Genomic DNA, 71,761 nt, shown 5'->3' with positions numbered 1-71,761 from the left:
TATTGTAAATGGAAACGTAAATCTGTCTGTCTTCTTCATGCCTAAACTTTATAGTACATTTGGATGCATTTTGTTCAAAGACTGTTTGAGAACCGAGAATGGACATAGAGTAGTTTTTATCCCGGGAATCCCACGTGATCGGGTACTATGGGGGCAATAAGCTATATAAATAAATTCCAAGGAGTCCCGGGTAGACACTAGCTGAAGTTTAAGAAAACACGAATAATTTAGTCATCAGCAATTTACGTATTACAAGGGTAGCTGCTAACGAAAATATGAGCGAGAGAAATGCTAAGACAATATAAATGGATCAGACTAATCATATGCTAAAAAATTATTAAGATCTCTAATAAAAAAGATAAATACATCATACGCGAAATAAACTAAATGGGACAAGGTCAAAAGAAATTAATAACAATGTAGCTTTATAATAGAGCACCTTGAAATAAATGCGTAAGGTAAAATTGTAAAGAAAAGTAACTGAAAAACATCTTGTAGTATAGGTATAGGCTTATTGAAGGTTGACATTTATATTCTCAAGCAATTCATATTTTTTTTTGTTTTCCATATCGTCGTTTAAGTTCTATCACCACTAGCGCGATTCTGTACAGTCGGTACTTCCGAGTATTGAAAGTTTGACATTTAGAATGTCCTGCCAAAATAGTTCCTTCGACGCCCATCAGAGGCGCTGATCAGATTTTCATACAAAATTTCTCAATGACAAGCCGGTTGTCGATAGTAGTACAGTAGAGATTCGAGCTAGACGTTAGTCATTTTACGGCAGTTTTAAGATTTTAATGTCAGGCTAGAAAAAAAAAAATGACTTACGTACGTGGTGATAGAACTTAAACGACGATATATCTAAAACATATTATTATGTATGACAATATCTATGGATGTGAATGAAGCAAAGGCAATGTAGGAATGGTAGCATGTGGCTTTATTGGCTCACTACACTGATGGGAAAAAGGCGTGATTTTATGTACATAGTGCTAATCCTACTACTAATCATATGGTTAGTGGTCAACCTAGTGTCAAAGTTGTTCAAGCCGCCCGAAAGGCCTTTTACGTGGCTTAACGACTGCTTTCATAATTGACAACACCCGGGACCGACTTTTTACGTGCCCTTCGAAGCACGGAGACGCCCAGTTCAAATACACACTATGTACATAATATATGTAAATATGTAGAGTTGTTTCAATTGGAAAGATTATAGGTTATTGTAGTTATTTTTAGTCCTTCACTTTGAGAAACGCTGTATGTGTTTTCATTATTTACTCATAACTTTCAAATGTACATTGTCTAACATAGGTTGTGTAGTTTATCTTATAGTACCTCTACAAATATTGACATAGAGAAATGCCATCGAGTGGTGTGCGATGATGTTATTAGACAAATATTTGCGCATAACTTCAGATATATTTTAATAATATCTGATTAAATCTTAACTCCTCTTTATAAGTACATTACAAATGCATTAAATTTTTTAACTCATTTTACGTATCACGACAATCATAACGAATCTTTATTATATAATTGTTTAATACAATGTCAAAACTTTATTCGAAAAATAATAGCTTTGTATTTTAACGGATTCTTCTCACGACCTGTCAATATTGCAAACAAAATTCGTCGAATATCATATTTTATGACATTGAAAAAGTCTGTTCTTATAGAGTGATTGTGATATCGTCGCGTTTGCTTATGAACAGTATTACGCGATACAATAGAGATTGAACTAGTCAGTTATCTATATAAACACACGGTACTCGAAGCCAACCTCAACCTCCTAAATTGAGATGGAAGAGTCTTGCTTATTGGGCCAATCAATAAGAGCTCTTTATTATCGGATAAGGCCCAAGATTGCAGGACCTTTAATAACATAGTTAATAAACTTAACGAGTGCTTCAAGCTTTCATATTTTCAATTTAAAAACATATGATTCGCAGATTTTTATATTAATTCGCTGTTTATTGCAAAATAACTAGTTATGATAATGTGTTTTCTAAGGAAAATAAAAGTGTTTCCGCAGTGAAATCTGAATAGGATATTATTATTGCTTCGCTAGACATCTCAAGTACTTACACTTATTTATTGAGTCTGGCACTTTTTAAAAATATTAAGTAATTCATATAATATCTCATATCATATTCTTCGAAATTCTTTAAATCCGGTGCAACCTAAATATTTGTATGGAGAATGCATTTTTTTTAAATACCTTGAATAAATATAAGGCTAAATATTGCAATCAAAATAATTGTTATTATCATGTCCCGTTACCGTTCCTTGATGTAATAACAACTTAAGAACATCTTTTGGACGTACAAATTACAGGGTTCGCACCTAAAATCGCACTCCGTTGACTTTAATAACGTATTCCTTATTTTATTACTGATCTTAATAACAAATATTAACTGCATCTGATAACTTTTTGAGTTTATAAATTTTAAATCTTATTTATGACTTGAGCAGTTTTAAAATTTGTTATATTAATTTAAAGTTTTCAGGTGTTAAAATGTTTTGAGTTCGTTTTATATTTTGACCATATTTTTGTATGCTAATAAAATAATTACATAGTAATAATGTTTCAAATTCAAAGTGTATGAAATATTTTTTAATACCTCTATAATTAGAGGAGCTATTTCTACTTGTTATATTTGCTAAAAAACATTCAAATAAATCATGCAGTACTAACCGGACTTGCCACTCCGCGGGCTTCCTAGCACCACCACCCTTATACGATTCACAGTCATCTTCATTTGGGCAGCTTTTATTTTTCACTGTTTTTCAACTTAAAATGTTCTACATGGACATTATGGCGTTAGCGTCCAGCAATCACATCAGTTTATGTCACTATTATCACGGTACACGTCGATATCGTAACGATCGGTGTGAGTTATCGTAAATATGATCGAGAAATATTATTCACAGAGAGTCTCACGGGCCGTCAGCTCGACCGAGCGCCGCGAAGTTTCCCGCGCGACTGCCGGCGTCTCTAGCCGGTGCTTCGATCAAAAGCGCGTGCGCAGCCTCCGTTTCAACCTCCGAGCTAGCCGGTATCAAGTATGCATACGACAGAATTTGTACTGCGCCCATATATTATACTTGATCGCATATTCATATGTTGGAGCAACGCCAATATTGACAGTCAATATTTCAGGTAGAGACAAAAGTGAAACAGGATCTTCTGAATTCGTGCTACTGTTTGCCAAGAAATAAATCATTTATGCTCTTATTGTAGGTAAGTAGGCGTTTAAATGTATGAAGAAAATCGATGGAAAGTCGAGGAGTCTGCTCCAGAATAGGCCCGTCTGCGACATGTCAAGGTGAGAGCGACTCAGACGTTCGCCGCAATAAATTCGTTCGTGCTGAGACATAATTGGATCCGCCCCGCCTACGCACCAGCTACCCTGCTTCCTTTATGTCATATAGTAACTTTGAATCAACTCTAGGGATTCTAAAGAATGTCAAGGGAAAATACAAATAAATGATCATATACAGCAGCATGAAAATTCCTGACCAGTATGCGAGGAATATTAATAGATGCCGCTTGAAAAATTACGAATTCTAAATTGAACAATAAAATGGGTCATCTAAACTTGTTATTGTATAATTAGGCCATTTGCCAATAGGTGCGAATAACTGAATGAATAAATCTATTAAAAACTAAACAAAGACAACAAAAAAGTTTACAACAGTATTAATTGTTTTGGCTGGTGAATATACAATACGAGTATAGATCAGTCAAATTGTCTTTTTTTTGTTCCATTACCAAACACGATTCTCTTGGTTATATTTAATGGATGATCAGGGAAATTACTTGTTGTTGCAATTTCACTGGCAACGCCCTTGGCATTTTGGTGTTGATAATAAAACGTTAATTGGTAAACTGGAGTCGTTCATTATCCAGATATATACTCTTTATGGGCTTTTAAATCAAAATGTGTAGGTATATACATACGTACCTAGATGAATTTGAAGGGCGATCTACTTATTCAGTGGTAACAATGATAGTTGGTAGGTATTTTGGTAACCATGGAGTACATTATTTAATAATATGTAAGTACTTAAGTTCTCAAAAATCAAATTTATTACAATTTAAGTATTTAAAACGATAGATTATTCAAAACATAAATTACTTATTTTTGTATTTCTGTACTATCCGTACTTGGCCACTTAAAATATAGTAAATCTGTCAGTTCCACTTATCTAAGAGTACATACGTAAAAGTAAAACCCAATGAATCGGTTGTCAGTCTTCATTAGCGATCTCACAATATATTTATACGAACACATACTTTCGAAAATAGAAGAAAATGCATTTGCATAGAAGTTAGTTCGGTGCGCGGATTTCTCTGCTCATTAAGGAAGGTTGAGACGTTGAAAAAAAAGCGCCGCATGTCTACTTAACGCAAATTGATCGTTACTTGGAAACAACTTCCTCAAACATGCCACCTTACCGTATTTATGCAATCGGCGCCATATACCTAATAGCTAAGTCTTTAGAATAAACCGATGCAGAGATAAGATAACACCATGAATGCTCACTTTAGCACCCAAGCTGCGCGTAAATTATACATACTTTGTAGACCCCATAAAATAGCGAGGAAGCTTAGACCGAAGATTAATGGTTCACGCATACTTGCAGGTTCGGATCATCGATCGACCAACATCATAAATCGATTAGTGCGCTATATTGAGATTACTATATTTGCATGAAAATTATTGCCTTTGTTATACTTAAATACGTTTCGCAATAACAACAAATTGTTCAGTTGAACCGCAACAAAGCTGGCGCGGTGCGTATCTGCGGCGCGCGGCGGACGCAGCCGCGTATCGTAATTTTGATTAATTTGTTACAACAGTATAAAGTATCAAACAACACTGCAACCTCCATCTTGATATTATTTCCAATATTCAATTAAGCGCGTTCTAATTAAATTACTTATCTGCCGCTTGGGTAACGATGTAAATAAGCATTTATTTATTTAGTCGTGAGCTGGACATTTCGCAAGTCGACTCGCGTGTCAAAACTAGTTTGTTAATGGGCCCAACAATGGCAACACTGTTCTGTTCACACTTGCCTATTAAACGATTCATATCTCTACATCTTTTAACCTCTTTAGAGCTGTACAGAGTTACTAAACCCCTAATGGTTTTATTCTAGGCCCCGTTGAAAAATCTAACGCGGCTATATTCTCAAGGCAGGATTGCCAAACAAAATTGAAAGAAAGAAAAAGTGCTTTAATTGAATTTAATGTGTTGTTATATAACGCAGACAATAAGCATCGCAAGTATGCGATTAACAAGTTCATAGTTCGCGTAGGTATCATCAATCACTCAGAGACTATAGTAACTAGAGTACTCAAATCTTTTATCGAGTGAATGGTTCGTTAAAGTGAGAACTTTGCGCCACACTTTATTGTACCGCCTTGCAAGACGTCTGTGGATGATAAAATGGACAATAAAATGAGCTTTTTCCTCGTCAATGTCTGTGTAAAATCGAAAGAAGCACAAGTGCAACGATCGATGCGACCTGCTTTTAAAAGCTCTAAAATCAAATATTTAAATATTCTCAATAAAATAACAATGAAGAGTATTGATGGCAAATCATTTACGGTAATAGTAGTTATATTTTATTTGAGAACAAATAATATTACAATCACAGTAACTGTAAACACTTCATTGTACACATTTAAAACCGTTACAAAACTCCTTCGGTATGTATCACAAAGTTGATAATGCAAAGTTCAGACGGTCGGACGGAGGGCCGAACACACAACCATTAAATAAAACTCAATATGTACCAACACCAACAGATCGGGTCACCTGATTACTACCCAACACTTTGTATTCCGGTCCTTGAACCACTAATTAAAACCACTTTGATTTCGGAGGAACGTCTATATTTTTTAACCCATCCTGACTTAAACACCCTCAATTTCTATGCAGTTAACTTCAAAGTCAACTTATGTGAGTCATAAAAAAGAAAAGATGAGTATTTTTAAATTGGCCTTCGGCTTCCCATATACATTTTTAAACTAATTACGTATAAGTGCTGGATCATCGTGATATATCGACAGGATAACAACACTAAAATTACTGTCAACAGACACGACCCTGAGCTCATAATTCACAGCAGAAGAAGGACCGAAAACTTGAAATATGTGTTGGCTTTCGCCTTAAAAGATTCTCATAAAGTTTAATATAATCAAGCTCGTGGCTTGCGTGTGCGATCCAATTAATTTTATTAATAGTTTTCTACTTGGCGCCGTGTAATCGTTGTCATATTATACCGGAGCGGGAATAATAAAGACGTCGATAAATACGAACATATCACTCCTCGAGTTTTGAAACAGTCATTTTGTCGAATTAACGATGGCGATCGACCGAATTCGCCAAAATTCTCTTAATTTCGTTATCGAGTCACACAGTTATATAAAGTACCAATGGACGTAATGTAATGATATGGATGATTTTATTGTCATGTTCGTTTGTTTCTCGATAAAGACATTTAACAGTTGGAAACGTCAACACCGTGTTTGTTCGTAGCGCTTACCGCCACGTTAACGTCTGCGGGCCTCGGCTGCCCCGGCCATAGCCGGCATGCGGTATGCGTCCACTACGCGCGGATTTCACCGTCCACGCGTGATCGTTATGTAATTTTATCAATATAATAATAAATATTAAATAATGCAACATCGGTTACTCCACACTTAGTTGTACACAAAGAAATATGTATGCCATTAATAAATAATCTGCTGTCGCACATCTAAGATAAAATTCCAACGCAGTTCGCTGAATTATGAACATAACATCAAGGTGTAGAATACACAGAGTAATCGTTCTGGTATTTTACGCCGGGTTTAAATAATGCGTTCTTGAGACAACAATGGAATTTTTCATGAATGACATCAATATGAACAAAGAACAATTTGCAATATCGGTAAGTTCCTAATTTACGACTGTTATTTATTACAACTTTAGTGGGTTTGGTATTGTAACTGTACCAAAACATATGCAAATATGTAAAAAACAGGGAATCAAAGCGTATAAAATGAATACAGTCAAAACCCGCATGATCAATCGTAACATTACAAATTGACGGTAAATCGACAAACGGTTAACACAAACATCGTACAATTTCAGACAGCAGGATATTTTCCAAAAACAAATATACTCCATTGCTAAGCGCATTTTTTATTCTTTCTGTTTAACAAAAACCACCACAAACAACACTTTATTCGGATCGCACAGTTATAACCTATTTTATTTGTTAACACTCGTTTTATCTTTTGAAGTTTTAACGGAACGCTAAATGATTTCATTGCACATATAAGATCGACATAACATGTATACAAACCATCTCTACGAGCAATAAAATCTAGTAATTTGACAAGATTGACGCCGAGCCGTCTGGCTGATTAACTCTTACGAACAAAAACTGGTATATTGGTCTATCATCAAAATGATTACAGTATTCAATTCGGGCACGTTTATAACGTATAATTTAGTCGCTGCAACTACTCTTGATTGAAAAAGAATAGATCGACACCTCGTCAGCCAATTGGGTTTTTAAGTGGGATAGTTTCCAATAATTGAATTGTGATGAACATTTCTAAAAATATATTATGGTACCTACCTATATGAACCAGATATGTACAGAATACAGGTATCTGGGTCAAAGGACGGTTGTTACATGATTTGTCCAGTGCCAGTGAGACGGTAAGTGCATTAAATAAGAAGAAACCTCGTCATCATATTTGGAACACAAATAATAAAAATAAACGAAGCCCGGACTTCAGTACGAGTTTTCTCCACATTACAGACGACGGCAATTCATAAAGATAACGTATTGAAATGCGATTAACAGTTAAAGTAATGCCTTTTGACGATATAAAAACTTACGAGTCTTTTCAATAATAAAACATTATTTACAGTTTAATAAATCCCGACATCTTCAAACTCAGATAAATGGACTGTAGAGGTTAATGTAAAATTGTGTTTTATTACCTTTAAGTTGAGCAAAAGGCTATGGTACCTACAATGTAGCTGTTAGGTAAATAAATACGCTTAACCCAAAACCGTCAGCGCGGGCACGGAACGGCCTGCAAACTGATGGCCCGTGGATATATTGTCCCGCTCTTTAACAATTTCACTAGCCAATGATCCATTTAAAGCTCCCCGTGGACCAGACAACAGCGGCTAACTGTTTATCTTAAGATGGACAGATCGCGACCGCATCGTTCCCTACAAGTATATTACAAGACTTAACTTTTTGTAATGACTCTAACTGTAGTTTGGACTTTTCCTAGAATTGTCTGTGACATGCATATTGAAATGTTGATAGGTTTAGGTAAAGTGGATTATTAACAAAATAAGTTTACCATCCCACGACTTCTGTTATTCATTTTTAATAATGACATAATTAGTACCTACCTACCATCTAAAAAAATATATTGTAAAGAAGAAATAAACAAAGCATCAGACATAATTTTCTCAATAGTAAACTTATAAATATTTCAGTGATGTCTACTTTCCTTAGAATATGTCGGTAACAATTTGTTGTGGATAAACAATGAGTCGTGAGGCGACACACCTCCCGCCTCTGATAGCGGGATCCGCAGGGAATATCCGATTTATAACCTAACTGTGATCTTTACAGTATTCGTCAAATGGAACTCAATAGAGCTAGAACTCACCTATCGACTATTTAAAGGTCAAGCCGACTGTACAAGGCGTAAAGAATTCTTAGACGCTGTATAGGATACGGTGAGCATTATACCTGTTCATTATAAGTAATGTAAAAGAGTACCTAAATACTGTGGCGAAGTCGTATAAATTGTCACAGTCTATGCCTAAACAATCAGAACTATCGCTCACAACGGAACATGGGCCTACAATAACAAACAAAACGAAACACCTGCGAAGCCCGAGGACGATCAGCGCACACGTTCACCTGCCATGATTTATAGAGCAGCGCACGGTGGTCTCGCCCATAGGTCATAAATGTGAAAAGTCAGTTGCCACGTCACCACTATTTATGTACACGTCATCATACACCGATAAACAAACAATCGAAAACTATAAATAGACCGACTATTTTACTTAATTTTCATTACTTTGTGAACTTCCGAAGTGAGCGCATCATTAACGCAACTCACACCCTTATCAGTGGCTCACGCGCACGTGTTTGTGTAATTGTGATTTCTCGGGATTTTTTTGTTGTTGAGTGGTGTTTGTGATATGGATTTCCAAGAACAAGGTATGTTTTTATTATTTTAATGTATTTTTTACCTGTATTTACTTATTATGTGATTATTTTTAAATGCTACGCCACACAAGATTTTAGAGAAAAATTTACACTAAAGTAGATTTCATGTAGACTTTTAGTATATTTCGATATATTTCGAAAGATTGAGACTTACTTTAAAATAATTATCGAAATAGTTAATTTGAAAATATTTAGCTTTTATTTGCACAAATTTGCATCTCTCCGTACTACACCGCTTCTACGACTTTGCAGGCCCGCTCGTAGCCTCTCGTAGCACGATCTACGAAACATAAATCAATACTATTTTCTTTTTTTTTCAGGTTCTTTGATTAAATATACCTTTTCGAGGTTGCATTTATTTGAAATTTGGTCATCTGTGTGTGGAAAAGTGGACTAAAATGTATACACGTAATAGAAACAATACTACCTCCACTGTTGGATAAAGAAAATATTGACATTAAGTGTTTACAACAAAAGATATCAAACATATGTAGAAGTTTTGATATAAATTGGATAAATGTGCATAGGAGTAAATTAAAATAGGAAATTGTTTATACAGAACCAATTTAGACTTAGATTAGGTTTAATAGTAGACAAACCGCGAAGTGGCGGAAGCGGGACATCGAACGATGGAAATACTGCTAGAAAGTTCTTTAATAACTCTGCAATCTCAGTTGAAATAACAGGTGGAAATAAATATTTAATTGATCGTTGCTCTATAATTTTGCATGCTATGTCATCAGGATTTCATATTAATTCAGAAAAATTTAGTGAATATACTTTGGAAACCGCGTGACTTCTAGTTCAAGAATATCCATGGTACAATCTCCCAGCTTCCGTCCACAAAGTTCTTATTCATGGTGGTGAAGTTGCACAGTATTGTCTAATATATATTGGGGACAAAAAAATATATGGCCTTTAGACGAGATCATACTCGAAAATGTCAAGAAAACTTACAAATACCGACTTATTAAATAGACTTTTACTTAGTTCAGATCCATTTATTACTGGTCTTCGGAAACTTCCCCGTAAGAAAATGGGCATTATGTATATTGTATAAGCAGGTTATAGATTTATTAAATATAAGTTTACTTTTGTTATAGTAAGTTGTTTTTTGTTATTATGGTGGTAAATATATTCATATATTGTGATTATGATTTTTATTTCAAATAAGGCTCATATATAGATACATATAATATGTATATATTTATGTATGTATAAAATCTCCACTATATAGTAGAGATTTTATTTAATTATTATTATATACACTTACATTATAACCCCATACTGAAAAGCTATGATTTTTTAGTCACAAGCATTTCTAACCAGGGAACATTTGATTTAAAATATCATTTTATTAATTTATTTCTGTTACAACTTTTATCGAATTGTTTATTATAATAATTATGTGTAACTATATAGACTTTAAATCCATTTTTAATGGAAATAAACCTTAATTTAAGAAGTTACGGATTTATGACCGCCTTTGTTCAGCGGGGCGACCACCGTGCAGCGCCGCCATTGTCCTGTCTCCCTCGCCTGCGCCCGCACAGCCTAGCGGAAACTTATGAACATCTAACCTCAAATGTCTTTTCAAATAATGAATTACTACATCTGCATAAACAATTATTTATCAATAGTTAAATCAACCCTGTTGTAATTTATAATAATGTCTTGATGCAGGAAAAGAGGCAGACTGGCTGTAGATCAATCACAATTCAGCGCTCTATTACAATATACCACTAGACGTTTGAAAAACGAGAACGCAAAGTTTTCTTCTATATGTACCAACCTACACCTTATTATAAAGAGATAGATACCTATCTAACTAGCCAATAGATAGAACTAACAACGATGACGAATAGTCTACGTCACAATTATTTTCGCATCAATTTGATTATTTTCTAATAACTAGTGAACGTGATGATCGTTTTTTATAGCGTAAGTAATAAAAAGCCTTCGCCTGTTTATGATCACGTAACGGTATCCGAGTCAAAGATAATCCTTAAAGCTCACATAATAACTGATCGCTCAATTTATTTCTTTGACGTCGAGACTAGTTAGATTACATTTTTAAAAGAGGATGCCTAAAAAGGGCATCCTTAATTTGTTTGTAATTATGTCAAGAATTAGTGTCGTAATTTTCTTATTGAGCCAAAAATAGAATCCAGTTTGTCAACACCTTTTTTCGATCACTGCTGACAACACAAGCAATTTAATTTAGACACCTGTCAAGACCAGTCTACTGTTGGAAAGACCACTTTGCAAGTGCTGAACATAAGTCAGAAATTTGCGACAATTCTTCCATAGTTAACATCTTTAACGCTCTCCTTTTAACACAACTTGCAACAAATCGCACAAAAGTATTGACATGCACACAAAGAGAAATGCAAATTATTTTTAATTGCCTTCCGGTAGAAAGTGGGTGAACCTGAACACGGAACGGGCCGGGCGAATCAGTTTGATTCTTGTCGAAATAATGACAAAGCGTCGACGGCCGGTGTCGAATTCTCACTGAAGCTGATAACAAGCTACTTCCTGAAACTCCCGACAGTTACTTTAATAGCACCCTACTTTGATGTGACGTAAAGAAAATAACACATTTCATTTCTGAAGAACCTAATTCCCGTAATGCAGACGTGTACGTTACTTCATCTGCCCAAAAATACTAAACAGAGCCATTCGTCTCTGTAATAATCCACAATCAATAACTAATAATGTGTTCCGCGTATGTGGGCGGAACCTGACATGTTCCCATTTGTTTTACTTAAACGTTAATGCTCTTATGCATCGGTGGCGGTGCAAGCGCATCCACCCGCCGTGATCGAGTGACGGCGTATATTGTTTAACGGTGATCCTTTCCCGGATTTTTATCACGGCTTAGTGTGTGGGCGTTGTTTTATAAATATAACTGACCCTGGGGTCACTTAAGCTGACGTGATAATATTTTATTATTGATTAAATATCAATCCCTGCCAATCCCCGGCAAGCCTGAATGATCGTTTTTTGATAAATTATGATTACATTACTGATACTATTACGTCATAAAGGATTATACTAATGTACCACTACGTGCTTTAAGAAGTCTATCTGTTACCCGACTATCGGATCTACATAGCTTTCTTACATCTAATGCATTGTTTATAGGCACGTTCTCCCTAGAGTACTATTCATAGCAGCCCAACTGTACCTGGTCCATAAATATGTACTCAACTAAGCCATAGAACTAACTGGGTGTTTCGGAAATTTCTAGAACGTAATAAGCACTGCCGAATACATAATCATTTAGAAGCCAGAAATGGCGTGGCTAATAATAATTCAAACAGCACTTTGATTAAACACTGCAATTATAATGACCGAACATTGTATAAAGATACGAACGTAATTAGCGAATGTACAGCAGAAACAATTTCCACCATTAATAACGACTTATATAAAACGTTTATAGTGCAGACTCTAATTACTTCAAACTATTGCACTCATCGCCATCAGTATTTAACGTCATTTAAATGTCAAATGCATCAGGTTTCTAAATAAATAACCTTACAGTAGGCAGTAGGTAGCTGTTATAAGTGGGTTAGCACCTAAATTTCGTCACTCAATGAATGCAAAATACGTGGTAATTAATAAACGTCAACCGCAGTTGTGAGGTCGCGCGCAAAGGTAAGTGTGTGTAACGGAGGAACATATTGGGAACCTTCTTCTTCTTGGGATGAATATATCTCTTTTTCTCGCAATTAACTTCAGGTTTTTCGTTAAAAACGGATACATTCTTAATCTAGCTCGTGTACAAAACATCCAGAAAATTTACTAGCTCTTGTAAGAATAAAGAGATAATAGTTACCTATTAACTAGATAGACCTTTCTAATTAACTGACCTTACACTGGTCTTATTTATGTTTATCATAATTTTGATATGGTCTGACTAGTTTGATCCAATGTAGTCTTGGGTAAAAGAAACAATATATTTGAGAAAATATTAGTATTACAAAAAATAAAAAATATACTTTACAGTGTATTTATACAGAAGTCCCACATATCAGGTTTAACAGTCCATGTTTTAAAAAACTTAGTTTTTACTTCTAACCATTTATCAAAGTATCTTTTAGATTTCATTTTCATTACATTATATGGTACACTTTCAATATCATGTTCTTCACATAATTTTTGTTTCAATTCTACATTACTATTTACAATATTGAGGAATTTTCTATATATATTATATTTACTTATACATAAACTACTGCTGGGTAAATGTATTTTCTTCTTGGTAACTCCTAGTTTTTTCCCTTGCACTGCTACTTCTGAAGTACTGAAAAAAAATTATAGAGTATACTATGGAATCTACAAGCTAAGTAAATCAGTATTTTAAGTAATAAGTTTAATTTAATAAATAAATTTAACCCATTACTGTCCCACTGCTGGGCAAGGGTCTCCTCCCATAATGAGGGAGGGGTTAGGTTTTGAGTCCACCATGCTGGCAAAGTGCAGGTACTTAAGGTAAATAAAAGCAAGTGCCTACATGTTTTAAATGAGAATATATAACAAATGTTACAAAATTTATATTAAGCCTTAGTTATATTTTTTCTCTATAACAAAGGATATATTTGCATAACTACTAGTACAAGGCTATGTCAATCGTATAAAAGTTTATTTCTTTAAATAGCAAAGTAGCTTACTGAGTATCAGACTTCATCCACACAATACTTCCAGCTGCTGGTCTAACCTTATCTTCATTGCGAACATTTGAAAACACTAAAGATGTCTGATAAAACTCAGGCATTATTTCCAACTTTATCTCACAATCTGAATTTCTATTCAATAATGCCCTTTGTAGTGATTCTTCTGAATATGGAACACCAGCACCAAAAATAAAATATTTAATGTATATTGGATTACAAATCAGATTTAAAAGGCTCCCTTGAACACCTAAATGTATCCATTTTGCCATTTTATCACTGCATGACACTGAAAGTGTTCTGTCACCTCTACCAGGCTTTGTTCTAACTTGACCAAGGAGGTGGTAATTCATACCAGTCTCTTTAGGGTCCTGTTCACAATGAGGCAAGCATTTAGCACCTGTTCGGTGAATGTCAGCTTCTAACTTTTGTTTTTTAGGGTTCATTTCTTCTTCTTCTGCCTCTAGTGGTCTTTTCTGAGGCTTTAGTATATCACCATACAATTCCTCTTCACCACATTTAGGATTAATAGAGGCATCGCCACACGGTAATTGTGAGGAGTAAAAAATAAATTCTATTCCATCTTTTAATTTTAAATTCTCATTCTCTCTTACAAATATAGTACTCTCACCTTGGAAAGTTTTAGCAATGTTTTCATATAAGTAAATTAATAAGCCGCGTCTTGCAAACACTTCGGCATGACTATCGTTCAGCACATCACCTTTTGGTGACATTTTTGTGGCGCCAATACATTTCGAACCAGTACCTAGTGATACAACTTCTATACTGCCATCAGATCTATCGTATTTTATAAAACAAGACAACACTGTCCATTCCTTCTCTATAGGTTTACCCGTTTTAGGCAAATTGCTATATAAACTAAAGCAGTTTTCAACTACTTTGTCTACGAAACTGCCGCTAAGGTTAGGCATGTCAATGCAATAGAATTTTAAGATTTTCAACGTTTTCTTCTACGGGTACATTATCTATCGTAATAAAGATTTAGACGTGACAGGACTTCTGAGATAAAATAACCTTTTTCATTAAATAACACTGCTATCTTTTAATTTCCAAATGTAAACATTGTAATCAAGACATAACATCTGTCGCTATGACACTAATGACAGATCAAAAAGTATAATAACGTTCCATTCTTTTCAATGCGCAATTGCATAGCTCCAACACCGTGTAATAAGTATATGTAAACCCAATAACCACTATTGAGATGGCAATGCCATAATAATAATTATTTAAAATATTGTATGTATAGTAAAAACAATGGAAACCAATAATTCAAATGTAAATAGATAACATAAGTGGCATTCCAGCACTGAAATATAAAGTTCGCTACCATTTTATGCTTTCAAATATTTGTTAGGTATATTAAGAAAGTATTTACCTTGTAATTTTACTAAAGTAAGTAGAATAGGGGTGCGATGTTTTTGTTGGTGTTTAGAGATATTTTTAGTAGTGCTACAAAAGGCAAACTTCTTTGTATTAGGAAATTACATTTATTTTAATGGCATATTAACCCATATTATTTTTCAATGATTATTATTACTTTCTAGAAATATACTATATAGAGCTGTATTAAATATCGTAATATTAACAATAGGTAATCTCAAAAAATGCCAATTATTCTTCATCCATAATAGGTGGAAATTCCACAAGTCAACCTTAACCTTGGCTTGTCAGCTCCAGCCTCTAACTATAAATTGCAATGAATAGATTCATTACAAAAGTTGGGATTGACAACCTCAAGGGTGTGAATTAAAATCATTAGCGGCTACGATTAAGGAATTTACCGGTTTAGACGGCGTCCGTGGCACAGTGGTTATGATGGTCGCCACGCCACTGTCAGCGCACCGGTACGTCGTAGATTCTATTCCCACACGGTACAAATTTTAGTGATATCCATAAATTGTTGTTTCGGGTTTGATTGTACTTTGTGTCCGATGATGCGATGTTTGTAAAATTCACCGAGGCCGAAGATAAATAACTAATGCGGTAAAATTGTCTTTTAAAATACAATATTTAGCTATTTTACTAAGGGTGCATGGATCCAACAAATTATGTACTATCGGCATGAAAGAAGAACATATGAATTGAAGTTTTGAGCATTATATTTACTTATTAGAAAATAATATGTAGGTACATCGGTGGAACAACATTTTGTAGAAATTTAAAAGAAAGGTCATCAAGATTTAAAAGGTTCCTCACCACACCTATTTAGAAAATAACAGTTTTGAAAGAATAATACTGTCGATGCCTTATCGATATTATTATGTTAATATAAATTCCACACGAACATCAAACAGGATACAAACATTTACGTATAATCAATTAACAAATTATATTTTAATGCTGTCAGTGGAGACATAAAATTAATGTCATATTAGTTAAGACGATGTTAATAATTTCAATTAGTATTCATATTATAAATCTCATTTGAAACCTGTGGTAGCTGTTAAATTCCTAAAAGTGATAAGACAAGTAATAAACAAGTCTGAACTGCAATAACATCTGCAATATTAAGAGAAAGTTTACGCTCTTTCTAAGAATTAAACACTAATTAAATTAGACAGTCGATTATAGAAAATGGTGATTTTAAATGAAACGTGCATAATTCGTTTTAATTTTTATTAAGGATGACATACTGCATAGTCGTACTTATTGCCCGTTAGCAAAAATAAATGACGAGTTTTTGCCGTTTTTTTCTCACGAGCACAAGATTTTCCGAAACGGTAGTTGGTTAAAAATATTCTGATTTTAAATACCTACGAATTGTTTATGAAATAAATATTACCTATAAATATTCATTTTAATTTATATGCGGATAACCATCTCTCGCACAAGATAAAGTCTTTTCTACAATGTAATTTTTCGAAACAGAAATTCTGTGTACTAAATTATGATCTTCAATATTAAATCTATACATTAGGTTCCTATTTACGTTTTCTTTAGGTAAAACGTAATATAGTTTCGAGATGTTGCTCATCCCTGGAATGCATAGATAGGATCTGTGGATGCACATCTGTACAGCAAGTTATCAGAATGAGATCGGAACGCTGTCTCCAGGTCGTGCTTTCAAAATAAAAAATCTAATGTATTAATAAATGCACTACTTTGAAATGCTATGTAAGTTTATGTAAGTGCCTGTTGGAATAGGCGATCAATATTCATTGCTTAGCAGTTTCTTTTTTCATGAAACGAAAATGGAATAGGGTAAGTACTTACCTATTACTTCTTCCAACCAATGTTGCGACTTTGCGAATAAATCGGCCCAACGTAAATGTTCTCTTGAGCTAACAACAAACCTAACTAGTTGCACAGTGAATTAACAGTAAGTATAATTAAACCACCAAGCTATAACATAAACGTAGTACATAAATATCTCATCGTGCGTCCAAATTACCTAACTAACAATTATACAATCAGTAATTGTCGAAGATGCTTGTAAAACTGCATTGATTGCTCCTAGCGTATAAATCTTTGAAGGTAATAAAGTACTTAATTATAGCTTTAATATCTTTAAGCGTGGTATGTTCTTATACAATTTGGGAAGCACAATAAAGGGTTCATCAATCACACTGGCATTGATGCGGTTGACTAACGGGAACAGGAGATTATGACAACGGCACATCATACCAGCTCTTGGTCATACATTTTTCAATTTAATAAAGTATGCATGGAACCCTGTAGACCTGTAAGTATGCCGTGATGTAAATGTAGGCGTATTCGGATGTACTTAATAATATACGAGTATGTAGTGTCTTATGCACCTATCAAACTTTTTACACATTAGGCGCAATAAAAATGCGCATGTTTTATTTTTATTTACAAGCTACAATATAAGAATGTTTCACTGTTTAATACGTCAATAATTTTTATTTGATAAATAACGCTCGGTCACGAATACTCTCCGTCTATTATTTCGATGGCCTATGTGATCGTGGGAAATCCTTCAGAGCACAAAAACTGCACAATAGAATAGGTTACAGTATCGCTCGCATCTGCATTTATCATAAGTTGCCGGATACGGATGTTAACGTTCCCAGTGTTCATTATATTGACCATTAGTGGGCGGTGATGAAAGAGGGTAGTTTGTCATTCCACGCCTCATTATAGAGCGAGATGACGCGCCTGATTTCTGAACCAATTTGAATATCAAAGCCCTCCCTTCGGTGTCATAGATTATACACCTCGCGCTATAATGGTGTTTTCAAATCTATTCTTCTGCGATCGATAAAATCTATTTAATTTCGTCGAAAAAAATGGCTTTGCATAATATGCCCAGGAGTTTAGGTAAATAAAAAAGGAGGTTATTATTTTATTGCTTTTTTCAAAAAGACAACTCGCGCACTAAGAATTGCTCTTGTGCCGCGGGGACTTTTACAATAATACAAACAACGGACACAAAATGCAACCAGACCCGAAACAAATATTTGTGGATCGCTCAAATAATTGTCCCGTGTGGGAATCTAACCCACGACCTCCCGACGCATTGGTGGCGTGGCGACCTAAACCACTGAGCCACGGAGACAGTCAACTTCATTTTTTCATGTAAAAGTTGTACTATTATGAATACCTAATCATGATTGACATTATTAATTAAACAGAAAATGTAATGTGATACCGAGTTTAATGCAGCCAGTACAAACTGTTATTACGTGCAGAACGAGTTAATTCTCGAAAAATATACAGGAATATACATTAACAATAATATGCAAAGGAAATGCATTATAAACGAAGGTAAATGATAACATTACATGCAATTGACCCCGGCAAAGTACTCAACTTGGTGACAATTGATGAATCGGCGGTCTTTAAAACAACGCATTACTTTCAATCACTATGTCATAAAATCGAATGATAAAGACATTTACTTACGTTTTGCAATACATTCATACAGATGGTATTCTTCTTCTTATCGTATGGTTAGTGGTCAACCTAGTGTCAAAGTTGTTCAAGCCGCCCAAAGGCCTTTGACGTGGCTTAACGACTGTTGTCTTAATTGACAACAACCGGGACCGACTTTTTACGTGCCCTCCGAAGCACGGAGACGCCCAGCTCAAATACCACTATGCGGTCACCCATCTATGGAATGACCGCGCCAAGGTTTGCTTAACCCACAGATCGTTTACCGACCGGTGAGCGCAACCGGCTATGGGCGCCTACAGGGCTACAGATGGTATTATAAGCCATCGAGTGACGAACATTACTAAAACTGTGTGTTTAACGCTTTAAATATTCATCAACAAATTGTACGGTCCGAGGCGAAGTGGAGTTTTAAATGACTATGAATTAAACTTTCCCAGCGGTTGAGTCCACATTACCGAATGTTCAAATACAGGTACTCTGGCCAAATTGCTTAAGTTAAGCTTCCTGTTTTTGCTTCGTAGAACCCGGAATACAGAATGATGTTGTAAAATTAATGTTATTTTTCGCCTTCGAGTAATAACAGATATTCCTTATTGCTCAATTATTGACCAGCTGAATGTCAATTTTAGGGTTTATACAAAAAAACAAGCATATAAACAATATGCTTGTTTTTTTGTTCATTTAGGTACTTATATAGTTTTATATCAGTATAAAAAAGATCAGGTGTTAAATCAAAACAGCCGTAGGCGGTGACCAGTGAAAGGGAAGGAAACAAAAGCAAGGCACTGAAATGATCATTTCCTAGAGATTTCTATACGCTGTTTGTTTTATTAACGCCTGATCTGTTATTTCCTTATTTGTAATTTTCGTAATACCTGTAATAAATATCTTTATTGTCATCTATATAACCAATCGAAAGGCATTGTATCATTATCATGTCCTTACCTACAAAACGAAACAATGCAAAAATAACAGAGGTAAAGTCATACTTAATAACAAAATTAAATAGGTATGTAGAAATCTCTAAACTTTTATCTATATTCGACTAAGCAAAACCTACTTATTTACCTAAATTTTTACTCCTAAGTTAACCTTTAACTCTGAGGAGATATCTAGACTCATTAGCTCAATAGATTAGAAGATAAATATTGGTACCGAAATCGTGTGAAGTTTTGAATTACCTTGACTCACAAAAAACAACAATTAAATAAAGTGTAAAAATCGATCACAAATACTGAACGTCCGGTGAATTGTTTGAAATATAAAATTCGTGCCATAACTTAAGGTCGAAAGTGATCCATGAAAGATAAACAGCGAGACTCCAACACCAAAACATTGATTGCAAACTGCAGTACAAGGTCGTACAGGCCATTGCGTAATATTTGGGAAGTTTTATCTAACATCTTCAATGTTATTCTTCGTACAAACGTTACATGAATTATTTAGTTCCCCAAAATTATGCAATAGCACAAATTGAAATCGTTTTGATTCGACACTGACCCCTGCTGAGAGCTCGCGGTTCGCCCTACAATAAAAACGTAAAATATTTTATTATGGACTGAATATTGGTTGATAACTTTCGTAACCAAGTACCTACACGAACATACATATATGCATCTATAGCTATCTACTCACGATATATACGGTGTAAGTGAGTCGTAAAAGTATTTCAAAACGTTAAATGCAAATGACATGTACTTCAATGACATCGATAATAAATTAAACTCTTTCTTTTATTTATTGTTAAGGGAGCGGCGAAGGGACTGGCCGAAATCAAAACATATCAAGGAAAAAACAGCCTGTGGATTAAGCAATGAACGGGTCGAAAATTGCCAATCATTTGCGTGTGGGACGTACACATGCAACACGCAATAGCAGGCTCCTGCGGAATCCTTATCATGTTAAACTTTCTGTTCAAAGACGTTCAAAGGAAAATATTCTTATTCAAGATCCAGATACGGACGGGCAGTAATTGGCAAAACGCCGCGATACGTCGATACTGTCGATATGTATTATATCATATTTGATCATTCACCGCAGTTGCCTTCAATCACGAGCTTCTGAATCCATTGAAAACGGACACGTTGTATAAAACCGATAAAGTATAATCGATTGAAATCAACGGCGTCGTTCGATTAATCGTTCCCGTATTGACAATGACATTGATACCAATGATGACAAAGAACATCGTGATCCGGGTAATGCGGAGAAGCTCAAGTGGAGTCAAGTGGCGTAATGAAAGTACGGTTAGACAGACAAAGCATCGCTTCTTTGTATTTAACGATTGGACAATGGTGATACTAGCCTGTTGCATCATATTTCGCGTGTTGGTCCTAGAAAGAAACAGGGGTAAATTATCGTGGCTAGTTCATAGTAGACTATGTTTTAGACGAATGTTCCCTTCTTAATAAGAGAAGGATCCTAGGACCCATTTTGCTGTATAAGCAAGGAATATAATTGATGGTTCATCCTGACGGACACGTAAATTTCATCAGATGAAAATTTCCATTTTCCTAAAGAGTGTTGAATCCTAAAAAGGTAGTTGAACTTATTGGACCAATTACTCACTTGTCATAAACAAGCAGTTAATCGAAAGACAAATTATATAAAAGGACTTGTATAGTAACAGTAGGTAAGTACGTTTCGGTTTCAATACGGCAGATAACAAATCAGAATCGTGCCGGGTCCACATTAGCACGCGGCACGTTCCGGACTGCGCGGCATCTGATAGGTAATACACCAGCCCGAGTCCGTAATGCGCTCCCCGCTACACTATTTCAAATGTTATTACAGTTGCCATGTTGTTCCTGCCGCGTAGACAGCTCGTATCGTACGGAATAATCGCGAACCTCGCCCTACACCATCCGATATGGACCGGCCGATTCCTTGAAACAAGTATTGCGTGAGACGGAAGCGCCGATGCCAGTCCTGGCACATTGCTAAAACCACGTTTGTGTCATTCTGATCGCAAAACCAAGGAAATGAAACTCAATACTCAAAACATTAAGCAAATATAACGTATAGCTCAATTTCATAGTCCATAATGTCTTAATGCAAAACCAAAAGTCGTAAGCCGATTTGTATATAAATTAAGCGCCACTTAATATGACAATTTACGAGCGTGGCTAACACGGTTCCACGTCTCGTATGCGCAAAGCCGGTGGCGTGGAACCAGCCAACCGGTGATCAATTAATTCTACTCCTAGTAAGGACATCTTTATGTGTCCGCCGAGGAGTTTTAACGGTTCTTAGTAATAAGCGTAGGACTCCGCGACTCGTATGTCTCGTATTAACGGGTTTGAAATTGTGCACACGACAGATTAGGTATAAGGAACAGAATTAATTAATTTGCAATTTAATAACACATCCTTAAGATTATTGAAAATTTGCTGCAGTAGGTAAGTTATGTGAAAAATAAATATTTTTTTAGTCCGCTTAGAATTAGACACAACATTCTGTAAGTAGTTAGGTACTAATGTAGATTAGAATACTTACAGTACCTGAGTTCTCGTAATAAATATTTAGTATTCTTTATAAATAATACTTTTAGAATAAACGAAATGTCAGAATCAGAACCAAACTAAGAAGACTGTTTTACAGCTATTACAGCTAAGTGTATCACAAGCCACAAAATTAATGCAATTTTAGGCAAATGGTGTCTTCAATCGAAGAACTACCCGAAATCTAAATCATTGAATCAACACTCTGCACCCAACAATCATAATGAATTAGATGGTATCACACATAATGTGTTAGACACATTACAATCAACGGCAATTTCTTCAACTAGTGTAATGTGAGCAATGAATGCGCCAAAGCAGTTGTTCGTAATAAATTAACTGTGGCCGTAATAAGCCTGGGTGGTCCAATAACTCTGATGTAGTTCATTTAAATTGCTATGAAGAAGAGCATTATCATTAATGACTCGACTGGCCATGTTGTACCTACGATAAAGCTTACCAAACTATTCTACTAGCTCTACTTAATTGGTAGTTACTTTATTACTTAGTAGGGTACCTATAGGGTAGATACACTAGGTAGTTAGGCAATTCCTAACACAGAAAACCTAACAGAAAGAACATCTATGGTTCTAAAAATCGAATCAATTCAAATTGACTTCATTGTACCTACGCAATATTAAAAAAGCGCAGTATATTCTATTACAAAAAATAATGCCTTAGAGAAATCATCTATTCACCTTGCACTTTTGCATCTCATCCGAAGGCCGAAACCGCAAAAGTATTCGCGCGCAAATAATGTAAAACTCATTTTGAGGCTTTGTTGCATTATTCTAGTCCTACTAGGGTGCATGGCAATGAGATAGGAAGGGTTCGTAATGGCTGCTATTACACGGCGTAAATTCCTGTAATAGCGATGCAATTTACCGACCGCTGCCCGATGACGCTCGACCAAGTAATTCGCCATCAACATGGAAGATTGAATGTTTTTTAGTTATTATTTATTTTGTTGATGTTTTTTGTTTCCTTGAAATTAAACTTTGATACTGCTGCTTATAGTAAAGGTAGGTAGGTATATAGACATAATTTATAACATATACGTATATACCTACTCAAGCATGATTTGTCTAAGATTGCTCTTCTACGATGCTGTTATGTGAACATTCACATATCATACTTCTACATATAAGGCTATTTAGCCATCCACGACATTAAATTATTATAATATTATGTAGTGATTATTGAACCAAGTAGTTATGAATTGAAAAAAAACATATTTTAAAGATTTTTGTATTACAGTTTAGAATCTGGAATTATCTAAAAATACGATTGTTCAAACTATTTCTAACTACAGATAAAATATTTAAAACCATCATTGACATGCTTGCTTAGCTATGTCATATTTTGACAGTGACAGGACACTATAAAATTTTAGTGAGGTGCTTAACGCCAATGCTATAAATAAATCGCCAATTTAAAAATTACTCGCGATCGATTTGTTTACTTTCAGATTTTAAATCGATTCGATAAATTCTTGTAATTAGTTTAAGATGAGTTTTTTTATCCAGAATTAATATTAAGTGGATTATTTACAAAAAAAAAATCCATCCACCGTAACTTTATTGAAGCTGGCCCATAAATTTATTAAAAATAAAATTGCAGCTGGTCGATTCAAGCTTCTGCATTAAAAATAATCGATAGCTATCTTGATAGCTAGTTAGTGTCTTTATTTACAACACTATCACTCTCTGGGCAAGTATCGAAACTAGGAAAAATATTGTACTTTTAGCCAATTTATTTACGTTAAACATCATTTAAATTGAGATTTAATTCAACTTATTAATACTCAGTGTATCCATAATGGGTAACTGGAAACTAGAAGTCGGAAGAATGGCAATGTACACATCGTTTCCAGTGGGCTTGTTCTTTTTCTTCAATCAGCCGACTTATTTTGAAGAATGGGTGACAAACACTAAGCGGCAAATCTTTCCTCCAGAGAACATGAAAGACAGAGAGGCCATCCAGCAACTTATTAAGGATATGAGGAAGAAACAAATGGACGCGCTCGAAAAGGAATAAATTACATCATATTTGTTGACAATTGCTTAGGTTATAATGTTATTATTCAATATAGTTTTGTACATAAACAGAGTGTTTTTATGCGCAAGTAGTGTAAGTTACTTGAATTAGATAGAATAGATGTGTTTACAAGTATTGAGATTAGTAACAAGCTAGTAAGTTTATCCCTTACTTAAAAATAACATATTGCATTTCTTTGTGTATTAAATGGGATAAAAATAAGACGTCAATATTTTAGAACATATTTATTTGATAACATGTCCAATAAATACTTGTAAAATTTATTCCCTTTTTACTTTTCTTTTGTACCCATAACTTAAAATTACTCCAATGAATGTGGAACAGAAGGAAGCATAAATCACATATGAGATCCCTACATATTGCACAATAAGACCGGAGACCATTGGAGCAATCACTCCAGACAGTGACCTGACACTGTTTGAAGCTCCAATCAATGTTCCCGTGTGGTCCCCATGACTCCTTTTCAATACCATCTCTAATGTCACTAGCCTTGCTATAGCATTACCAATAGCTAACGGTATCAACCAGAAACAATAAACTAAAACATTAAAAGATAAAATCAGTCCTACTAATGCAACACTTAAAAGTAGGAAGACATGGAAATTACGTATACTGTAATCTTTGTCATGGATATAAAAACTATTTATAAAACTAATAAAATAACTACACATTGAGCCTATTACACCCTGGAATGATATTACGTAACCTATGTATTTTGGTGACAGTTCATACTGAGTTTTTAGGTAAAGTGCATAATTTGAATAATAAACTCCCATCGCAAAGCTTACTAATGCTTTGAACATGAATACATCCCAATATATGGACCATTTAATGGAATATAACTCTACAAAAGATTGACGTACACTAATAAATAACTTGGTTATCAAATTAGTATGTGATTCTTCATCAGCTGCTTTTCTTTTTGATGGTCTTCTTATGGGATTTGGTAAGAAATATACAGCACCTGAAACAAAGTTAGCAAAATTAGTATTCTGCATAATATTATAGTCTTAGCAGCTGTTATTGTAGTTTGGTAACATTAATTTGTAATAGTACTAACTTTGTATGAGTATGTATAGTAATTAGAAGAGGCAGTAGCATAGCTACTTTGGTAGTTGTAGCAAGATTATGAGAGCAGATAAGGATTTCATGACTCATACATAATCATACTTATATTGAAAAAATATCTTACAAGAGTTCATAGCAAAGAATATCCCAACAATTACTGCTATCAACAAGAAGCCATTTTCAGGATGATCCTCAGCTATATGGCCACCAATCATTGGGCCTAGAGTTATGCCTGCTCCTGATATAGCAGCCATCTTTCCATAGATACCAGCCTGCTTTTGTTCATTTTTTTCATAATCAGGCACTAGTGCCTTTGTCAACACTTGAGTTTGTTTAAATACACCTGAAAAGAAACATAAAAAAAAACTTTATATTAAGTCTGCTTTGCTGCCAGTGGATCATTAATCTGGTCCAATAATGAAATTTCCTCATGAGACAAAAGTGCTCAAATATTACAATTTACACTAAACATTAGCATACAGCTAATGACTTCAATTTTGTAACGGGACTATTCAATCAAGGTTTTGACTTACCTAAAATAGCTCTTGTGGCAAGAATTACGAAAATTGAATTTGTTACTCCAAGTAAAGTGTATGCTATACTGCATACTAGTAATGTCATAGCCAAAACTGGTTTTCGACCTTTCAAATCACTCAAGCTGCCCTGAAAAATAATTTAGTGATGTTAAAAGAAAATCGAGCACAGGAATCTGTATTAAGCAAAATGAGTATAAATATTCTGTATTAAAGAATTTGTTTATATACTTACTATAAGTGGGCCAGAAACTAACTGGAACCCGGCATATATTGATCCTAGCAAGCCTACGTATATTTCATTGCCGCCCATTTTTCTAACATGAGCAGGCACTAATGGTACTATAAGGCCTACAGCCAAAAGATCCTGAAACAGTCATCACAATTTCGTCACAATACTTTAGTATTATATTAACTCAATGAAAAAAAAGGAATAAAATAATGAATTCAACCAACCACAAAAGCTACCGCCTGAAGGAGGTAAATAGTAAAAGACATCTTAATTTTCTATTAAAACAGCATCAGATCAGATTAGTTACAACAGTTAACCACGCAATTACGTGGTATTACGGGGTAATTAATGTACAAATTTTAATATACAAAATTTATAGGAACATCTGTATTGACAACAACACAACACTGATAACAGTTGTCAAGTCAGACTTGTCATTTGTCAAGTATCTAATGTCAATATTGTCATTTTTTTTTATTGCTAGCTGTCGACTCGACTCCGTCCCTCATTCGACTTTTGAACAGATAGGTACTGTCATGATGTAATTCGCATCTCTCTCACAAAGAAATACTGAAAGTGGCAAACCTTCAATCGCTACATTGACACTTGACACCTTGACAGATAGTAGCTATAGAACAGCTGATTTGGTGACCGAAAGGCGTAGTTTTACAAAATATTGTTAAATATAAATAATTTACTGTGAAATAACTACAGTATTCTTTCTATAACACGATCATGAGTTCTACTAGATCGTTGGTGAGAAATTAAATATTTTCTTTCTTACAATTTTATCCTTTATTTTGTTTTCGTACATTATGCGTCCGCTAGTTCTATTTAACTACAAAATTTATCATAAAATATACTGCATTATACATAATACGAATACTTTTACTTTTTCAGGTCCTACAGAGTTTTAAAAAATTACATAGAACTAGAATGAAGGTTTTTGCTGGAGATGAACGAGCACTAGTCGCTGGCCGCCTAAAAATCAATGAAGAATTTAAGAAAAATATGCATGTTGCTAATGAGGAAGCTATCAAAGCTGTGAGTATCTTTATAATATAGCTATTACCAGTAAAAATTAAAAAAAATTTGATACTGTTTGCTAGAGGTATTTCTTTGTCTTATGCCTCCTTAATCATCTAGAATTTTTACTAGTGTTCCTCAAGTTGTAATTATAATTTCAGATGGTGAAATTGGCTGGAGAGGTTGATGTAGAGCTTAGAACACAAGTAATACAAGCCAGAGAAGTTAAACCTGGTGTATTTGGTAAGCAGTATTTACATAAATAAATATTTTTGGGACAACACACACTCGGTTATCTGATTCGAAACTAAGCAGAGCTTGTACTATGGTAACCAAATAACTGAGAAACATTCTTGTATACTTATTAAAACATACTTATATAGATAAATATTAACAACCAGGTTCAGAAAAATACTCATGCTCATCACACAAATATTTGTCCCTGGTGGGATTAGAACCCGCCACACTCTGCACTATGGTTATTGCGGCAAGGTGATTATAATAACTATTGTGCTAAACATTAAGTATCTACGGCATCTTTTCTTCTCCCTTCGAGTTTCTTGTCTTGTTATGATACTGATGTTGTATAAACACATTAAACAGTAGGTACTTAACCATCAAAATGTTAGTTAGCCAAAAACTAATTATATGTATTGTTTTTTTCATTTTAGAGGCCAGGATAACAGATGATACAGCCAAATTCGATAACATACCTTATGACGACAATGCAGTATTAGAAGATGGGACTGTTAACAGGCCTTGCTGTCAAGATCAAGCCAAAAATAAGTAGTGTAAAGAATAAAAATAGTTTTATGTATGTAGTTCTAGGATATGTTTTTTTTATATTCTGTTGATTAGTTGTAAATAATAAATTAGAATCTGAGAAAACTATGTTTTTATTTCCTCTTTAATTATGTCAAATTTTTAATACTTTAGTATAATGAGATTATGAATGTAAAACACTACTGGACAGTTGTAAATTACTGAAATATGCATAGTAATGCTTCTAGATGTCTTACAGCAACAGGTAGACAGACTAAAAAGTTTAGCAGATGGCATGCAGACTTGTGGAATTGTGGAGTACTTTTGTTGTCCCCTTCCTGTTTCATGATTAATAAGCTAAAATGCTACCAGATGTATGTAACTTTACATGGTTACTATGTAGTATTACTATTAAGATAATTGCCGGGCAATTATCTTAATAGTTCTTCAGTTATTGCCCTGAGTATGGTAACGTAGGTAAAGAACAATTTTAAATTTTTGTTTTCCCCAGTGCATGAGGTGGTCCTGAGTATGGGATTACCCGAATCTCTTAGTACTATGTAATGTAAAAAGTGAAGTATGCCGAATGCTTTATGGTGTTTCACATCCCCCTTTTAAGATAAAAGGCATGTTAGAGACAAAAAAATATACTAAATTATACAGTAATTGTTACTGGTCTGTTACCTGGTATTTTATTGCACCGCGTTTCTAACTTCGCTATTGCCGTTATATATCATTGATACGTGTAGAGGAACGCAAAACAAGCAGAGTGCGTTCCAGTTTTGACTAAAAGAATATTCTAAACATGAATGTTTAGTGTCAGTTTGTAGTAGATCGAAGGGGACCAGTATAGAATTTCTGCACTAGAGTAACTGAAACAGCAAATCATTCGTCTCAGATTAAAATCAGAGGCATCTGGATCTGGAACTCGACGAAAAATATTTTTTGCGATTTAGGAGCTGTCAAAAATTAGTATTTTGGCTGGAATTAATCAAAATTATTTGATTAACTAGGATAATGTTGACGAAAACATTAGTTTCACGAGCTTTGCTCCTCCGGAGTTTGAAGAATGCTGCTGATAATGTGAAACAAAGCAAAAGAAATGCAGGCCATGGGTAAGCTGGTTGTTATGTCACTATGTGTTGACAATTTAATTTTGGATAATATTTGTCCTTAATTTCATACCCTAAGTTTAGAGTTCTCATAACATAGCATCCTATGCGTCTCATGAGATCCCAAACTCATACTTTCCTTTTATTTTCATTCGTGTCTTGAGGTTAAAGGTTAGGAGAAGAAATTGCTTCCTCAGAAGTATACAATTATTAGGCAATTCTAAATCTGTAAATTGAGATTTTATGTTATTTATTAACTGACTTACTTAGTAACTGTTGTTTTTTAGTAACAATTAATTATGACCTTTAATGGGATGCTTAGTGTGATATCTTAAAGAATTAACTAACAGTAATGGAATAATCATCTCCTGTTTATTAATCTATGATAATCTATATTTTCTCGGAAGTTCGTGTACATTCTTCAATTTTTTTTCAGAGTATGGACTTACCGAGTGCCTCCTCCCATGCCTTCTAAGAAGTCGATATGGTTATCTGAGATTCTTGGAGGGCTAGCCTGGTACTGGATCCTGTACCACTGTGTTACTGAACCTGGACACATTATTGTAAGCAATATACTCTCATATTCAATTTTTCAAAAAGTTTTTTTGTTTGTAGCACATAATATAGATATGTTTTTTTTAAGCCTTGTCTGCCTATTGAAGAGTGATTTGATCTTATGTAGTAGTGTTGCACTGAGGTGTATCTCTGTTTAATTGGGCAATTTAAGTGATTAACCAAATTTTTTGAGGGATATTACTGTTGCCTGTTATTGAAATGTTATTTCTCGCTTATAAGCTGGTATTGATATAAAAACTAATGAAAATAAATATTTTAAATGTTTCCAGGGTGAGTTCCCCTATGTCGACCCCAGCACCTACACTGATGCAGAACTTGGCATCCCTCCGGACTCAGCTGGACCATTGAAGAAGTAAAGAAACCTAGTACCTAAACTGTAGATTCTTGTAATTTATGTTGATGTTAAATAAAATATATTGAATTTTAGTTGTATTGAAATGTCCTCTTCATAATGTCTCGACTCTAGATGTGTTTTTCCTGAAAGTCACTGGAAATTAATGTTGTGATATTTAAAAACTCACAGACAAACATGAAAAGTTTATTTGAATCAAAGAATAATTATGAACGAACGAAAAATAGGTTTCCCACTCAGTTGTTTATTTGAAGTTCTTTTTATCCAACATAGGATTATCTCTGCTAAATTAATCAGTTATATTTAGCAGAGATGTATGGTGTGCCAAGTAAATCCACAAATTATTATTCGACACATCCAAAAAGGGACCAGTAAAAGAGGTTAAATTAAATGGGAACGCACAACTTGAGGACTGTTGGTTTCTTTACGCATATAATCAGAACGTATAATTAACGAAATATCCAGCTAAACAGTTAATTATTGGTATCAGTTTTATATCTTAATTAATATTACATAATTAGATTATGATGACTGATTAAATGATTAAAGTCAAACGAAGAAACCCATTGTTTGAAAATATAAAAAATTATAAACTAAAAAGCCCAGTATTCAAAGTTACTCTCAACACAGCGTAGAAGAAAAAGTTTGACGTAAATCAAAAACAGTGAAATAAATTTCTCTTCTACACGCTTGCTTGTCCTAATTTTAGTAAAATATTATGGTTTTTGTGATAATTTAAATAAAAATTTACACTAGTTTGTTCAATTGACAGTGTTTTTGTGATAATGTGATGTGTTCATAACATTTGAAATGGAGACAAATGCAAATCAGAAGGGTAAGTACATCGTCTCCCAGAAAGGTTTAACTCTTGTTTGTGTATGAATAACTGTAACTTGCAAGACTTGCGACATGAATTCAACTGACGTATGTTGCCCTAAACTTATATTTGCGTTGCAATCTGAACTTATGTCTTTACATTTTAAGATTCGTTGGCAGAAATATGTTAGTGTGTTTCGGGCGTCATACGACAAGGAATGGGCTTATCATGTATTTGATGACTTCCTTATCGCTTTTAATTCGGCGTGAAGGTGTATTGAAAGAAGCATAAGAGTTAGTACTTATGATAAATACATCTGTTGCTTGTGTTCTTATTCCTGTGTTAGTGTATGACTCACATTATTGGCATTGTGATGTCATGTGCATGTTAAATACTAATAAGCTAGGCGCGACGTGCCTTTGACTTCGAAAAAGAACATGTTGGGTTAGAATCCTTATATTTGTACATACATATAAGTGAAAACTGTATAGTAGTGTTCTTTGTTTTTAAGTAATTATAGTGATAATTGTAATTATTTTTGATATAGGTTATGTTTTGATTTGCAAACTATAAAAATAACATTGTGATTAGGTATTTGCATGTTATCTTTAATTACAGAATTGTGGTTTTGATTAAAGATTAGTGACTGTGAATAATGAAATATTGATTAATAGTGTTGCATATTTAGAAGAATATATTAAAAAAAATTAAGAATAATCTGTGCAGTTACTGCATCATACATTAAAAATGTTTTGTAAAATATCAGAAAATTCTAGATTACAGATAATAATGATAAGGTAACTGTAGACTTTGCTTGCAAAATTATTGTTTTAAAAGAGGTGTCATATTGAGAATACAATTAACTTTACTTACTACCTAGTCAGCTTTAAAAAATACAATATGCCAGTGTTACCTTCAACTTATTAGATGACTAAGTATTAAACCTTCAGTGGATAAATAAACCTGACATTAACACTTTTCAGTTAAGTGAAAAAGTAACTTTGTAATAAAAAGTCAGCAGTCTCATCATGTAATTTGAATAAATAATAGTAAGCTAATACAGTGGTTTATTCAGATTACAAATTTTATCGAAACATAGCTAGGTATCAACTTCCATTATATTTTAAAAAAATTGTTATCATTATCATTGTTTAGTTGCTGTTTGACCTGCGGTCAAGGTTCCCAAGTAAAAATTATAATTTGATAAGCTTATACATACATACATAAAAAACACCTCTTTAGGGATTGGCAAAGACCAAAGAACACCTAAAAGTAGAACAATAAGCTTATTCTATAGTAATAATGTAAATTATTTAATGTTGATGTATTTCCCCAAACATGATTCTATAATAATAATTATTATCTCATATTATAAATATCCCGGTGATTACTGTGACAAGCCCAGTGCTAATTTAATCTTGTGACAGTCACAGTGTTATTTTAATCTCAGGGAAACAGTGTAGTGTTCAGTTTTAAAGGATTCAGTTCATAATGTTTTTGTTCAAGTCTAGTAGGAGGTCAAAGAAATCATCAATGTGTATGTAATATTTAATTTTATTATGTTGATGAGGTCATTGACTTTAAACTTAACCCATCTCGCGATAAAATCTCCACAGTATTGTGTACTTACATTATTAGTATGATACCATTTCTATAAATATTTGAGTAAATTTCTGAAATCAATAGATTTTATACATATACAACTGATACTAGGAATATTGTAATATATTTGTATTAACAGTGTCTGCTTTTATTCAGACTTCTAAGTATTCATTAGTCATTTGCAGGTGCTATCTAGGCACTGATAAGATTTGCATCATTATTTAAATGATATGACTAACAATACTTAGAGAGATGTTTATGGTTTCCTAAACCATGACTTTCTTTTGTAATGTTCAATGAGCCAAGGCTTCAGCAAACATTAATAAAAGAATACACCAATGGGAAACCAAATCAATTTTCTTTTTATTTTAGTAAAAAAAAAATACCTGTAAGCCAACATTGTATTCTATGCCTGTTTGATATGTTGCTTTATATCACCATCAAAAACTCTACATAGCTATATTTGTATCAAAATAAACCAGTAGTTTGCATTTCAAAACAACTAACAAGATTCATTTGTAAACCATGTCATGTGTGATGAGTAACTTATTACATATTCAAGGTGGTGTTTGAATGGAGTATTTTGTTGTAGTGTCCTGTATGGTGAACTTCGCGTACGACGCATCAGAATCTGATGAGCTGACGATCAGGCCGGGTGATGTGATACGTGACGTTGAGAGGTTGCCTGGAGGATGGTGGCGTGGGGAGCTCCGCGGCCGCCGCGGCATGTTCCCCGATAACTTTGTGTCGGTGCTTGAACATGCTAACTCTAGGTAAGTGGTTTTCTTTACCCTTTGGACTCTTATTTTACCCATCTTTAGTCTCCTCCTATTAAAATCTTAAATTTTACTTAACTAAGTACCAGTTATGTTAAACCGTTTTTGCGTATACATATTTGCGTAATATAAAGTTTATATTTATGTTAGAAAATGTTTGAAGGAGATAGATATGGAATACTTTTAACCGTAGATTTCGCAGGATAAAGTGAAGTTTTGCCCTATGCAATATGTAATATGTTTTGGTGGCTGTCCTTATTATTAACTCCAGGAAACATTAATATTCATAGCGTGTACCCAAAAGCTTCGAACAATTTTTTTCTTATCTACTTTTTTATTATGCAAATCAGTCGCCTCCGAAGTCGTTTAGTTTCTGAGTAATTGGATGTGTAACATGAAGCCGAACAGAGTCGGATTCATCGCGTGCCTAGACAAAAATCTACAAATACGCTAAATTGTTTCGGCTTCTCGTGTATCTGATTCGCAAATACCGGTTCTGCAGCGAAGACAGTAGTTTGATTTTATCGTCTTCGGGTCTTTATAAGTGTTATACTAAATTCTTTATGTCTTGATTTCCCCAGGCAACGTTTATGAGAAATATAAAACAACTATAGAAGCTGCTATATTCTTTCCGCCTACGTATCTTTACGATAGAAATCTTTGTGGCTAGTTTGTTGACATACATTGCAACAAGATGTTTACATTTGCTACGCTATCTCGTTGTTCCAAATACGGATTGTAGCTTCGCGGCTTATTTAAATAGGTGCATTGTCATTGATCTAAAAACTTATTGTTATAGCAATGTGCATGTCAAAGTTCAATACCAGCAAGAGAGATTTATGCTAAGGTCGTCAGTTTACTGTTAGGTTGTTTCTGCACAGTCCGATATCTTGGTCTAGGCGCACAGTTGTTACGGAACTGGTTTCTATGCCAATATAAAATTACCATGTGTGTCCGATGTCTAGTTCACTGACACACATATTTTTGTTTTAATTAATGTAACTGGTTTAGTTTTTATTGTTTATCTTTGGAGATCTCCTATCAATATCTGGACTTGTGCTGTTTCGTAATTTGTGCCTCCACCAGATCAAGCTGGTAGTCCATTTAATACTGTCTTGTCATATCCGTTCGTGTTAACTTTTATTAACAGTAAAGTGTGTCGTCGCAACCTGTTAAATCTTTATGAAACTGGAAGCAGTTTTTAAAATATTGATCCGACATTACATTATGAACCCCAGCAGCTATATTTCACCACATAATTATTAACCAGTCAAATGATTCAGAAACGTGACATTTAGAAACAGTGTACAAGTAATATTTTAATGTCAGGTAATCAAATGTGTATAAAAACCACCTTTATACTTATGTTGACTGAAATATTATTCGATTTCTGCTGAGTCTAATACGTACGAAGTTACGTTTTAGTCATACACTTGCTAACACAATCAGTGATGTCATTCTCGTAAAGAATGATTATATTACAAAATGTACCCAGTACGGATTCATAGTTTACTGTAGGTGCTATTATTTAACTGTAGATAATTTTGTTTAAGACGACATCCGGTTGAATGTTGGTGCTAGCGAAAGTCGCTCAATAACCGCAACGAACGGTTTGTTAATAAAATGATTTGCTTTTTGAATTATATTTTCGATTAGTAGAATAATAATGACTGAGCGTGGTATCTAATCAGTCCGGATAAGGCGATAAGACGCGCGGCTCGCCAGTCAGTGTTTGTTGTGTGGCCCTTACCGATGTATTTTTGTCTTAAGTTTTTGGTGTGTAACACATGATCAACATTGGTAATATCAGGACTAAGTTCGGGAGGTAGGTGGTTGAATTGTTTTCAATTATATTGAATGACTATCCAGGAGAGAACTTAAAGTATATGTCGCACCTATTAGACAATATGACACATTTAGACGAATTTGAATTACCATCTGTCCATGTGTCAGTCTCTTGGATCTAGTTCAGGTAAATAGAAACTCGATTATTAAAGTCAGAGGTCATTTTTGATATGAGATTGTATAATCGTCTGAACAAGTAGATTTGGGGTTAGTGCAAACCGAATCAAAGATGTTGATTTGAATGAGTTTTAGATTCATCAACAAATTCGAGTGTTACCTCACCTTAAGGATATCGATTTATTACTGTAAAGTAGAGTTTATTAACGTGAGCAATGTTTTGAAGAAGACGACAAAGAACATTTGTCTGTTTCTCATTAATCAGTTTGAATTCTGAGTATACTTTTACACATGTTTAGAACTCGTCATATAAAGTATGTACTTCAAGTAGGTCTTATTTGTATCATCAGTGTCAGTGAGTTGCCTATGTAACGTCTAGTGATACGAACGAAGTCTTGCAATTCCCCGATTTATTTATCGACATAAATATCTTAGATAATCTTTATTATAGTTGCAGCTATCGATTTCGTGGTCGAATTTGTTTGTAAATAGAGCAAATAGCGAATCGATTAAAAATCTAATCTCGTGAGCGATATTTTTTATAAGCCGAAATGTATTCGATACATAGAACAGCAGGCCGTTAAAACGTAACAAAGTACTCTTTTACATTTTGGTACAAAAACTATGTACTTATAGTAGAATATTATATAACTTATCGCTTCAGAATATCCCCGCAAATTATGCACAAATTGCGGTATTTTCGAGTTTAGCAACACTTCTAGTCTAGTATCTAAATTTATTCGGTTTTAATCGATACAGTAGTTAACCGATTAGACACACTGAGTTCTGAACTGAATTATACTCGTAGTTATGGTTCATTAAACTTACGAATTTATTTATTTTCTAGGGCAATGTAAAACGCTTTTTAAGGATTTCATTATAAATGCCTGGATTGATTTCGAATGTATTAATGCTGAATTTAAGTGCTTTGACTAAGTATAACAAGGTGAAACCGAATTGATGCTACAGAAAGTTTTTATTTTTTATCAAACATTGGGATGATGCACCTTCTGACTTGTTAATCAATAACGAGATAATTTGAGTTGTTAATTAGTCTAATTTAATTGGCGCCAAAGCCTTGTTTTTACCAACACACATTTAACAGCCAGTCCAAATGTCTAACGAAACAGATTTATTGCTGACATCCCGTCATTCTACCTTGTTACATTATTATTTGTATTCAACTGTACTCAACTGTGAAGATGACTAGAATGGAGTCTGAGCACTAGTCTTTTCCTAGTGCATGTAAAGACTTGCGAAACTTATGTAAGCTTCATAAATTCTAAGAGTTCAGTTCTTGGGTTTAGTTCGCTTGAATTTTGTCATGTTCTTAAAGCTGACTCCAAATAAAATAGAGCTATCTTTTAAAAGATGAAGCATAAGTTCAGCTATGCGAACTACACTAGTCTTTGATTGACCTCCTTTTCGCTGTACATTTTATCTAAGAAAAGCTAGAAAAACAAAAAGCAGAATTCCTAGGGTTTGTTTTTATCCTTCTTTTCATTTAGAGAAGGGTGCAAATTTTGTCGTGGTCATGTTCATGTTGTTTCTTAAACGTCTTCATCTCGGTTCTAGCTTAATAGAATTGTAACATTGGTACTAAGTGGTGTGTCACGTTTGTTTAGATCGACGGGCGTGCAAGGCCGCTGCCGGGCGGTGTTCAGCTACCAGCCGGCCAACCCGGACGAGTTGCCGCTTTGCGTCGGCGACGTTCTCGAGGTGCTTGGAGAGGTAAATGAACTACTACATATTTATTTGCACAAAACATTGAAGCCACCCACATACATCAACCGTTGTGATTCGCAACCGCATTGAATATTCACGGCGTAAAGCTTTAGTGGCCCGTATGCGGTCAGCCTTAGATATCGCAAAGTAATAACATTTTCTTAGTATGTGTTTTACAATGTCTTAGCCGATATTGACCTAGATACAAATTACTCACTGTATTTGTCATTGTATCAACGTCAGCGCGGAAATGCTTTTCGTGTTTATACAACTAACAATACGTTCCATGTAAGTGAAAAGAGCTTGAATAAAGTACGCGATATAAATACACCCACGGTGTTATATCATTGCTAAGACTTGTTCTGCCAAGTAACGGTTATGTTAATGTTAAACGTGGAATTACTTATTATTTGTATATGAGAGACAAAGACTGAGTTGAGATTATGTATTGCAATCATCGATCAGCTCGCTGTGGAATTGTAGATTGATGGAAGGTATTTCAAATAATAAATTGGCTCGTTTGCTAAGCAAATCGTACACTGATTGTGCCACTGCGCTTATTAGGGTTGCCAGATAGCCGGGATTTCCCGGATTTACCCGGAATTTGGCGTATTGTCCCGTGCCCAGTAATTTTACTTTGAAAAAATACTAGTTTTTTGTCATTCTTGCTTAGTGTAGTCTCGGAGCGCAGATCATAACTCTGATTCCGTTCGTGGCCCCACAAATGTCCAGGAAATGATTAGCCTGGATCTGGCGAGCCTAGCGCTTATGACTCATTGCTCAGATTGTCAGCTGTCTACTTTCTTATACAACACATACAGTAGGTTCGATTATTTTCCACGACCCATAAAATACTCGATTGAATAGGGTTCTAATTGCATGTCATTTTTTAATCGACAATCGAAAATACTACAACATTAAGTACCGTTACATCATTATCTAGCTATGATGTCGACCAAGTAATATTATGATACTATTAATAAATTAAAAGATCGATTATATGACTCAATGTCAGCGCCCGTTATCGTTTTCTAATTTGAATCACTTAAGTTTCAAATTAGTTGCTTTCATTCGTTTGAGCCAAGTAGCCGCTTTAATAAATTAAACTCAAAGTGCAGCCTCGTCTGGTATTTTAAAATAGAGTTTTTAAATCAATTGCCGAGGATATTTTAGTGAAAACTCGAGAAGTTGAATGTGCAAGTGATATCATTGCTAGGTGGTGTTATTTATTTGCAAATTGAGAGATTTGTTTTTTATTGATTGACAGCATTATAGACTAGTTTTTATGAATTTAAAAGTAAAATCTCTCATGTAAATCGTGTCCTCACGCTGGCTAAAATATATTAACTTTTTATTCGTGATTTAACGTTATTTTCTTTCCTACCCGAGGTGTCACGTTTTGAGAAAGAAGTTTTAAGATTAAGAAAATAAACAAGTGGTTTAAAAGTGCAAGTTAAGTTAACAAGTGGTTATTGGTGTAGGTCGAGGAGGGTTGGTGGCAAGGCCGCCGTCAGGGCCGTGTTGGAGTGTTCCCCTCGAACTTCGTCGTGATGCTGGACCCTCCGCAGCCGGCGCCGCCGTACGAGCCCGCGCCCGCGCTCCCACCCAAACCTGGTAAGTCCTTAATGTTTTTAACCGATGTGAATCGGTCAAAGAAACGGGTAAAAAATGAGATATTGTACCTTAAAAACTCTCATCGCGTAGAAAACCTGCTTAGCATTTTAGTATTGTGGTAATTCTTATGCCCAAGTTCCAACAAAAGCCACAAGAGAAACTTCTTTGCCATATAGGCTAGAAGAGATCAGACACTTTGTGAAACAACGTGTTCTCCATAAGACTTTTATATGTGATCTTTGCCTTAGCACTATTAAATAAATCCTATGACGTGCTTAAAAGATAACTGGAATTGTTGTAAAATTATTTTATGTTCCGTCAAATTAGTCAATGTAGAGTGAAAAGCTTCTAGCAAGGTTCATCTTACCTAGTGAATTTAATAACGGTTTCTAGCCAATGAGTGCATGTTAATCGGCTTGTCGGTATCAGTTTGCATTAAAATTTACAAGTTTATAACGAAATTCTATGATTTGGATGAGTTTTAGATTGCCAACAAATCGTAGTGACTGCATGCATGAAGTACTTAAAGTAAATAAATAAATGCAAACGCAAAACAATTTGTCCTTCAATATTCCTGCTTAGATCATACATTGTACTACCTTAGCATGTACGGCATCCATATATCACTGCTTGATATTTCTCACACGGGCGTGATTCATATTAATAAACTGTATGTATTAGTACAAAGCTGTTCGTCATGCAGTATCATTGGTTTATTGTGGCTGTTATTCGCGTTAATTGAATCAATAGGATTGTACGCTGTACCGCAGGGGACAGACCGCTTATCGTTGTGATGATTTCGTGTATAGCTTCCGTCGTGTGGTTCAGCCGCCCGCTTTGTTAACGTGCGAATAAAACTGTTTTTTTTTTCATATCTGCTTAGTGAATCGTGTAAATGATAATTGATGGCCATGTGTGCGTGTCCGCTTGCATTTGAAACAGCCGCTACCAGATAACTCTGCTACTGTTAATTTACGATTTAATTTAATGTGACACATCAATAAAAAATATTTTATCTCAACTAAACGAAAGCCGAATATCCTTTGAACTTCGCCTTCTTTATTATAATAATGTTGTTCAAAAGGTTTGTTTATAGTACGTAAATAACGATAACAATTATTTTCTAAATCGGTCTCGGCCTATTTCGTTTCAGAAACGACTGTTTCATAAATAATAGTCTTATTGTTTTTTTTAAGATAAAGAGGTTCCTGTTTGAACAATGTTCTTCTTATATATTAAACAAAGGACAACGAAACAAAGTTTTATATATAGACGTATTTATAAATATTTTGTGGATTACTTTATAAAGATCGGTCTTGCGGAAAACTAGCGTTTCTTTTTTTGGTTCAGAACCTGTGCGGGATAAAAACGTCTGTTACAAAGTACAATAATAGAGTTTATTTCAATACAGTGAAGGAGCTTTGTCGGGTCCTGTTCCCGTACACGGCGGTGAATGAAGACGAGTTGACGTTGGCCGAAGGTGACATAGTGACGATCGTGTCGAAGGATGCTCCCGACCGCGGCTGGTGGCGCGGCGAGCTACACGGAAGAGTCGGCCTCTTCCCCGACAACTTTGTACAGCTGCTCCCAGCTGGTAAGAACCAACCCACTAAATTACTTATAACACCGTTCAAAACAAGTTTCACATTTCGTCATGTTGCCAATCAGGTGGAAGCCTAAAATTAGAACTTCGTAAAGGTGCGGTAATAAAAGTATCGTTATCTGAAGACGCAGAACAGCTGTTATGCTAATGAAGGAGCAGGTCGGTTAAGATATTTAGATAGAGTAAAGTCAGAAAGGAAAGTGAGTGTTCTGGGTCCACGCTTTTATGCTTTAGGTTCAGTGAATCGTTACGACAGATGAAACTCGCGAGCGTACTCAAATATGTATGCTGCCATCTGGGTAGAAGTGTAGAGAATGAAATTTTACAGAGACTTGAAAGATTAAAAATATGTATATTTTATTTCTGTTATTACTCAGCTGATATCTCTCGTATACTCTTACCCATAATGACATATTTAAAACTATGCTACTAATATTATAAATGCGAAAGTTTGGGAGGATGTATGGATGTTTGTTACTCTTTCACGTTAATGCTACTTAACCGATTACACATAGGCTACTTTTTATCCCGGAGTTCCCGAGGGATCGGGATTTACACGGGAAGGGTTTCCACGCGGACGAAGTCGTGGACGACCTCTAGTCTAACGTAATACATGGTTGTATGTTACAGCTATTCTTAGCTATGATCATTCTATGAATATATCCTCCGCTATTCCGCAAGGTACTTTGCTTATGATAGGATTAGTCACGGTCTCTACCCTTGATTTGATTTGCTCTACTATACAAAGTTTACTATAGTTTATACAAGGATAGGCACACAAACAGTGTTACATCATCGCCGTAGCTACTTGAATACGAATCTGCGCATATTGGTATTGTTTCGTAGTGGACGTACTATGTATGAAGGAAACAATAAGTCACTGTATTTGTATAAAAGGTTTACTACGGTAGTCAACAATAATAACATTAGTTTCTGTTTTGTGGAATACAACATATTTTGCGGTTAATTGTGGCAATAAGAATGTATAGGTAATGTAATTAGGTATAGGTTTTTGAAAAAAATATGCAAAACGAATAGGACACAATGATATAATATAAGATGCAATTACTACTACCTATCTGATACCACGGATGTACAAACCCTGTTTTATCGCAACTTATACGAAATGCATGTCCCACCCCCGGTTTCTAAGTATATTTAACGGTAGTTTATCTATTCAATAGCGTTTTTTATATGAGTTTTAACGCTATTGAATAGATAAACTACCGCTAAATGTACCTCAGAAACCGGGGGTTAGCGGGTTTTATGTTTGTATTTATATTTTTAAGTTCATTTCCTATTATGGACATGTAGAATAGAACAATACAAAAGAGAATCTCCGGAGCCCCCAGAGGTTAGAACTGTTTGACGGATTTAGGCCGGAGTGTGGCAGGGGTCGGACCGTTGTTCATTTATCGTTCCAGTTTTAGTGACGGCCTTTAACTGAGGTCTGTTTTAAAAAATCTCCTTAACCACGACTCGGATTCGGAGGACCTTTCTGTCTGAAACAATCAAACAGAATATTTTCAATTCATTTTATTACTTTTCGCTTTATTCAAGATGTCATGTTTGAACTAAAGTATAACGTGTAATACGTTTTTGTTGAATTCTTCCCAGTCCATTTGTTACCATTCTATTTTTTTGTGAATTAAATATGTAATCATGACTTTGTATTTCAATGTTGTGTATTCAAAACTCTATATATATTCGCTTAGCCTTTGTTCCAAACTATGTTGGAGTCGGCTTCCAGTCTCACCGGATGCAGCTGGATACCAGTGTTTTACATGGAGCGACTGCCTATCTGACCTCCACAACCCAGTTACTTGGGTATTAACACGATACCCTTCGGTAAGACTGGTTGTCAGACTTTCAAGCTTCTGACTACTGTTAACGACTGTCAAAGATCTTCGAAAATGACAGCCGGGACCCACAATTTAACGTGCCTTCCGAAACACGGAGAAACTCGTTATGTATAAGATGGTTTAGCTTTAGCTTTAAATCAGTCGGTGCATCATAATGAATCAGAGAGCGGTATTTACAAGGGACGTGATTAAATCTTTGCGAAGATACCTTATCGATTACAATATTCACATTATTATTATCACTTATTTATTAATAAGTTTTTGTAGTTTAGCCGATCTTTAATATGCTAATCCCGGTTGGATAACGTGCCCTGTACCTATATGAAAATGAGCTCACCCTTCTTACATGAGACTAACATTGTAAATGGTAAAACGCTACAATATTTCGTAATACTTGCCTAATGATGCATCTAATGACTTCGACATTTACTAAACGATGTTATAAATTAATTATTTTATATAATTGTCTCAGCTTAGTTGAATAGGAATAGAAAATAGTTTAAAGGCATACCATACCATACCATTTGCTTGCGTAATCGTATGGTTATGGGTACGATTGTAATAACTTCTAGTTAAAAAAGAACCTATAGTTTCTAAAAATGTGTTGATTAATACCAGTTACAATAAATATTGAACCGTATAGGTCCATGTTTAACTACTTTTGCTGCTATAATCAATATTGCCTAATTAGGAAGTTAGCTTATTTTATAATTAAGATAACTTATTAAGTACAATAGGCTCGTTATTGACATGATTGATTGAGAAAAGTTATTGCAAAGATGACTGTGGTGTCAATTTTTGTTACATTCTATGCTAATTTCCTATGTTTGAATAACATATATTTGTCTGCGAACAACGGTAAAATGTCCTAATAAGTCCAATCGATCGGACTTGGATCAATGATTATGTTGTAAAATCTCGCCCGCGTGGGAGGAGCCTCGATCAATTAATGTTGACATTATTGTGTACAGCTATCCATTACTCTATCACGTATTTAATTAAGATTCTTACAGTTTCTCAAACGTATAAATCTTGTTGTAAATTGCACAACTCGCAGCGAAAACTGGGCTTATTTCGTACAAACATATTTGCATATTTCGAATGCACAATTTCATAATTTGTCACACATTTTCTAATAGTTGTTTATCATGCTTAATAATGTATCGTAAATTACCCTGAATTTGCTCAATGGATTGTCCAAGTCTCATTTACTCAAGGAGACACAGCTTTTTTACATAAGGGACGTAGCACACATGTCTACTCGAAGTCATAAAACATTATACCAATCCGGTGATTGTGATGTGTTCTTAGACCTTTAGTCTTATTTTTTTTCATTTTATTGAAACGTTTAAATAAGTACGGGTTTACAGATTATATTTACGCTACTTATCGATTTGCTATAGTATGATGTCATTGCATCCACTTCGCTTTTTTTCAACTTTGACTAAACAGTTATTTTGTACCAGAAAGCAAAAATTTCTGTCAGAGTAGTTATTGGTTCAATGACAAACAGCTGATGTAATGCCCACACCTACCTTGTCGTTATTTATAGTGTGCCATAGTAGATACTCTCAAACAATTATCTGATGATGTTTCACATAAAACCTGTTCTTGTTCATATTAATCATCTATAAGTGTTACCAGTTTAGATAAGTTAACAGTTTTATGTGTATCTTTTTAAACGTTTTTATTAGTTAGTATTAGACGGACGCACTGAGAAACGTCACTCATATCTAAGTTGTAAGTAAATCATTTTAGAGTCATCTCATAAACACCACTATACGGACTATCACGGATAAACTAAGCTAAGCTTATTTTATGTAGTTCCGGCTTTATATCTATACTAATATAATAAAGCTGAAGAGTTTGTTTGTTTGTTTGAACGCGCTAATCTCAGGAACTACTGGTCCAATTTGAAAAATTATTTCAGTGTTAGATAGTCCATTTATCGAGGAAGGCTATAGGCTATATATCATCACGCTACGACCGATAGGAGCAGAGTAGCAATAAAAAATGTTATAAAAACGAGGAAAATTTTGACCCATTCTCTCTTATGTGACGCAAGCGAAGTTGCGCGGGTCAGCTAGTTTAACTATAAAGTCAGTAAATCAGCTATACATAAATACTAGTAATTTAATATAAGGAATTACCTAGTATTTGATCCTATGATTTTCCTTAACTAGTCTACAACGTAAAATGGAAACGTTAATGAAAAAAGAAGAAAATTTTATCCGAACAAATAAACAGATTTTAATTATCTCAAATGAGCGGCTTAAACGTTTGTAAAGATTAAATTTATATACGTACGCATTCTGATATACGTAATCTAATTGGCTTTCTAATTACCGCGTGTTAATATTCAATTACGTTTATAATACACTCCCTAAACGAACAAGGTTAAACTAATAATACCGGTATATTAAAATGTACGATTATATGGGTGACGTAATCTATGTAACTTGTGCGAATGCAATCGGCTATTGCAAGACACGCGATGCTGTTTTGTTATGCATATCAAAACTGGAGTAAAAAATATCGGAAATCTGTGATTCTGTGCCACACGATTATAGTCGAATAACGATACGTATTTATAGCATTTTGATAAATTGTATTTTTCTCCAATAGCTGTAGTCAATTTGGGTAACTTTGAATCATTTGGTTAACATTGACAGTGGGAATATGAACTAATTTCGATTATTTTTTCATATGAAACCAACACAATTGATAAAAGTTTACAAAATTAAAAGAAACTTTTATCAATTGTGTTGGTTTCACTGTTACACAGATTGACTGTATTTATCCCCGAATAGAATAACAGGCGATAAACTACTTGTAATTAGCCAAGTATTTCCAGTATCAAATACATTTTTAAGACGATTTGTATGATAAAAAAATCTAGGTTTAACAGTGTCCAGTCCGTTAAGTATAATTGGCCCTAACAAAAACTATTCACTATGTAAAACCAAACCATTTCAACAATACGCTTAAGAATTACAAACCAATACAAATGACAAAGATAAATCTCCACATGACAGATAACCAGTGAAGCCAAAACAATAACATGGCGATGTCCGCGAGTTAGCGCGCGAAACTACGAACAGACACAAACACATACAGCCTGTTGGTAAACACACCGCCCACTCTAGTTTAAGTATTCGATGTTCTGCTATTGACATTTCTCATGAAGGTTGCGGGCCGAGTCGTGATTTTGCGTAACTTGCCACACCACGCTTGTCTCGACACTGTCTTTTTATAACTAGTTGCCTCACAAATCGCGTTGGTGTAACACCAATGTTGCTTGTTGAACCGTTGCTCCATCAATTTCCTCGATATTTGTGATTTTCTAAAATGGGTTTTGAAAGTGAGTGAAGTGTTACAGTTTTTGTTTTTGTTTTAACAACATTTTTGTAAAGTTTGTGTTTGTGATATCGATAATAATGTTCTAAGTTTTAATTCTACTGATACCTTTTCAATTTTATGACATCATACACTGAAAGGATACAGTCGTTTTGACTTTAAATGTTTTTGTTGCGATTGAAGTACCTTAAGTTTTCCAAGTTGTATAAAAAAAAGATAATATGTTTATCAACAGAGTAGTGCTTATTAAATAAATATTAAAGTGATTCATAAATAAATTGATGACATGGGTTATCATCAAAATAAATGGTCACAAGAATCTATACTATTTTTCTAAATTAATTCACTTTACTCACAGTGACAACCAATTTATAACTGACTCTAACTACACTGAATGATAATTGTAACCATTTTACTGTTTACTTACATACTTCTGCTAAGTTTCATACCCAGACTATAACAGTTTTTTATCCTTAACTTGTTATTACAAGTCATCTACAACAAACTCTTTCAATTGCAGTAGTTCCAGATGTTGAGGAGAAGAAGCCAGATCGACCGCCAGCGAAAACCACCAATGCCATCTACCCAATCCTGAATAAGTACTCTGAGAAAACTGCCTCCGTCAAAGAACTCACCACTTCTAAAATAAGGTACTTATCATTCCATCTCACTCTTTCAGCTTTAATAAGAAAGAGATAGAGAACGTCAGTTAACTTTATTTACTTTAGTACTGACGATATTTAGTGCAACAAGCTTATCTATAGAGATTAAAGATTTACCTACTTTTAGTGACCTTGGCTTACCAGTTTATTGATGAGGAATGTTTTTAACAAAATTGGTTATTTGTACCCTTCTCTTCATTTTATATGCAGTTATAATTGTTGTTGCATTAGTCAGTTAAAGAAACCAAATTGAAATGATGATTGTTTGAAAAATTTACTGCAAAGAATATTTTGTATATAATTAAATCTTATTGTGAATTTTCACGTGGCGTTCTATTATATGTGTATGTACGAAACTACAATAATAACAATTCACGTCAATCGTTTTTACGACTCGTTCAAAATGACTGCCAGCTGACAGCTTTTATATTATTATTCTTGAAATATACATAGTCATTCTACCAAGAAGCAGAGTAGTGTACTTAAATGGTAATTTTACTATGGGTATATAGAGTATAAATATTTAGATTTATACCATATGATAAGATAAGATAGGTTCTAGTACTGTGACCATAACCAAAGTCTTAACAAGTCTCTTTTAACAAAAAGTAGGATTCTATACAAGTAAAGATATTAGAAAAATTCAGTATGTACGGAATAAAACGAGATATTATTTGCATATCAGATCTTAATACGATAAAAAACGTATTAAACGAACATTCCATCACATTTAAATAATGTTTGTTTGTTTGTCGTATGGTTAGTGGTCAACCTAGTGTCAAAGTTGTTCAAGCCGCCCGAAAGGCCTTTGATATGGCTTAACGACTCTTATCTTAGTAGACAACAGCCGGGACCGACTTTTACGTGCCCTCCGAAGTACGGAGACGCCCAGCTCAAATACCACTATGCGGTCACCCATCTATGGAATGACCGCGTCAACGGTTGCTTAACCCACAGATCGTTTACCGACCGGTAATTAAAATTTTGCGTCGTACATACTTAAGAGTGGGTCGACGGATAACGGATTTCGCGATTCAAAAGGGATATTAAGGTGTTTGCATCATTACCTTTATGACTTTTTATTCCAGCGTGCACAAAGAAAACACAATAAGCAAGGAGACGAGCACACAGAGCACAGTGTCGCATACAAACAAGAGCGAATCCGAGAAAATAATACACAATGAGACGGTCAACGACGGAACTTTGGAACAAGTGAGACTTATTTTGTTTATGGTAGTGTTGTGTAATACTAACTTGTGTTAGTAGAGTAACTCATTATTTTGTCTTATTGATCGAAAATTGTTATAAGAGTACGGATCGTCTTTTTTTTGCAGTGTTATGAAATTAAATGTACTTTTGTGTTTTCAAAAACTCAGCTCAGCTCACGCTGTGTAGAGCGTCCGAATGTGTATCTTTTCGTGTAGAAATTAAAGTTATATTTTATATCGCTTTTTAAAAGTGCGCTAGCATCGCGTCTCGATGTGAGCTGACCCTTAAATCTCAGTTATTGTTTAGATGGTAACCTATTGAAAAGTTTGGTACTAGGTTTGGCCTCTATTATATTGATGCTAAGTCCAATTTATCATGTACTCTGCAAGTTTCAGTAAAGCAAGTTGCATTTAAAACGCATTATAATTGTTAAGATAATATTTAATTGATTATAAAATTTCTAAAACCGATAAAATACGATGAAAAGATACGGCATTGTTATCTTTACGGTTTTGTTGTTGAGTGTAATCTTTTTAATCTAATAAATTGACTTTAAAATGTTTTAGGTGAAGAAACCCCCGGTGCCATTAAAGAAAAGTCCTACGCCGACGTCGGGCGTGAGCAGTCTGTTCAGTGGGTTGAAGAACAAAATGCTGTCGTCTACAGATAAGTAAGTAAATTTCCTCTTATTTGATAGTTCTACATAGTTATAATCGGATAGAATCAATTATTTTTTTATGGTCAATTTTTGATATTATTGGTGTTAAAACGATGTTGACAAGTAACAATGTTGTTTAACTTCATAGAAAATCAAGTTATACCTTTAACAACTGTTCAGTGTATCAAAATTTTATACACTACCAATAGATTAATAAATAAATTTAACCCATTACTGTCCCACTGCAGGGCAAGGGTCTCCTCCCGTAATGAGGGAGGGGTTAGGCCTTGAGTCCATATCAATATCTTAGCATCAATAGATTAGCTGACTAAAAAGCCATTTTCATATTTTAACTATATTTCTGTGAATGAAATATAATACGCTTGTAATAATTTCAGAGAGAAGTCATCAGTGACAGTGACAAGTAGCGGCAGCAGCAGCGGCGGCGAGTGGGACCGGCCCGACGGCGCCGCGCCCAGCAAGACCACGCCCGCGCCCGCCGCGCACACTAACACCTTCGACCACATAGAGCGCAACTCTATACTCAATGACCCTAGAGCTGGCAGGTACGACACATGTTCTATCATAACTCGACTAAATATTACGTCTTCACTCTAAACTAAATCTGTATCTTACACCACTGAACCGATTTTGATGAAATCAATATTATAAAACACTTTCGTTACTGAGTGACTCACTGATAGACAACGCACAGTCGAAACTATTGAGCATAGAAAGTTGAAGGTTGGGTTGAAAATTACTAACTACATCAAGACGATTTTTTGGAAATAATCCCACCCCTGGGAAAGGACGATGGGGTTGAAATTCCACGCGAGCAAAGCCGCGGGTGACAAGCTATTTGAACATAAAAATAGTTGAAGACTTACAAAAACAAATCTGAGAGTGAGTTTGGGCGTTTTGGGCGGGTATTTCTTTCTGAGTTGAGGGCTTCAAAACTTTAAGATCTCGTTAGACGGGTAGTTTATCTTCAAAAGTATTATAGTCCTTGCTCTTTGTCAAATTCTATTTTGATCTATCACGCATCTAAATTAAAAAATAATGTCAACTTTCAGAGTGAAGGCACCGAGACGGCGGCCACCAAGTCAAGCGTTCCGCGAAGACGCTCCTTTGCAAATAGGATTAAGCAATGGACACGAAGGTAAATAATATAACACGTATAAATGCCACTGAACACTCGAATACAAGTTGCCGTAGTTGAAACGCAATAATCTTCCACGTCGCGGCCGCACAATTTTCTAAATGGGTCTAAAAATCTTTCTCTGCGATCTATCATTCGTCAACTTGTTTGCTATCACTTACTTTCACTTGAATTTTAAACAAAATGCTATATCCTTGTTCGTCAAATCAATCAGGTATTATTTCATGATACAACTGACATGTAAGGCCATTGTAAGAGCTAAATTTCTTCCGGATCTTATGATTTATGTCACTCGCTGCTACATACACAATAAGAGCAAAATAAATATAAGTTCTTAAAGCCATTCAAGTTGTATGAAAAGGTACACGTTTTGCAATGGTTTTGGGAAACTTTTGTGGGTCGTTTTCGACTTTTTATGAGAATGAATTTTGTCTTATTTTATGATAATGTTTGGATGAGAGATTCTGATCGAAAACTTCATTATTCTTCGATTTACGGAGAAAATCTCGTCTCGTAAATATTTAATAGTTTATTGTTGGGTTATAAAGTTTAAGTGAAGTTGTGTGATTGATGTGTGTGGTCCACATGTTACAATCTATGATAACCTATTTAACTATATTGCGTGTGAGGCAGACAGATAACCCCGGTCTTTGGCCGAGTGAACTTAGACTTACAAATCTGTAAGGAATTATTGCAATGTTTGCAGTTTGTGTTTGTTTTGATGTTGATCAAATTAAAGTCACGTTCTAAGTTTCTGCTTTCGCGTTTGCAGAATTTAAATACCTTATTTATTTTTTCCGATAGAGAGACCAATATTCACATGGACTAATTTATAAATTTTTGTATTATTTTGAGACACGCACATGTATGATATAGACAGTAGTTTCTTTCCTTGGAATGCATTCCTCAATATATTATGTTATCATTGTCAAGTTGTCACATTGTAAATGCTAATAAGTTAGTAATTAATGGAAAAATCTTGACATCAATCAACCGTCTTGGCTGAGATCCAGCAAAATCCCTTTCGCACAATGACAGACTTTAATTTCAATAGGATGTAATTTTTTTTATTATACTTAGTTGTCATAATTTGTTATTTAAATACTACCCGATGACGTCATCACTCATCATATACCTTTTACCATTATTGTACCCGTATGTGGTCTTAAGGAAAACAATTTGGTCGTACAACAATTTCGTATAGTCGTCTATGTTAATTTCATAACAAGGTCAAGACAACCTACGTCAAATATCCTATTGAATACAACCATGAGTCAGTGTCAGTGCTTACTCATAAAGTCACCTACTTTCATTTTAGCCGAGAAACCGCCTGAGAAAGCCGAACGGACGGAACGGCCGCCAGAAAAAGCCGAACGGACGGAGGAGATTAAACCGCGCACTCGTGAATGGGAGAAGCACAAAGCTCCTTGGATGGAAGAGCTCAAGTTGAACCAGGCGAAGAAGACCAGCTTTATCGCGGACGGCAAGTCGAGGTCCGTGTCTGTGACGTCAGAGGCTGGAGTCGCGAGTAAAGCCGGTGGCGGTAGTACTGACAGGTAACCCTCAATGTTTCACTGTTTCGAAAATAAATAAATTGATTTTTAAATTAAATTTTTAGTTTCAAACTGAACTAATCACTTTTAAGGTGGTTACGGTAATAACATGCTTGATGTTTTTATGAAAACAGTTATATTCAGATAATTTTATGAGGCTTTGTTGAATTAACAGAATCCTAGATTGCGGTCTGGAAGAAAAGAGATCAACACATTCTATGGAAATGTCTAAAAGTACATCATCGATCAGCAGTCGAATGTCTATAATGGAGAGCTTTGAAGAGGTAATATTCTGTCTCATACATAACTCTTTGAATAAGTATGAATTAATTTCTATATGAATATGCGAATATTGTATATTATGTTTACAGACAAAAGTGCGTCATTCGCTGGATTCGAAGAAAGATGCGACACCTGCGCCTCGGGACACTGAACACGTCGCCAAACCTGTACAGTCACCGACAGCTGCAGGTGAATTATTAAAACTTTTATCTGTTGTTACATCCATAAGAGGTAACTTTATTATTAATTTATGCAAATATTGTATTACAGGTCGAACAATACTATCCATGCTTGACGAAATCAAGAAGCCTCCAGCGCCCCCACCTCCCGTATCACCCCTCTCGGCCATCGCACCCCTCTCGGCCATCGCACCCCTCTCGGCCATCGCACCCCTCACAGCCATAATTTCCCCCGCCCCTACAGCAACCACCGACAAATCACCCAACGCCAAAATAGATAAACCCATCATTACGCCGGAGAAACCACCAGAAATGAACTCAGTCAGAATGTCGAGCAGTATCTTTGAAAAGACTAGTACTCTCGAACGAATAGAAAAGTCAGAAGAGAAACTACAGCCGAATTCTTTAGAGAAACCGAGCTCAGGGACGCTGGAGAGGCGACTGCATACGGTCAAGACAGAGAAGACGGAAAGCAATGATGCATTGATTGCGCAGCTCAATAATAGGGTGAGTTTTTTACTTTGTAAAAGTACGTTAGTAACGACCGGACGCTCTTAAAGTCTGACTGGCTGTGTGAATTGGAGACTTAATTTTATTTTTTAATTTCAGATATCAAACCTGGAGAAACTGATAGAAGTACAAAACTCGATGTTCAGCGCCACCATCGAGGAGCTGAACGCCAAGCTGAAGGCGGAGGCGGACAAGCGGCAGGCGCTGCAGGCCGAGGTGGACAAGCTGGCGCAGTGCGTGACGCAGGTGTAGCGGCCGCGGCCCCGCGCCGGCGCCCGGGGCCCGCACTACGCCAGCTACGTGTACTTCTGAACGAACCGTGCGCTTATAGTGCCGTGTTGTGATCACTGATAACCTGCAGCGACATATGCGCACTGACATTATTACTTGCCGGCTCCCTAATGTCACTAGTAAAATTGATTTTGGATCTAGTTAATATGCGGCAATTTTAAAAGCTATGATAAAGTTGAAATAAATTTGTGCGATGCGTGCTGTGAGCGAATTGGAAACGTCCGTTGATGTTAGTTAAACAGAATATGGACGGTTCGCCCGCAGGTGCTAATGTTGGTCGATATACTGAATAAACTTCTATGAAAGATAGTCGTGGTTGGCGAGGAGTTTAAGGATGGCAGTTCGTTATATATGTAAATGCAGCTGTTTATCCACGTCATAGTGAAATCGGTGGTCCGACGAAGGCCGTTGGTTATACGGCGATGTGCAGTGATTTCGATACGTTCGTGTACGGCCTGTTTTGTGAGCAGTTTTATCGTCAGATAACGTTTTATTTTTTGTAAGTCAATTTTATAAGCTTTTACGATATATTTATTCATGATGGTGTATAATTTTCAATGATTATTATCGTTGACACCTGCGATGCGATGTACGCTCGCTTAGTGATCGAGGTACTTATGTCAATAGTCACTTTTTGTTATTTCCTCTTAACTGTTGTTTTTCTTTTTTTAACTTACTGGTCGCTGTAGCTATATAATTTTAAGAATGGATGTAATATCGTGTATCAAGCCTTGAATGTCTTTAACCTACTATTACTATTTGTTAGGCGCCACTAAGGCCACGTGTGTACGATGGATTTTAGCATTTTTAAGCTTTGTCTTACGTGAGATGTGATTGCAATTTGTGTTAATTACTTTCTATCAATAACAAGTTTTAAATGCTAATGTATCGTTTTATGTTGCATACATGCGTCTTAATGGTATCTAATTATTATTATCCGTTTATTCTTTTTTAACTACTGACTTCCACTTCTACAAAAAGATTTTGTTCTTCTTGTGCTTTTGTTTAACATTTAAAAGTAATAATTTATAACTGATTATAAGCGTCATTTGACAGTCATTTAATTTGTATACTACGAATGTGTACTCCGTTGCTTTCGACAGGTGGGCGTAGTTTTAGTATGATAACAAAATTTTTGTGCCATTTTATTTGAACGAATGCACATGTGTATATTGAGGTAAACATATTTTATATTTAATGCGAAAACAAGTAATAATGTGATGAAAGTAGAACGTCAGCCTAACATTTGTGATTAACACATTCCATTTTGAATTGCATAGATGTATAATGTACGTACGTATTATCATTTTGATCTGTTATTGGACGTGTATTCAACCAAAGCTTTGTTTGAGACGGCATCAATGTAGTGGAAATATTTACGTATAGCTCGACGACAAGAATTTGTTACTGTGTTATTTGGTTCAACATGGATTTATCCAAGAACGACAATGTTGTGTTAAGCAGTAAGAAACACTAAACATAAGTGACTGGCTTGTTGCTTAATGCAGGAAAGTATTGTACGTGAGCATTAAATAGACATAAAATTCTTCATTTATTTAACAATTGTAATAAATTATAATGAAAGGCCGCGTTTGATTTCCAACGAGCCATGCTTTATTCCTAGTAACCATTTCTTGTGGCCGAGTAATATTTTATCCAGATCAATATTTTATCTATAACAGTTAATATATTTTTGTACTTGTACAGAGATTGTTTACGTTTTATTTAGACACCGAGTGTACCTTTTTGTAAGACATATCTCTTGATATTTATTTCTGAATTTGTTGTATAAATTTTGGATCATTGTTGTAAATTAGTCTACAATATATTTCGTATATAATCATGATTTGTAATTAAATCCGGGTTGTGTTTTGCCATCCATTGTATACCCCATTTTGGCAATTAAATTAATCGGAATAATATGATTACGGTAACTGATTAATATAGTTGTTAATTAATAAGTAAAAGCTAAGTATTATTCTAGACGTCGTAGTCTTAGGTTACTATGTGATAGTCGTTGCCTAACTAACGGTATTTTTCAAACTAACTTGTAATACGTTCCAATGGCTTTAATCATGCACAAATTATGTCACACAAACATTTTGTAGATTTTTATTATATTACAGCTATATTCTATAACTTAAACGTTCACGCTAAATAAAATTAAATTGAATTGATACTATGTAAAATAGAACACTAGATGAATTCTATTTCAACGAGATATTTTTACAGACCAATATTGGACTCATCATTATTTAATTTGCCCATTATAGATTTAGTAATGAATTCTAAAGACTTTTATCTCTTTAGTAGTGTTACTAATCTCGTTGAATAGACCTTTCTTGTATAGCTATAATGTAAACACACTATTGTTCAAGTTAAATATGTACAATTGTAATGCAAAAGCCGGACGAGCCTTTATAAATCAGTACAAGAGAGCCGCGGTGCGGTGTATCGTAATGGCCGCTTTGAAACTGCAGCATAGTGTAAGTACTAGAATGTTCGTTACACACATATATTGTATGTGAAACGTGAGATTCGTGTTGTATTATTTTTACAGGGTTGTACCTGAGATTTTTATAGACTGCAGATGTATATTACGTAATTATCGATCAGTAGTCGGTAAAGGCGCTTTGCTATTGCGTCGTTTTCATATTTTGACGTAAATTGAGTATCTACTTATAACTGAAAATTATCAGATTTCACACGTTTGTTTTTATGTTTGCAAAAGCCATGTAAACGGGGCGTAGTCACATGAAATGTATGCATTGATTGTCTTTTATAGTAGATACTCGGGTTGTAGATTTAAATATAATAGGTCGGAGGAAGGTGTACTTACCCAAAAATGTAATGAGATTGTAAAGTGAAAGTTGACTTTTTCATACAATGTGTAGGTAGTATGGTATGTGGAGTGTAAGGTCCTGGATTCCTATTCGAGGCAGGATGTCGCTTGTGATACCCATATTTTGTTGCTTTTTCAAACTCACCAAGCTGAAAATTTATATATTTTGGCAACAATCTATCGAGCCAATAGTAACTGCATTTAACTCTTTATGTAAATAAATATAAATACATTAATTAACTACTAGGTATTTTAAAATATTGTATATAAGAGCTTGGTGAAAAGTACATAAATAATATAAAGGTTTATATGATAAACCATAGGTAACATTGTATGATATAGGACAATTTTTGATGTAATTTTTTAGTACTTAATTTATTTTTATGTATGCTGTACTTCCGACGATGCATTCCTACGATTTAAACAATTCAAAATATTCATATGATTAATGAAATTAAATAATAAACTATGTTTATGGATAAACCACATATTTGTTTGCTTAACTCCTGTCCTGCAAATCTATACTATATATCCGTTATATTTAGAGGAAAAAAATGTTGCTATCAAGAAAACTAGTATGTATTTAAAAATATTTTATGATTACAAAAATTTTCATATCATAATATACAAACAACAAAAATATATTTTGTAAAGCTAAACGGCAGTTTATTAGTACATTTTATGACACAATAATTGAGCAACCAAAATATACCAAATTATAATCATTACACTAAGCACCAAAGGTAAAACTAGTGTTAAACATGTTATACTTATTCGATATAAAAACATAACAAATAATAAAATGACTGCACTTATACGGCAAGAAACAAATAAATGAAGATAAAAAATAAAAAAATAGTTTTGCAAATGTGATTTCATAGCAGCCGACTTCTACTCGACCTTAATCCTTTTTTTGTTAATTGAACTAATACTGCATAAACTAATAACCCCCGGTTTCTGAGTACATTTAGCGGTAGTTTATCTATTAAATACCGTTTTCTTTATATGAGTTTAAACGCTATTGTATAGATAAACTACCGCTAAATGTACCTCAGAAACCGGGGGGTAAACCAATTAACGTTTTTAGACTATCGCGGCTTACACACATCATACTAAGATGCACATGTGGTGAATATTTTAAAGTTCACGATGTAATTATCGAAACGTCGGCAGTAAATAAGGTATCGTTTCCTTAAAAATAGTCACTACGCATAAAACTGGTCGTGCATTTTAGTACAAAAGAAAAACTATTTTCGAACGTTTTAAAGTAAGATCTTACATTACTATTTATGCTGATACTAAGGAATGTTCACATGGAATGAGCATTTAGAAATAATCTCATGATTTTTTTTGTCTGCTATAAGTCGCTATTCACGATGAATCTGTTGCCTTCTGAATGTTTGCCGGTGTATTTATAGTTGCATTTACCGTAGGCACCTGTAAAAGAAAAACATTTTAAAATAAATGACTAAACATGTTACCACAACTTGCTGTCGTAAGAGTAGATTTATTTAGGGGCGATTTCTAACTATTATTGACTATATATTATTTGCAGTAACTTTGCCGCGCCACCGATGAATAACGTTCGACCTGTCGAAAAGTTTCGTTTAAAAAAAGACACTAGCGCCCCTAGCGATTGTTCGAAGAACTAATTCCCTGTATTTCTGAGCAGCTGTGTTTTCTATAGTCTCAAATCAAATAATATGTAGAATAGGTAATTAGACACTTATTTAAATTAAGACTACTTATATTTTTATTTTGTCGAACAACAAACGCATAAAACTTATGAGTTTCATTGTTCAAGAAACTCTTAAGTAATAGAAGTCGTACAAAGGCAAATGTTAAAAGGCTATTCTTTAATTTTTCATCATTATTCTCTGTAAATTTTATTTTCTGCTCTAAATAATACATTGTTAAGCGTTTCTCTCGTATAGCTGGAAATATGAATTATCATACATTTCTTGGTTTTTAACCTGATAAATAATTAAATAAGTGTTATAAATTATAATCAACATGAAAAATATTGTGAGTTTTACTTTAACAAAACGGTTCAAAAATATTTTGATACTTCGCCTTAAATATGCCATGTGGAGTTTATGCTATTTAATATTTCCTAACGAAGCGTACGTAACTTAAGTTTATGATTTTAGTAAACTTAGAGGTCGGCTGGCTACCAGTCTGATTCCAATTATCAGGAAACTTGTTAAAAGTAATACAAAGCTTAGTGATTCCCCGAACGCTCGTACGAAAAGGAATTAAATCGTTCGACCAAGTCGTAATTTAGTTAGGAAAGCTAAATCTTTTGGATTAGTTGATTAATTGCTCAACGGATTTGGAAAATTGATCTCGATTAAGTCAACGACGGAACGACTCTCAAACTTTTCATAATGGGTACCTTAATAATTGTATTAAAGCTACAGTCTTATATATTGTTGAAATATTTTTTTTTTAACCCTTTGACACGATATTTTTGTCGACATTTGCCGACAAAAGCTTTGTGAGCACTTTCTGATTTGTTGAGTATAGCCGACCGTGGCGGTCAAAGGCTGATATTAGAATATGAATGACTTTTTGTCAATCTTTTCTTCCTATGAGACAAATATTTTTTTGAATAAATTGTACCAATCATAACTTTTAATCTCTCGCGTTGCATGTTGAATACATAATAGGATACGGGAATTAATGCGAACATACATGATACCACAGAGAAGATATTAGTATAAATACCATTAAAACTCTTTACCTCTATGTTTGCCTAACGCGCCGAAGTCCACAGGCATTGGTCTAACAGGCGGGCCCTTCACCTGTAACGTTGTTGGAGGCGGCGCGTCCGTGACGTCAGAGGGCGGTCGCCGCACACGCATGAACTCCCCGCGCACGGATGCTTCGCGTCTTTCAGTCGTCGACACGCGCCGTGAGTCCAGGAATTTCAAATTCGGCAGCATGTATATTACAAAATATCTGTGCCAAAGAAACAATCTTTAGTTTCAGCTATAGCTAAGAATTTCCTAGACCCAAAAAAGGGTAATGTAACATTCCGATACAGGTAATTGCTGTAAATTTTTTGTTGCATTTAATTTGCAAAAAACTTGCTTAAAATTTAATACAACATGGATTGGTAGTGTCTACCAGCTGTAAGGTATATCAATATTAAACTGAGGGGCGATTTCCTACTGCTTTCAATAACCGGTTAGCTATTGACAAATTTTAAATGAAAATCTGGTCAGTGCCTGTGGTTGACATCGCAGGATCATTTTTTTTAGTATGTGCATTGTAAGTGTCAAAATCTCGATACTCGATAGTACCGACTATAGAAAATCGCGTTACTGACCTGTATCTCTGATAGTCCGAATCATCTTTGTCAATGTCCGACAGCTGGTTTGGACAAGCCTTGTTGCTGAGTAGACTCAAATATGTGAGAGAAGGGAAATGTTTGCTGATTTTGTTTACTAATTCCTCTAAATCGATAATCTGAAAGACAATAACCATAAAAAATAAATGTATGCTCTTGGAAACAATACAGTTCATATTATACATATGTACATGAGTATGTATGATCCAACGGGATCGCATAAAATTCTAAGCGAGTAAGTACAAATAGGCAGATAGGTACATACTAAAATATAAATCTAGTTGAGTGCTCAAGGCATTTCGTTTTGTAAATATGTAACTGGCCAGTTGTAATACCTAAAACAGTTTTATGGCGAATACCACTTGTTATCATTGGAAAACAATGTAAATATTGCACTTATATTCCGTTTATCGTTATTTAATATCTTACGATAAGAGCTACAGTTTTCAAAAACACTTACATACTGTGTAATACTTACACCAGTACTCGGTAGCGAGGTTTTCTACAACTATTGACTATGGACAGCTAGCTAACTACCGAAAAAAATATACGAATACCCGATGGCCGCCCTAGGAAGGTGGATTCCGTAGGAATAAACTTCGAAGTACATGTTTAATGTCAAACTCTCGTACTCAATAGAACTGACTTAGAAAATTGCGTTACAGCGAGGCGATTTTCTAACAATATTTACTAATCGACAACCGACTAACTAACAAAAAATTCATATGAAAACTAGCGGACCCGACAGACGTTGTCCTGTCTAATAAATTAAAAATTAATTAAAAAAACATTGTCCAGCGGACAAAATTGCGAATCTAAACCATTCTCAGATCACCTTGAACACACACAAAAAAATTCATCAAAATCGGTCCGGTCGATTAAGAGAAGTTCAGTTCTTACAGAAGAATTATATATGTGGAGGATTACTATTCTTTCAATAAGAACACCGGTTGCGAAGTAATATATTTACTTTATTTTCTTCAATCTTCAAAGTGGACTGTATTATAAACTATTTACTATACACTGTTCATATACTTTACTATGTACGGTTTATTCACTATGTACTTTTCTTCTTTCTCCGATGTGATCTTCAATCGATGAGTTTAAAACTTAAACTTTACAATAATATTCTACACTATGTTCACTATGTTCATACTATACAATGTTCTTTCTTCCGAGTGATGTGATCACCATGAGTTTAATTCGTAAACTGATGTTACGCAGCGCGCGTCCCTATTTATATTCATAAACATTGTTTCTACACTAATCTAGAATGAAACCGAATGATCAAGCGCTCCGTGCCGCACCGCGCGAGGTTCGAGAACGCCGCCGTCTCGCTCGCGCGTACGCGACTCGCCTAGATGTCTATCTCGTTCTTGATCTTTCGGGAACAGTCGGCGCGCTTGATCGTAGGATCGCCGCCGCTTACATGTTCGCGATTGTTCTTTCGTACTATTCTTTACGACTAGAATTTTCTAATAATAATATACTTATTTCTACGATTTTCTATAATGTTCTACATGCGTGAATGAAAACGTAATATTTTATGCCTAAATGTGATTCCATCGTGCACATTTCTCCCGCCGTCGCAACTCGCGATTAATTTGGCAGCACGATGGCTCCTCTGTTCGGTTGTCATTGGATGTGGGTTGTCCGTGGCGATGTCCATGTCCATTTTCCTCGGTTGTAGATATTCCGGTTGTGCGCTGCTCCCGCCGGTGTTGGAGTGCAGGCTGGTGGTTATTTACCCATCGTTGCCGTCGTCGCTCGCTCAACACCGGTTTTTCTCCACTGTTTATCTCTTCACGATTTCTCCAGGTAGGGTCCCTGTGCGACCTTCCCCTTGTACGTTTCCATGCTGCAGCCACGGTGTGTTTACTATTCCCACACGGGTCATTGAACTGCAGCAATTGTCCTGTGGCGCGATTAGTGAGCCACTTGTTCGGTGTGGTCCGATCTCCGACCATTTTCATGTTCCATTTTTCAGCGGGAGCTTCACGGTCGCGCAAAGAGCACAGCTTAACCATTTCCAGAGTCTGCGTTATCTCGGCAGGCTTCGATAACGCTAGCTGCGCTTTCCCAATGTTCTTCCTATGGTGCAACAGCCGATGGTGACACATGTTGCAGCCATCTTCGCCGCAAGCTTTCGCACGACAGTTATCACGTCTATGCGTACTAAGCAGGCAGCGGAAACACAATCTACATTTCTTTGCAATGTCCCATCGTTCATTCACACTTTCGTTACGAAACTTACTACAATCGGACAGTCTATGTTCATTCATACATATTTGGCACTGTGGTTTCTTAGCCACCACTGTATAAATTCGCTCGTAACGCGGCTCATTTTCATTCTTGTGCGCAGGTACTTCCTCCTCCTTGGAAGTACTCTGTCCTCGCCAAATAATATCCTTTTCCTTGGTGACCTTGTTCCTGTCCGGCCATTCCTTCACTCGGCTGAGTGCATTATCCTCATCCTCATCTGACGATGAAGCACAATCTTCTTCCTCGTCCTCGATCTCAGCGCGAAGACGCTTCAACTTTAACTCGGCGAGGGTGAGCTTCAGCGCGGCGACTTCCTCTTCGGCCGCAAGAATTTCTATTCTTCGTATTTTTGACACACGCGACGTCCTACGTGACCTCGCACCTTCCGCTGTCATCGCAGGCACAGCTGTAGTGGCGGTCGTAGTCGCGGTCGCTGACCCCAGCGCGATCGCGGTCGTTGACACCATCGAAGTGGCGGGCTCCAACATTGTCGCGGTGTTCAACATCTCTGTGGCTGACGTGAGGGCAGTAGTAGTCTCCGACGTCGCCAACTGTTCGATTATTCTTCCTTTATAACTTCGCGTAACTGGCATCCTTTGTTCTTGCACTGTTCCAATCCGGCGCTCGAAGTGACCAGCAATGTGGAGGATTACTATTCTTTCAATAAGAACACCGGTTGACAAAGTAATATATTTACTTTATTTTCTTCAATCTTCAAAGTGGACTGTATTATAAACTATTTACTATACACTGTTCATATACTTTACTATGTACGGTTTATTCACTATGTACTTTTCTTCTTTCTCCGATGTGATCTTCAATCGATGAGTTTAAAACTTAAACTTTACAATAATATTCTACACTATGTTCACTATGTTCATACTATACAATGTTCTTTCTTCCGAGTGATGTGATCACCATGAGTTTAATTCGTAAACTGATGTTACGCAGCGCGCGTCCCTATTTATATTCATAAACATTGTTTCTACACTAATCTAGAATGAAACCGAATGATCAAGCGCTCCGTGCCGCACCGCGCGAGGTTCGAGAACGCCGCCGTCTCGCTCGCGCGTACGCGACTCGCCTAGATGTCTATCTCGTTCTTGATCTTTCGGGAACAGTCGGCGCGCTTGATCGTAGGATCGCCGCCGCTTACATGTTCGCGATTGTTCTTTCGTACTATTCTTTACGACTAGAATTTTCTAATAATAATATACTTATTTCTACGATTTTCTATAATGTTCTACATGCGTGAATGAAAACGTAATATTTTATGCCTAAATGTGATTCCATCGTGCACAATATATATAAAGATGATCTGATCAGCGCCTCTAGCGGGAGACTTAAGAACAATTTTTTAAGTACGTTTTAAATTTCTAAATTTCGATACTCGATAGAACCGACTTTAGAAAATCGCGCTAAATCTAGATAGGTATTCGCCTATTCGGTATCTACTGTGGTGCTTATATGGGAACAACATAATTTTTGTATAAATTACTATTAATAAGGAAGTATCGAGCACGTCGATGTTAGACTATTTAATCAACAAAACCACTCGCACTATGTTTCGTTTAATTATGAACATACTTCAAAGTAATGGTTCAGGCATCCAGTTATTAGAATGTTGTGTCTTAAATGAGAATATTTGATAGACATTCTGCTTTAGCGAAGGATACAGTTTGCCTACTCTCCAACTTATGCAAAATATCAATCAAATGAATTTAATGATACTAGATAGACTGTCTCTATGGCGTGTTTTAGGTTGCCACGCTGCTGCCAATAGTCATAGGTCGTGGGTTCGATTCCCACACGGAACAATTTTTTGCACGATCCACAAGTTATTGCTTTGGGTCTGGTTGTACTCTGTGTCCGCTGTTTGTACGTTTGTAAAATTCCCCGCGACACAGGAGAAATTCTTAGTGCGGGAGTTGTCATTGTAAGAAAAAATAATTATAAAAACAAATAAAAAAGATTTGTATCGTAGTTTCATAATAATTCCTCATTACGAATGTATTAAACTAAATAAATGAATAAAATCACTAAATTGCTAGAAAGGCTAGGCTGATTACTAAATATTATTCATATTAAACTTTAACTCAAGTTCATTAACTAAGTGGACATTTACATCAATGATATCATTTGTATAATGAGGATATAATATTATGCTAAGCAGAATAACGCTGGAATTCATTAGGTGTGTATTATCTAGAAGGAATTCTTCAAATGATTGAACGCTTAGCAACTATGGAAAAATCTTGTCATCTTAAGCCTTTAAAGTAAAGTTAAAACTTGATTTTGAATACTAACCTGATTGTTGTTTAACGAAAGTGTTTTCAAACTGGCCAAATATGGGAAAGAAATAATATCACTCAGTTTATTATTGTCCAAAATCAGTTCTTCCAATCTGGTGAATTGTTCCAATCCTTTTAAAGTCTCGATACTGTTGTAACTGAAACAAATTAGATAATTGTTTAATAATCTTAATAATACACTGGCCTTACGCGCAATTAAACTTCATTAAGGATATTGGAGCAAGACCAGGGTAACTTGGTCGAAAATGTTGGGTAACAGAAGAGGTATCGGTAGAACCTTTGAATACAGTGGTTACTTTAAAATGGAAAGAAATTACTACTATTTGAAATTCTACAGTTTAATTCGAAGCGATATTTAGTATCAAGAACCAGAAAACTGAACCCGTCGCTAGCTTTTTACTTATTTCTATGATCAAATTAACCCCAAATGTTCCTAAAGTATCCCATTCTACGGTATTGTGAATCTTAACATTTTAATGACGCATGAGAACCGCAGAGTAAATTTTCAAATCGTTAATTGGCTGATGAGATCCCGTCGGTCCAGTATTGACCTCAGTTATGTGCACGTCAAGAGATTTAATGAAATGCATTGACGCAAGATTCGAGTGAGAAGGTCTTACTGACAAACCGAACTGTATATGTATACTTCATGAGCATAAAGCGAATACACATCGTTTAGTCCCACACGGGTAACAGAAGCCAGCCAACATAACCAGCCGTATTGTCACTCCAATACACTATTGCTACAACTGAACCTTACAAGAATGGCAATTTTCTTGACCAGCTGCACGCATACAAGAAGTAGAAATTGTTTGGTCATTGAGGCAGAAAGTCCTCAGAAAGATATTTATAATCCACAATAAGTAATCTCTATCTGTTTTCGAACAATAATAAACAAAAAACAGATAAAGCATTGAAGGCCTATCATTCTATTGGATATGTAAAATAAATCAATATGAATATTGTAATCCATTCGGTATCAACATCGATGACATAATATTGCTCAATCTGACGTAAATAACCAACTGGTTCTTCATAATGTATGTTTACCTTACCAATTGACCTACAAATTACTTTAGCAATTTCGATAAAAGATTTGGGTTAGTTTGATTGCATCGTGTGCGCCCTTGGTTTGTGGTCGATACGGGGAAACCGCTGTAGGGCTGCATTATAGATGAAGTGTGATCAGGGTAATAAATAATAACAAACATTTGTCCTTAATAAAATTATGAAATACTAGCTTTTACCCGCGACTTCGTCCGCCACCAGAATTTTCCCATGGAAATGCGTCATTTTCCCGGGGTAAAAAGTAGCCTATGTCCTTTCTCGGGTATCAAAATATCTCAATACCAAATTTCATGCAAATCGGTTCAATAGTTCAGGCGTGATTGAGTAACAGACAGACAGACAGAGTTACTTCCGCATTTATAATATTACTATGGATTTCCATGGGATTTTATAATTATCATTGTATAATGTATATTTCTTACTTATGTGGAACTTTTATATGAAATTTAAGAAAAAACGGACAAAAAAGCAGGAATATAAAATGCGACAGGAGTTTTTAGTTTTTAAGACCAGCATTTTCAACTAAATACTTAGGTATACGTAATAGGCAGAGGTCAGAACTAACTAAAAACGTTAAATGTTTGATTATTGAGGAAGTTAGTTAAGACTAATTACGCTCTACCAACAGTCGTTTAGTTACAACAGTATTGTGATCCTAAACACGTTCCGTTTGAATCACCAAAAGACTGAGTTACGGAGCAACTAGACTGCATTATGATTCTATTAGTACGAGACAATTCTCATAATTAAACTCGGGGGTCGTTAACTCGTTGCAGTAAGAGAAATTATCAGCAACTAAAGAGACAATACGTCTGTCGCGTGATGTACTGCAAAATGATTAATATTATATACATACCTTAAGTCTAGACATTTGACTTTGGTGCCGTACATTTTCTGTAGGGCTGGGGGTATCCTTCTGCATTCCTGCCCGCAGTAGCTCAACTACAACAAAAAAAAAAGATTTTAATATATTTTAGGTTTAGGTTGGCACCTCCCACGCAAGTGGTTGAGTTGGTTTGAGCCCGAGGCAACACGCCAATGACTGAGAAGTTATGTGTGTATTAGAAATAATTATCATTTGCTCTAACGGTGAAGGAAAACATCGTGATGAAACCTTGCATGCCTAAAATTTGTTTAATACATTTATATATCAACTGGCCATTGTCAGCTGCAAAAGCCTGCGAGTCACGGATGTTCTAAATTCTGAATATTGTATACCCGGAATATTGCACACATGGCTCTCTACTAAGTTGATGTATTATAGGATCTAGGCCCAGACTTTCTCAAAGTATCCATGTAGGACAAATAGAACCACCATTTGTACATTGTTTCGATAGTTAGGTTTATTTTCCGTAAAGACAACTCGCGCTCGCTAACATTTCTCTGTTCAACCACATTTTAGCTTGTTTCACATCAAGGACGGAGTTAGCATGGCGTGTAGATATTTGCAGATCCAGCCCTAATGGGAATTTAATTACCTAGCTTTAGGCACTGCTAAATGTTTTACAAAAAGAGCCGATACTATCATATGGAGCGTGTAACACAACCGTGAGTGCTCTAGCGTATAATTAGATTGGATGGACTAAAAGCTGGTCAAAGTGGAACATAAAAAGTATATTCCATCATTTACGTAGGTAATGTTACATATTCTTAAGAGTTTATTGCGGGCACTGTTACCGGTTTTATTTCCACGTATTGTACTTGCTTTATCTTTACTGCGGGTCATTTTATTAGCTTCATAACAACGTATTTATTGGCGTGATGTTACCAGACGCCTGCCGAAACTTGCGAATAACTGTTATATTTTGTCCGTATAGAGTTATGGTGCCCATTAAACGGGAGTTTTCTTTTTATTGGTGCAAGACGAAATGTAATAAGAAGCTTCATAAGGATAAAGAAGATGAACACTTAAAAAGATAATTTGCCGTAACAAATTATAAAAACGTAGGCTGTCTTTCTTTTCCTCGGCACATACATATTAGCTATTTAAACAAAATTATATTGTTACTGCTATCATTGCAATTAAACTGGTTAACAGGTTTTAAAAGTCTACATGAAACGATTTCGTATCTTCATATGTCTTGAGACAGATACTCCTCGTAGTTTATCACATAGATATGTATTTGTCATACTCGTAGTATTTACTGTATTCTGCTGCGTGCGGAAGTGTCTGACAAGACTTGTTTCTCCGTAGTATTGTACACAGTCCCCGGTTATCGTCCTTGTTTACTAATCGTGTACATATTAAGGTCATGTAGGTTGCGAAGAGCGTGTGCCCTCGAGACGTTGATTTCGATTGGACAAAAAAAAACAATTACACACTCTCAGACACTCCAATAAAAGTATTTGGAGCCGGGTTTACCGTCTCTGATTAAAAGCCGTGTAGCCAACAGGGTTTTTCCCTTTTTCTATAAAAAAATATGTGTGTAAAACTGGCTCTTAGAAATGAAAAGGAGGGTGGGACTAGGACAGCAAATAACTGAAATTTGTCTTATTTCTGGTACAATAAAAAAAATATTTTAGACCAGCTAAAAATATCTGTCGAAAATCAAGTCAAAAATAGCACAAAAACAAATAATACTTAGTGTCATTAATTGCGGATTTTGTTCTGGTCACTGGAGCCCTTGTTAAGAGTGAACAGTTATAGTGACTTTCCCTAATTCAGTATTAAGTATCTTGGTGTAGTTAAAGGCATTTGAGTTCTGCTGTTTGCTAGATGCTCACGGCTAAAAGGTTACTGATAACTAAAGGGTCAACATTGCAAATGATAATGCAATGTAAATAATAAACAAACAAACAAATTATGCAGAGTTAATATCTTTACTCGTACAAATACCTTACATTATTTTATAAGATGCTTGTATTACTAATACATCAGCCTGTAGTGTATTTTTATATTGTTTTTTTGCTCATTATTCTCAAAGTACCTGGAACTGTTGCATATTACAAAAGTATTAGTAAAAAGGCGTTCTGTTTGCTTCAGAGACAAGGTTCGCAAGCTGACCTTATCACATAATTAGATTAGACATCAGTCCCCATATACAATAGATAAAACAATGATAGCTACACATAAATAATAGGCATTCCTACCTGAATTCCCTCATCTTCAACCAACATACTAACATGAGAGACCTGCTCTACAGTTTCAATATCCGATACCACACTATCAATGGTTATCAACTGCAACTTGTATCTATAACACGTCTTCAACACTTTCGTACTGTTATTTCTCTGTATCTGGGTCACTGCACTGCCATATCTCGTGATAACTATTATCCACTTTATAATGATGAATGGAAGTAGGTACGATTCTAAGAAAGTTAGCACTAACATACCGAGATTGAACACACTACCGAAATGTTCATACAAAATATTTGACACACTTTGGAATTGAGAAGGCATTTTTTTATATATCTTTTGATAATAAGTTTATTTTGAATCTATCTTTTTTCTGCAAGGTCTATTTAGAGGTCCTTGAAAACAGTAAAAGTTTTAATTAATATTAGGTATAACATTTTGTTTCTCATATTGTTTATTTGGTTCACAAATTAGCAAATTAACACTGAATTTACAATTTATCTTTTTCATGATTCTAGAATTTCACATAATAGATATTTTTATGTTTAAGAGCAGACACACAATGAACTGCATTTCTTTAGTGCATTATAGTTTTATGCCTAACTCAATTAGTATAAGTTGTCTTCGCATCATCTGTAGTTAAGTGTGTCAAAGGTATACAAGGCAATTTGTAAACATTAATTTTGATTTAAATACCAATTAGATTAAAGAACTAAGATAATCTTCATATTAGTATTGTAAGTAGATAAATCTACCGCCTATTGCTACAACTAAAGTTACACCTACAATAAAATTATCAAAAATACTTTATATTAGTAAGGTTTTGTGTTAGGCTCTTATAAATTAAATATAGGTCTCTTTATTATCATTATTTAAATAATCATCAGTCATTAGCTTTCATGCTATGTTAGTTAATGCAGTAAAAAAAAATGTAATTTTTGAAATCATATAATTTCTAATATTGTAATCAAAATAAATTTATTTAAATATACATATTTTACTAAAAGATTGTTGTAAAACATTATGCAATCATATTTCTAATTAGAATTTAATTACATCCCTTTTAGAATGTGCCTTTCTAATATGCACACACAAAAAGCTAACTTTCTTCTCGAGTATCTTATTAAAATAAAATGTATGTCATTTCAAAATATACAATGTTCTTTTAATATTCGAAATACATTTTAATAGGAAGTTTATAGCATGTTATTAATAAAAATATGATTACGTTAATACAGTAATTAATTTTGATGTCTAAATCCAATGCTAACAAAGGACTTAAAAAAAACATTGTTCAGCGTTTAAAATTCTCAATAAATACTTACCCGATTGTTTTCAAAACATAAAGCAGAGTGATTAACGTGATTCTCTTCCATGTTTTTAGGCACGCCACCCGCTTGTATATTTAATGAAATAAAAGAAAATCTGAATTTAAAACAGAGTGAAAAACACTTGAAAGTAGGAACAGAAACTTGTTTTTAACTTTTTTAGAAACTTTGACACAAATGACATTGACGTTTATTTTGTTTTAATGAGTATCCGCCGTCTGCGCTATCAACTAATTGTATTTAGTCGAGTTTTACATGGCAACTCGTTTTCTCGACGATAAAAGAAATAATTAATGCCTCTCCGACTGATTTCTAATAATTTTCCTAACTATTTTAATAACCTACACCTAAATGATCTGATAAAAAGTTATAAGTAAAAAATAAATCAGGTACCTATATTGACTCCCGTGTCAATTATACATATAGGTACCTACTTACGTTTAACCTTTTTTATTTTTAAGAAACTTACGCAGAATGGACACATTGATCACAAGTCATCATAAAATAAGAAATGAAGTCATTGACACATAATTTACTATTTTAATTATATAATTTTGCGTGTTTTGAGTATGTCATATCATAAAAAAATTTGCGCCTAAGTGTATTTTTCCTGAAATTGTGGTTTAGTGAAATTGACTTAAAGTTTGAATGCTAAGTTATATTAAACAGGCGTTACAATATTTAATTTTAGAGTAGGAGTTAAAAAAATGTTATTAAGTATGATTTTTAAAATTCTAAAATTTAATCATATTAGGTATATCAATTCGAAAATTAATTATGTATACGACGAAATATTATAGAGAAAAGCGACCTCCAGTGGCACTTAACATGCATTATATTATTATGCAGACTTTAAAAAGCAATGATTGATGATGGAGTCTGTCAATGATTTTATTGTTGGATTCTTTTAAAATTGACTGATGTGAACATTTTAACTACCTGCTCAGAAATACTAGTTTAAGGTTTTTATAACTTTATACCTACTAGAACCGATCGAGTATCCTGTCTAGGTTGTTCAGTCAATGTAAGTTTATTTAGTTTCGAAACTAAAATTTTGCAGATGCTATCCCACGATCGCTCATCTTGAATAGATATGATATCAACCCTTTTAGTTAATTTTACGTTGAATGAGAATTCCCGTCATTTCCCTATCCCGTCTTGAGCCGTGAAAAACTACGGGCCCTGATTGATTGATGAGAAAATTCCTGAGGGTTAAACGGAAGTTGATGAATGTGTTGTTCTAGGAAAATCACGTATCTAGTGTATCGTAGGTAGTCTGTCGTAGTCGTCGTAGATGTACCTATATCTATCCACTGATAGCTATGGGCGAATTATGAACTTAGTAGATACAATGCTTGACAATAGGGTGAGATAATTAAGTTGTTATTTCCCTAGAGACCTCTTAATTTGCCTGCCTCTGTGGCTAAGACAGCACTTGCGAGTATGGCTGCTGATCACGAGGTCTCGGGTTTGATTTTCGGGTCGAGCGAAGTGCTACATTGAATTATTCTGCCGTTGGATATGTCGAAAAGTCTGAGTAAGCTATGTTCTTGTCACATCAATACCCTATGTACCTACTACTACCTACCTACTAATAATATATTATATCTAATCCATAAAGATTCTGCTTTTAAATAGGTAAACGGTAATCTACGGTATTAGCTGGTAATATACACGGATTGACATGATAAATCTATTGTTATAGCTTATGTTCCCATCCAACAACAATGTCAATTTATTCAGACTTATTATTAAATATACCAATGCATAATTGATATTGTGATAGCACAAACATAACTCATAGTGAGTCGCGTATTTTTTTGTTTTTGTTGACGATCTTCCTAATCTTTGCACGCGCGTGTACGTGGTATCGTATCTTACTTACATAATAAAATTATTGTATATCTGTCTTTATCTATACACCTTGATATGATACCCCACGGAGCATTTAAACAAAAACCACTTAAATTTTTTATTGGAAACTAATTTTTATACATGAGTAGTAATCATAATTTCGAACTATGTAAAACCATTTAATAGCAACTGTTTAAAACAAATGATGTGTGCGGCATGCAATAAATCAGTTCTTCTCTTGTGTTTTGAGTGATCTCAAAGTAGCTAGTTAAGATAAAGATTTAATAAAGTTAATTTATTTGATAGTTTTCGATTTCGATTCAAGAAGTGTATTGTGCATCTCAGTTGGCAACAATTGAACGTCTTTCTTATAGCCACTATGCAGTACATTGTTACTTTTCTGGAACTAACTAATTACCGACATTTAATGGAAAAACTAATAAACAGTATTGGATATAAAATAGTTGTCAACAGACATACACAAAGCGCTGTGTCCGTTGGTTTATCTTGTGTATAAAACGCATTAATTTAGATTAATCTCAATGAATGTAGGAGTTTCTTTAAGAATAAGTAGGTACATAGTGTTAATTATTCCGATTTACCAGTCACCGTGACTGCCAGTGTTTCAAATTGTTGTGCAATTTATGAGAAAGTACCTATATACAATGACCAATGGTCTCTTTACAACTACCTACTAATTGAACTTATCGGCAGATCGGTACTCCACGTGTTCTTGAAGGAAAACTTTACTACATAATACTAGATAGGTATATCTTAAATTGTTGTTGAGTCCGCGTGACATGACTTCTTTGGTGGTAGACAGATAGAGCTTTATCGGTATTGAAAAAATTGACTATGAGTTTCCAAAGTCAGTAGGACGATTTCCTGCTATTATCGTCTGTTTAGAACCGGGTATCAACTGTATGAAAAACTGATCAGCGCCCCTGTTGGATTGCGCTAGAACTTTTAGAATAAGAATTTTTAATTTATACGTATTTTTAAACGCAGAGATGGAGTGGTTTAAGATTCTACCTAAGTATAATGCAACCCGAGGACCCGAGAATACACTTTCCGAAATTATTTGTTTCAGAGAATATTTAAGTATTATTTATGACTCTAGGTCCAAACCCTCCCTCCTTCGGGAGGAGACCTTTGCCCAGCAGTAGGACAATCTTGGAGTGAAAGAAACTGCTCGTTAGTTGATAGAGCTAACTAAACAACTTTCGGTACTGAATAGAAAATGTAAAATTTAAAAAAAGATGCTCTTTGGTTGGGTACGCTTTTCATCTATTGTTTGTATCTGTGTCTGACACTGAAAGACTTTGCCGTAGACTAGTTCTCAATTGATTCTGTTATAATACTAAGATATTTCATTAAGTATACATATATTTCGATAAGTTAGTTCCTAAATTATACTTATTTATATACTTGACTAATAGGTAAGTGCCTACTTCAAAAGTAACATGCTACGGTTTACTTTTAGTATCAACAGAGTAAATAAATTGCAGTAAGATAAGATAAGATAACAACAATGCACTGTTGCCAGATACAAAGTGCAGTTTAGTAATAGGTGTGGGTATATTACTTGTAAACCATTGGTCTACTCGTATAAGCCATCAATTCAAAAAACCGAAACAATCACGGCGAATTCAGGTTTTATGATCCAGAAGTAGCATTGTAAACTTTGAAGTGAGAAATACTGTATAAATAAATTGTTAATATAGCGAGTAGGTACCTACCTACATAAAACAAGGCATTTTCTTATTAATATCTTTTCCAATCTAATTGATAC

At 34.8% G+C, this 71,761-nt stretch overlaps 8 protein-coding genes across 11 annotated transcripts in view; 4 read left to right on the top strand and 4 right to left on the bottom strand.

Annotated features, from left to right (window-relative positions):
- Positions 1–3,037, bottom strand: part of LOC142973871 (ras-related and estrogen-regulated growth inhibitor-like protein) — a 9,827-nt gene extending 6,790 nt beyond the window's left edge. Inside the window, exon 1 of the mRNA XM_076115893.1 lies at positions 2,696–3,037. Coding sequence (XP_075972008.1) covers positions 2,696–2,759 — 64 coding nt within the window. The 5' untranslated portion in view covers positions 2,760–3,037. The remainder of the gene's footprint in view (positions 1–2,695) is intronic.
- A 10,209-nt stretch (positions 3,038–13,246) lies between these two features.
- Adat1 (Adenosine deaminase, tRNA-specific 1) lies at positions 13,247–15,055 on the bottom strand. Its single transcript, XM_076115892.1, has 2 exons — positions 13,953–15,055; positions 13,247–13,585 (listed from the first exon to the last, which is right to left on the bottom strand). Exons 1-2 carry the CDS (start codon positions 14,882–14,884, stop codon positions 13,282–13,284), a joined length of 1,236 nt encoding a protein of 411 aa, XP_075972007.1. The 5' UTR covers positions 14,885–15,055; the 3' UTR covers positions 13,247–13,281.
- An 8,959-nt stretch (positions 15,056–24,014) lies between these two features.
- On the top strand, positions 24,015–24,654 carry LOC142973585 (protein PET100 homolog, mitochondrial). Its single transcript, XM_076115433.1, has one exon. It carries the CDS (start codon positions 24,152–24,154, stop codon positions 24,368–24,370), a length of 219 nt encoding a protein of 72 aa, XP_075971548.1. The 5' UTR covers positions 24,015–24,151; the 3' UTR covers positions 24,371–24,654.
- Positions 24,601–26,643, bottom strand: LOC142973583 (major facilitator superfamily domain-containing protein 9-like). The gene is made up of 5 exons (XM_076115431.1): positions 26,449–26,643; positions 26,228–26,359; positions 25,993–26,122; positions 25,584–25,802; positions 24,601–25,355 (listed from the first exon to the last, which is right to left on the bottom strand). The coding sequence occupies exons 1-5, from the start codon at positions 26,488–26,490 to the stop codon at positions 24,652–24,654; spliced, it is 1,227 nt and encodes a 408-aa protein (XP_075971546.1). The 5' UTR covers positions 26,491–26,643; the 3' UTR covers positions 24,601–24,651.
- A 167-nt stretch (positions 26,644–26,810) lies between these two features.
- LOC142973584 (complex III assembly factor LYRM7) lies at positions 26,811–28,138 on the top strand. Its single transcript, XM_076115432.1, has 4 exons — positions 26,811–26,980; positions 27,125–27,268; positions 27,412–27,493; positions 27,922–28,138. Exons 1-4 carry the CDS (start codon positions 26,960–26,962, stop codon positions 28,038–28,040), a joined length of 366 nt encoding a protein of 121 aa, XP_075971547.1. The 5' UTR covers positions 26,811–26,959; the 3' UTR covers positions 28,041–28,138.
- Positions 28,139–28,938: 800 nt separating this feature from the next.
- LOC142973869 (NADH dehydrogenase [ubiquinone] 1 beta subcomplex subunit 2, mitochondrial-like) lies at positions 28,939–30,126 on the top strand. The gene is made up of 3 exons (XM_076115891.1): positions 28,939–29,127; positions 29,561–29,687; positions 29,970–30,126. The coding sequence occupies exons 1-3, from the start codon at positions 29,030–29,032 to the stop codon at positions 30,054–30,056; spliced, it is 312 nt and encodes a 103-aa protein (XP_075972006.1). The 5' UTR covers positions 28,939–29,029; the 3' UTR covers positions 30,057–30,126.
- Positions 30,127–30,705: 579 nt separating this feature from the next.
- On the top strand, positions 30,706–55,201 carry cindr (CIN85 and CD2AP related). 3 transcript variants are annotated; one of them, XM_076115427.1, is made up of 15 exons: positions 30,706–30,887; positions 33,064–33,244; positions 36,835–36,940; positions 38,416–38,548; positions 39,960–40,142; positions 45,891–46,020; positions 47,121–47,244; positions 47,808–47,911; positions 48,298–48,465; positions 48,973–49,058; positions 50,377–50,614; positions 50,787–50,895; positions 50,983–51,082; positions 51,164–51,579; positions 51,682–55,201. In XM_076115427.1, the coding sequence occupies exons 1-15, from the start codon at positions 30,863–30,865 to the stop codon at positions 51,832–51,834; spliced, it is 2,256 nt and encodes a 751-aa protein (XP_075971542.1). In that variant the 5' UTR covers positions 30,706–30,862; the 3' UTR covers positions 51,835–55,201. The 3 variants fall into 3 exon arrangements, with proteins under 3 accessions (XP_075971542.1, XP_075971543.1, XP_075971544.1); XM_076115428.1 differs by lacking the exon at positions 30,706–30,887 and adding an exon at positions 31,147–31,162; XM_076115429.1 differs by lacking the exons at positions 30,706–30,887; positions 33,064–33,244 and adding an exon at positions 34,913–35,072.
- A 94-nt stretch (positions 55,202–55,295) lies between these two features.
- LOC142973581 (leucine-rich melanocyte differentiation-associated protein-like) lies at positions 55,296–68,298 on the bottom strand. Of its 2 annotated transcripts, XM_076115430.1 has the most exons (6): positions 68,113–68,298; positions 64,566–64,651; positions 62,637–62,778; positions 58,047–58,186; positions 57,459–57,676; positions 55,296–56,152 (listed from the first exon to the last, which is right to left on the bottom strand). In XM_076115430.1, the coding sequence occupies exons 1-6, from the start codon at positions 68,161–68,163 to the stop codon at positions 56,073–56,075; spliced, it is 717 nt and encodes a 238-aa protein (XP_075971545.1). In that variant the 5' UTR covers positions 68,164–68,298; the 3' UTR covers positions 55,296–56,072. The 2 variants fall into 2 exon arrangements, 1 of the variants encoding a protein (XP_075971545.1); XR_012959516.1 differs by lacking the exons at positions 55,296–56,152; positions 57,459–57,676; positions 62,637–62,778; positions 64,566–64,651; positions 68,113–68,298 and adding an exon at positions 58,546–62,624 and having other exon boundaries at positions 58,053–58,186.
- Positions 68,299–71,761: the final 3,463 nt, after the last annotated feature.

This window comes from Anticarsia gemmatalis, chromosome 6, assembly GCF_050436995.1.
Source record: "Anticarsia gemmatalis isolate Benzon Research Colony breed Stoneville strain chromosome 6, ilAntGemm2 primary, whole genome shotgun sequence".
Classification (NCBI taxonomy): domain Eukaryota; kingdom Metazoa; phylum Arthropoda; class Insecta; order Lepidoptera; family Erebidae; genus Anticarsia; species Anticarsia gemmatalis.
Note: the sequence above shows the minus strand (reverse complement) of the source record. Positions and strands in the feature narration are given on the sequence as shown.

Coding starts and splice junctions, on each gene's coding strand:
- Adat1 (XM_076115892.1), bottom strand. CDS start 14,884: ATGCCTAACCTTAGCGGCAGTTTCGTAGACAAAGTAGTTGAAAACTGC. Junction 13,586..13,952: donor TGGATGAAGTCTGATACTCA/GTAAGCTACTTT, acceptor ATTTTTTTTCAG/TACTTCAGAAGTAGCAGTGC.
- LOC142973585 (XM_076115433.1), top strand. CDS start 24,152: ATGGGTAACTGGAAACTAGAAGTCGGAAGAATGGCAATGTACACATCG.
- LOC142973583 (XM_076115431.1), bottom strand. CDS start 26,490: ATGTCTTTTACTATTTACCTCCTTCAGGCGGTAGCTTTTGTG. Junction 26,360..26,448: donor TTCAGGCGGTAGCTTTTGTG/GTTGGTTGAATT, acceptor TGACTGTTTCAG/GATCTTTTGGCTGTAGGCCT. Junction 26,123..26,227: donor TAGTTTCTGGCCCACTTATA/GTAAGTATATAA, acceptor ATTATTTTTCAG/GGCAGCTTGAGTGATTTGAA.
- LOC142973584 (XM_076115432.1), top strand. CDS start 26,960: ATGAGTTCTACTAGATCGTTG. Junction 26,981..27,124: donor TGAGTTCTACTAGATCGTTG/GTGAGAAATTAA, acceptor TTACTTTTTCAG/GTCCTACAGAGTTTTAAAAA. Junction 27,494..27,921: donor AGTTAAACCTGGTGTATTTG/GTAAGCAGTATT, acceptor TTTTCATTTTAG/AGGCCAGGATAACAGATGAT.
- LOC142973869 (XM_076115891.1), top strand. CDS start 29,030: ATGTTGACGAAAACATTAGTTTCACGAGCTTTGCTCCTCCGGAGTTTG. Junction 29,128..29,560: donor AAAAGAAATGCAGGCCATGG/GTAAGCTGGTTG, acceptor ATTTTTTTTCAG/AGTATGGACTTACCGAGTGC. Junction 29,688..29,969: donor CTGAACCTGGACACATTATT/GTAAGCAATATA, acceptor AAATGTTTCCAG/GGTGAGTTCCCCTATGTCGA.
- cindr (XM_076115427.1), top strand. CDS start 30,863: ATGGAGACAAATGCAAATCAGAAGG. Junction 47,245..47,807: donor ACGACGGAACTTTGGAACAA/GTGAGACTTATT, acceptor AAAATGTTTTAG/GTGAAGAAACCCCCGGTGCC. Junction 49,059..50,376: donor ATTAAGCAATGGACACGAAG/GTAAATAATATA, acceptor CTTTCATTTTAG/CCGAGAAACCGCCTGAGAAA.
- LOC142973581 (XM_076115430.1), bottom strand. CDS start 68,163: ATGGAAGAGAATCACGTTAATCACTCTGCTTTATGTTTTGAAAACAAT. Junction 64,652..68,112: donor TATGTTTTGAAAACAATCGG/GTAAGTATTTAT, acceptor TTTTTGTTGTAG/TTGAGCTACTGCGGGCAGGA. Junction 57,677..58,046: donor TCGGACTATCAGAGATACAG/GTCAGTAACGCG, acceptor TCTTTGGCACAG/ATATTTTGTAATATACATGC.